The 72,089-nt window shown below is 46.6% G+C and overlaps 1 protein-coding gene and 1 non-coding gene across 3 annotated transcripts; both read left to right on the top strand.

The window, feature by feature from the left end:
- Positions 26,490–26,563, top strand: TRNAN-GUU. The gene has a single exon. It is a non-coding gene; the product is annotated as a tRNA-Asn (tRNA).
- Positions 31,526–49,949, top strand: LOC8077664. Of its 2 annotated transcripts, none has more exons than XM_021446860.1 (13): positions 31,526–31,987; positions 35,123–35,195; positions 35,284–35,417; positions 35,599–35,817; positions 35,904–37,081; positions 37,177–37,511; positions 37,589–39,030; positions 39,098–39,258; positions 39,712–39,872; positions 45,696–45,850; positions 46,965–47,572; positions 47,814–47,924; positions 49,464–49,949. In XM_021446860.1, the coding sequence occupies exons 1-11, from the start codon at positions 31,874–31,876 to the stop codon at positions 47,166–47,168; spliced, it is 4,176 nt and encodes a 1,391-aa protein (XP_021302535.1). In that variant the 5' UTR covers positions 31,526–31,873; the 3' UTR covers positions 47,169–47,572; positions 47,814–47,924; positions 49,464–49,949. The 2 variants fall into 2 exon arrangements, with proteins under 2 accessions (XP_021302535.1, XP_002440987.2); XM_002440942.2 differs by having other exon boundaries at positions 31,527–31,987; positions 35,497–35,817.

Below are 72,089 nucleotides of genomic sequence, written 5' to 3'. Positions count from 1 at the left end.
TAAGATTTATAGTACCAAATTAGTGCCATTAAATTTATCATAGAATATATTTTTATAAGAAACTCATTTTATATCATAGATATTGATGTTTTTTTCTATAAAGTTGGTCAAACTTAAAAAATTTTAACTAACATGGATTCTAAGAATTGAAGCTTTTAAAGACAAAGGGCGTACGTGGCAGTGTAATTAATATCTATAGAAATTATCATAGTTTCTGAGTTATGAATACATAGGACAAACATACAACATCATTTATTTTGAGCGAGTAGATTTTGTTGAGAAACTTTTGAGGGAGTAGATAATTTGGAGGTGTTTGGTTAGGGGTGTTAAAGTTTAACAGACATTGTAGTATTTTTGTTTTATTTGGCAATTAGTATCCCATCATGAACTAATTAGGCTTAAAAGACGATTCGTCTCGCAAATTGTTCTTTGACTGTGTTCTTAGTTTTATAAATAATGTCGAGGGTATCAACAAGGGGTACCCTCACCAATGCATATAACGAGACCATCCGTGCGTAAGACGAGGCCCTCGATTCGACGCTCCGTCCGTACGTATGTGCAGCCGTCGACGGCCACAGCCTCGAAGACAGAAATAGCGTCGAGCGAATCGATCAGGGCTCGAGCGCCAACCGCCGTCGAATACGGAAGCACGCTCGAGCGAATCGGGAGAAGTCGAGCGCAAGGACACTGTCCGCCGCCTGACGCGCGCACGAGAGCCGGGGCATTTAATGCACCGGCCGATTTCTCACCTAACACACCGGTCATGGGAAGCGTGAAAGGAAACAGGCACCCGTCCCATCGTTCTTTTTGCAGCCTTCCCCATCAAACGACCCTGGATGTGACAGAACGAGGGAAACAAGGATGGAACGTCTAATCGGGACCCCCTCGAGACATCTAAAGTCAGCGCTCCGGATATCAGCACGATGTACGGCATCCGGCCCTCGACCAGACAGGGATCCTTCATGGGGGCGAGTTGGGCGTCGACTGACTTCATCCCAACCACTCCGCCGGACCTGCCGCCATATCATATAGGCGTGCCACCGGTAAACCAATCCAGGACGGGGCGCAGAGCAGGATATCAGGGCACGCGTAATCATCACCAGGCTACCAAGACGGGACGGTTCGAGGCCATGCCGGTACGGAAGCCTCGAGTAGGTCAGCGCTCCATGCCGCTATCGACCCCTACTCTGACACCTATACATGTACCCTAGGTCTCTCCTTGGAACTATAAAAGGGGAGACCCGGGAATAGACATGAACAACCACACACAATACTGCACCATATGCAGTAGAACTCCCATACTTCACACCACGCTTGTATTCGCCCGTGTACGAGCACTTAGGTGCAAGATAACACGAACTTCCCACCCCCGCTGGACGTAGGGCCTTCTCTTGCCCGAACCAGGATAAATCTTTGTGTCTTCTTGCAGTACCATCTGGGAAAGGGAACACGCATACAAATTTACTCGTTGGTGTGACCCCCCGTGGGGAAAACACCGACAGTTGGCGCGCCAGGTAGGGGTCCTGCGTGTTTTTCATCGGTTTCCCACTCCCTTCCAGATGGCAGCTCTTGCCTCGTCGATTCCGCGCTCCACGGTGATTTGGTTTGGGAGTCTCGAGTTCATGTCTATGGGCTCCGGCTACGACATGATCTTACTCTCAGTCAAAGGGCCAGGAGAAACCCGTGTTGCGCCAGCACGGTTGAGGGCCCCGAGACGCCCTCGCCACCACGCCTCCCCGACCAAGAAGAGGCGCGGACAACACCACCACCGCCCCTCTGCCTCATCACTACCGGCAACTCGTGCGAGGCAGGAGGCAGACCGCGAGCTGGCGACACCATGTGCCGGAATTACGGACACGACGGCTCAGCACCGCGCGACGACGGGAGGAGACGCGTCTCGCACGCCCTCTCCCACCACTGTTAAGCCACTCCCATGTGGGTTGTCCACTCCAAGAAGGGCACTGCCATTCGGATTGGACAACGCCGCGGCGTCGCTCGCCAGAACAATATGCCCAAACGCTCAGACGTATGTAGAGAGACCAATGGTCCTCCCACGTGACTCTGAGACACTGCGGCCGACGTCCGAACTGCCGGATCTCTCCCAGGTGCGAGGCCTCCGCCGCCTAGGCCCCGGGCGATACACGATCACCTCACTCAGGCAGCGGCTGCTGGAGGAGGGATGTGGATGTTTCTACGCCGCTGAGCCAGACTCCGACTCCGAGACGGATAGCTACGACCCTACAAGGGAATGCTACCACGTCGACGGGGCGGTAGAAACTGTCGACGAGACGCAAGATGCCGCTGCGGGCGGTCGAGCCCCCGCGGCACGAGAAGACCCCAGGACGCCTGGGAACGACGGACAGGTCGACCCCCCTCCACAAGAAGACAAGGCTGCACAACTAGCGCAGCTGCGAGAGCTCAAGATGAAGCTCGACGAAGACCGAGAGCGCCTCGTCCTACTTGAGCAAATCCTTGAGCAAGACTTGCCATATCCGCCGGGCGGAAGTGTTCGCAGGCGTGCTCGAGAGGTGCATCGGCAAATCGTCGGAGACGCAGAGCCAGAGCAGCCCGTCAGCCGCTTCCCTCGAGCAGGCCAAAACGTAGTGGCGGCGACGATGCTGCTGCGCAACATGCCAGAGTCGTCGAACTCCCAGGCTCGACGCATTCGAGACGAGGTACAGACCCTGCCTCCAGGTGGCGGCAGTTCAACAAGCCGAAAGCTCAGCTTCTCGACGACGAGGAGCTGCCACTGAAAAGCGCGATGAGCAGCCTCAAAATGAAAAGGAGGTGTCAGTCCATCAACAGCCTCCTCCTCGAGGTAGAAAGACCGCTCTTGTTCTCCCCGTCGACATTCAGCGTCGACACGACGCGCGGCATGACATCGAGGAGAATCGACGCCGGCGACACGGAGACGCAGAAGAGCGCGGTTACAGCGCACATCGCGGTGGGAGGTACGATAGCGACGAAGATCGGGTGGCCCCCGAGCCACCGGGCCCATGGGTTTTCAGCAGGGCGATCCGCAGCACTCCCCTGCCCAGTCCATTCCGACCCCCGACCAGCATCGCGAAATACAATGGAGAGACCAAACCAGAATTATGGCTGGCCGATTTTAGGCTGGCCTGCCAGCTAGGTGGAGCTCGAGGGGACGATCGAGCCATCATCAGGCAACTCCCGCTCTTCCTCTCCGACACCGCCCGTCGATGGCTCGAGGAACTCCCCGCTGATCAGATCCACAACTGGGTTGATCTGGTCAGAGTTTTCGAGGGTAACTTCAAAGGGACCTACATACGGCCCGGGAACTCGTGGGACCTCAGCAAGTGCAAACAGAAGTCAGGAGAAACTCTTCGAGAGTACGCTCGACGCTTCTCAAAGCAGCGCACCGAGTTGCCGCACATCCCTGACCACGACGTCATCTTGGCGTTTGTCTCCGGCACCACCAGTCGAGACTTGGTGCGGGAATTAGGTCGTAACCGACCTCAGACCGTCGACGAGCTGATGGACGTAGTGGCCAACTACGCGGCAGGGGAGGAGGCAGTCGGCGCCTTCTTCAGCTCTGAAGGAAGAAAAGACAAGCAGCCCATCGATGAAGATGGGACCCCCAGTCGAGGCCTCAAGAAGAATAAAAAGAAGCAGAAAGCACGGCGGTTCCACCGGGAGGATTCCGACGACAATCTTGTCGCCGCCATGGAACGAAAGAAACCTCGAGGCCCTCCGGATGGAGGCATCTTCGACAAGATGCTGGAAGAGCCGTGCCCTTACCATAAGGGAGGCGCCAACCACAAGCTCAAGGATTATCGTATGCTGAAAAAGCATTTCGACGGTCTAGGGTTCAAGAAAGATGCGCGTGACGACTCCAAGAAAGAGAAGGGTGGCAACAAGGAGGACGACAAAGATGACGACGGCTTCCCCGCCGTCCACGACTGCTACATGATCTTTGGCGGGCCCTCGACTCAATTAACCCCGAGGCAGCGCAAAAGGGAGCGTCGCGAAGTCTTCACGGCAAGAATGGCGGTGCCCTAGTACCTCAGCTGGTCAAGCACTCCCATCACCTTCGATCGAGAGGACCACCCCGACAAGGTAGTCGCCCCAGGCGTCTACCCGCTCGTCGTCGACCCCATCATTGTCAACACACGGCTCTCAAAAGTGCTGATGGATGGTGGCAGCAGCCTCAACATCATCTACCTCGAGACCCTCGACCTCCTCAGCATAGATAGAGGGAAGATCCAACCAAGCGCCAGCGGTTTCCATGGCGTCGTGCCAGGGAAAAAGGCGCTGCCAGTAGGTCGAATTGACTTACCGGTCTGCTTTGGCACGGCGGCCAACTTCAGGAAGGAAACCCTCACCTTTGAGGTGGTTGGATTCCGAGGCACGTACCACGCCATCATCGGACGCCCGGGCTACGCCAAGTTCATGGCTATACCCAACTACACCTACTTGAAGCTGAAGATGCCCGGTCCTAAAGGCGTCATCACTGTCAGTTCCTCCTTCGAGCACGCGTACGAGTGCGACGTCGAGTGCGTCGAATACGGGGAGGCGGTCGAGAACTCCACCGAGCTCGTCGCGAAGCTCGAAGCCCTGGCCGCTGAGGCTCCAGAGCCTAAGCGCCATGCGGGCAGCTTCGAGGCGGCAGAAGGAACCAAGAAGATCCCGCTCGACCCCAACAACTCCGACGGCAAGGTGCTGACGATCAGCGCCGATCTCGACCCCAAATAGGAAGCTGTGCTCGTCGACTTCCTCCGTGCAAATGCCGACATGTTTGCATGGAGTCCCTCAGACATGCCAGGCATACCGAGGGAAGTCGCCAAGCACTCCTTGGAGATTCGAGCCGGTTCCAAGCCAGTGAAGCAGCGGTTGCGCCGATTCGACGAGGAGAAGCGCAGGATCATTGGCGAGGAAATCCACAAGCTTTCGACGGCCGGATTCATCAAGGAGGTTCATCATCCCGACTGGTTAGCAAACCCTGTATTAGTTAAGAAAAAGAATGGGAAAATGAGGATGTGTGTCGATTATACTAGTCTAAATAAAGCATGTCCGAAAGTTCCTTTTCCGTTACCACGTATTGATCAGATTGTCGATTCTACCGCGGGATGTGAAACCCTTTCTTTCCTTGATGCATATTCTGGTTACCACCAAATAAAAATGAAGGAGTCCGACCAGCTCGCGACCTCTTTCATCACGCCTTTTGGGATGTATTGCTATGTGACCATGCCGTTTGGGCTTCGAAACGCGGGGGCTACGTACCAACGCTGCATGCTCCACGTATTTGGTGAACACATAGGGTCGACGGTCGAGGCCTATGTCGACGACATTGTCGTCAAGTCAAAGCGGCGAGGGGACCTGATCCAGGACCTCGAGATCGCTTTTAGCTGTCTACGCGCCAACCAGATCAAGCTCAATCCCGAGAAGTGCGTTTTCGGTGTGCCTCGAGGCATGCTCTTGGGCTATATTGTTTCGCAGCGCAGCATCGAGGCCAACCCCGAGAAAGTCTCGGCCATCACGAGAATGGGGCCGATCCGGGATATCAAGGGTGTACAAAGAGTCACGGGATGTCTGGCGGCTCTGAGCCGTTTCATCTCGAGACTAGGAGAAAAGGCGTTACCATTGTATCGACTTCTAAAGAAGGTCGAGCGTTTTTCTTGGACCCCCGAGGCCGAGGAAGCGCTCGAAAAGCTGAAGAAGACGCTGACCTCAGCACCAGTCCTGGTCCCACCTCGACCTGCAGAACCGCTGCTCCTCTACGTTGCATCGACGACCCAGGTCGTCAGCGCAGCGGTGGTGGTCGAAAGGCAGGAGGAGGGACATGCGCTGCCGGTCCAGAGGCCAGTCTATTTCGTCAGCGAGGTGCTTTCGGAGACCAAGACTCGTTACCCCCAAATCCAGAAGCTGATCTACGCCGTAATCCTTGCCCGCCGCAAGGTGCAGCACTACTTCCTCGGCCACCCCATCACGGTGATTTCGTCTTTCCCCTTGGGCGAGATAATCCAGAGCAAGGAGGCCACAGGAAGAATAGCTAAGTGGTCGGTCGAACTCATGAGTGAGACTCTCACTTATGCTCCTCGAAAGGCCATCAAATCGCAAGCCCTGGTTGACTTCGTCGCGGAATGGACGGACTCCCAGCTTCCCCCGGCTCAGGTGCAGGCGGAGCTGTGGACGATGTATTTTGACTTCGTCATCCGCCGGAGCCTCGTTGGACATCCGGCACGCCTCGAGGTCTCGAGATGAAACACCAGGGCCCATCTCATCCATCCTCAACGGCCGAGACATCAGAGGGAGAACTCTCCGGTGATGGACGGCCGAGAGGACAAGGGCGGCGGTCAAGCCCTCCGAGCGCAGCTTCTTCATGGCGTCGAGGAGGGGTCGAGCCGGGATTGGTGAGCCTGGACGACGTCGTACGTCCAATTCTCCGGTCGCTCCGTGATCAAACGCCCGGTGTAGGCGGGCAGCAGGCCGTCGTCATTCCTCAAGTAGAACCACTGGGAATCCCAGCCGGCGTGGTTAGTCGACAGTCCCACCGGGATGTACTCTCGCGGCCTCTCCGACTTCCCCGTCTTCAGCACGAGATTGAGGCAACCCGCCCGCACAGGTTTCCTCACGCCGGTGGTCCCAGTGGGAGCGTTGAAGAGCTCGCCCCTGTAGAGGTGGAGCCACAGCTCCCAGTGCGGCATCATCCCCAAGTAGCCCTCACACACGGCGGCGAAGACCGCCGCGACGGTGATGGCGTTTGGGGAGAAGTGCTGGAGCTCCACCCCATAGTGGAAGCAGAGGGCCCGCATGAAGCGGCTCGGGGGCGCGCCCAGGCCGTGGCGGTGGAACTTGGCGAACGACACCACATAGCCCTCGGGCGGCTGGGGCTCCCTGTGAGTCGCCGGCGGCGCGATCCACTCTGGCGACGATAGCGAGGTACGGTGGCGCAGCAGTCCCTCTTTCTCAAGCTCTAACAACCGGCGCTCCGTCATCGACGACGGGCGCCAGTCGTCGGCGGCGACGAGTCTTACAGGCATCTCAGCCGGAGGGACAGTGGATCCGCTACTGCTCGAGGAGGCGCGTGCGCGTGAGACGGCGAGAGAGCTAGGACGGCAAGAAGGCTAGGGCAAGAGTAAAGATGGAAGGCGGAGGAAAGAGCGGCAGCGGTGCCGCGGCGTATTTATAAGCCACGACCCGCCAACGGACAGATCCGAGAAATAAGGTAACGTCTCCCCATAAATGCGCTACCTAACAGTCTTTCCCCCTTCACAGGCCGGGCGCTCCGAATTCCACGCCGATACAGGGTCGTAACGTCATCCGCCTAAAAAGGCGCGCCCAACGGGCAGAAAGGCGAACCGTCACGGCCGTTTCCTTTCCTTGTAAGCCAAGGGGCGTACCCGCGAGAGTCTCGAGAGGTCGATGGCTGGCCCGCCGAAAGGGTTCGACAGCCGATCTCGAGCGCCAGAGTCAGGGATCCCCAGCGAGCGGTCGAAGATCGAGGCCCGCCTCGAGGACTTGCTGGCGATATCCAAGGTAGAGTCGAGACAGTCGAGAGGAATCCCCCCGACGGGAGGCATCGAGCCGCCGGACTCTATCGAATGAGACTGGTATCCCCGACCACGTCGATCCTGCTTTATGAGAACGCCTCCGGGCTACACCTGACCCCCTCGAAAGGGGCACAGGTTCTCACTTGGACTACCCGCTAGGAACTCAATCTGGGGTGGATGACGCTCGCTCTATCGAGAGTACGTCGAAACCTCCTCGCAAGACAAAGCCGATCAGAACCTTCCACCACTGGTGTCGACAGCGTTTCTGCAAATTTGGCAAAATAACCCTCGAAGGAGTTAAATACTCCCTCGAGGGCTCGGGGGCTACCCCCGCGGGGTCGCTCGCGCGCCCCCACGGAAGCTCGACCGTAAAAGCAAAAGTCTCCACTCGAGCGCCAGCGCTCGAAAGGAGACTCGGGGGCTACTGTCGAGGGTATCAACAAGGGGTACCCTCACCAATGCATATAACGAGACCATCCGTGCGTAAGACGAGGCCCTCGATTCGACGCTCCGTCCGTACGTATGCGCAGCCGTCGACGGCCACAGCCTCGAAGACGGAAATAGCGTCGAGCGAATCGATGAGGGCTCGAGCGCCAACCGCCATCGAATATGGAAGCACGCTCGAGCGAATTGGGAGGCGTCGAGCGCAAGGACACTGTCCACCGCCTGACGCGCGCACGAGAGCCGGGGCATTTAATGCATCGGCCGATTTCTCACCTAACACACCGGTCACGGGAAACGTGAAAGGAAACAGGCACCCGTCCCATCGTTCTTTTTGCAGCCTTCCCCATCAAACGACCCTGGATGTGTCAGAATGAGGGAAACAAGGATGGAACGTCTAATCGGGACCCCCTCGAGACATCTAAAGTCAGCGCTCCGGATATCAGCACGATGTACGGCATCCGGCCCTCGACCAGACAGGGATACTTCATGGGGGCGAGTTGGGCGTCGACTGACTTCATCCCAACCACTCTGCCGGACCTGCCGCCATATCATACAGGCGTGCCACCGGTAAACCAATCCAGGACGGGGCGTAGAGCAGGATATCAGGGCACGCGTAATCATCACCAGGCTACCAAGACGGGACGGTTCGAGGCCATGCCGGTACGGAAGCCTCGAGTAGGTCAGCGCTCCATGCCGCTATCGACCCCTACTCTGATACCTATACATGTACCCTAGGTCTCTCCTTGGAACTGTAAAAGGGGAGACCCGGGAATAGACACGAACAACCACACACAATACTACACCATACACAGTAGAACTCCCATACTTCACACCACGCTTGTATTCGCCCCTGTACGAGCACTTAGGTGCAAGATAACACGAACTTCCCTCCCCCGCTGGACGTAAGGCCTTCTCTTGCCCGAACCAGGATAAATCTTTGTGTCTTCTTGCACTACCATCTGGGAAAGGGAACACGCATACAAATTTACTCGTTGGTGTGACCCCCCGTGGGGAAAACACCGACAAATAATCTATATTTAATATTTCGTACATATGTTTAAATATTCGATGTGATAGGAGTTAAACTTTGGCCTTGTTTAGTTCACCCCAAAACTAAAAACTTTTCAAGATTTTCCGTCACATCGAATTTACAGCACATGCATGCAGCATTAAATATAGATAAAAATAAAAACTAATTACACAGTTTGCCTATAAATCGCGAGACGAATCTTTTAAATCTAGTTATTTCATGATTGGACAATGTTTATCAAATAAAAATAAAAGTGCTATACTGTCGTTTTTCAAAGAAAAATTAGAACAAACAAGGCCTTTATTGGAGCAAATCAAACGGGGCCTTGCATAACTACGTTTAAAGCTATGAAAAAGTCTACATAACCTCCCAAACTATCTAGGGTAGAATACTTCATCTCTCAAACTATAAAAACCGAATATTTTACTCTCTGAACTTTTAAAACCCTTCAAATTACCTACTCGAGTGGTTTTAGAGGGTGGTTTTGTCTTTTTCTTTTTTATTTATTTCCACTGAATTTTTAAAAAATCATAATAAATCATAAAAAAATGATAAAATAAAAAATTCAATTTTTTAGACTCTGATGAGTATATAATATAATATAATATAATATAATATAATATAATATAATATAATATAATATAATATAATATAATATAATATAATATAATATAATATAATATAATATAATATAATATAATATAATATAATATAATATAATATAATATAATATAATATAATATAATATAATATAATATAATATAATATAATATAATATAATATAATATAATATAATATAATATAATATAATATAATATAATATAATATAATATAATATAATATAATATAATATAATATAATATAATATAATATAATATAATATAATATAATATAATATAATATAATATAATATAATATAATATAATATAATATAATATAATATAATATACTTTATTATAAAGTTTTTGCTGTAGCTTTAAATCTATGTTTTTCTATAATTAATTTGAATAATTCATATATGTAGTTCCTATGGTCCAACTATGGTAAAATTTTTATGGTGGGCTCATTATTATATGCTTGAACTATGGTAAAAAATTCATACTCATTGGATCACGTATAACTTAGTTATATATAAAGCATAGATTTAACAAGAATAAAGATAAATAAATATATAACTAAGTTATACGTGATACAATATGTACGAAACTTTTACCATAGTTCAAGCATACAATAATGATCTCACCATAAAAAGTTTGTCACAATTGAACCATAGGAACTACATATATGAATTTTTCTTATTAATTATAGAAAAATATAGATTTAAACCTACAACAAAAACTTTATACTAAAGTATACCATATTATATATTCATTGTGTAGATCTACTCATCAAGAGTCCAACAAAATTTAATTTTTCATTTTATGATTTTTCTGTGATTTATTATGATTTTTCAAAGATTCGGCGGAAATAAATAAAAAAGAAAAAAAGCAAAACCACCCTCTAAAACCACTCTAGGGGGTTATTTGACCGGTTTTGAAAGTTCAGAGGTATAATATCCGGTTTTATAGTTCGGGGGATAAAGTATTTCACTCTAGGCCTTGTTCAGAGGTACTGTAGCACTTTCGTTTGTTTGTGGCAAATATTATCCAATCATGGACTAACTAGGATCAAAAGATTCGTCTCGTGATTTACAACTAAACTGTGTAATTAGTTTTTATTTTCGTCTATATTTAATGTTTCATGCATGTCCTATAAGATTCGATGTGACGGAGAATCTTGAAAACTTTTTGGTTTTCAGGGTGAACTAAATAAAGCCCTAGATTTTTTTTTTTTTTGAGAATAGGCCCTAGATAGTATTTGGGGTTACATAGACTTTTTCCTTTAAAACTACGGCCCTAAACCCCCTAGCCGTGTCTTGCTGGGCTCTAACGGGCCTTGCCAATTGCCACCCATCTGCTGCGTTCGCGATTCAAAAAAAAAAAAAAACTGCTGCTTCACTTCACCCCTGAGTTTCCTACTTTCCTTCTCCCGTTCGCGGTTAGCCCCGCGCGCTCCCGCTCTCCCTCTCTCTCTGGGCGACGACTCGGCGAGCGCCGCTGCCGCCCTACGGCAGCTGACCCTCCGCCAGGTTTTCGCCGTGCCCTTCGCCAGCGACGAGCACCCACCAGGTATGCTAACCTCTTCTCTTCCCCTCCTGCTGTGTGAAACCGGTCACCCAAACCCTAATGTAAGCTATTATATTCGGATCTGATCTAATTCCAAGCTAGACATGTATTATGCCTGCTAGCTTCGTCATTTTTTTGGAAAAAAAAATCGGGTGTACATCAATACTGGATCCGCCCTTGCCTTCACATATACATAAGCATCAGTGTGGACTTTGTAAAATAGAGTACGTGAAAAATCACTTTGAAGTTGAGCATAGCTTTTACTCGTCCTCTATTTGGAGCCCGATGGACGTCAATTTCACTTATGTACCTGAAAGCAAAACTGTGTTCCTAATTCAAGTATGTAACTCAGTAACTGTAATAACCCATGGACGGAGGCACGGAGCAAATCGAAAATCGCCACTGACATGCGGATTACATAAGAGATTGTGAGATGGATAGGAGGAATGTGGAAATGTTCCTCAGTTCTGTGTTTGACTTATTCAGTCTGAAATCTGCTTAGCTTTAGCTGATATGATACAAGTTGTGGGCTTGTGGCTATAAAGCCCACATGTTACACTGCCCTCTGGGCCCCATACACGCTGCTCTCAACTCGTTGTAATCTGTAGCTTCGCGCCTCGTCAATGCGTGTGCAGCTGCGTCTAAAGCAGGCCATTAAGTTTCGTCAGGCCGGAGACATAGCATAAGTGGCACCTTCCCTGCCTGCAGATGTTGCTTGTCCCCAAGCAACTGAAGTTGGAAAACGCTTGCATACTGTAGAAATCTTCCCAGGTTGCTGCATCAGGTGGAAAATGATTCCATTTCACAAGAACTTGTGGAACAGGAGTATTACCTTCCTTACCAAATGCCGATCAAGGACAGTCTCTGGTTGCAGATACACACTGCTCAAATTGACTGACTTGAACATGTCAGGAAGAGCTGGAGTGTAATCTGGAACAACCTGTTTGTGCTGGGACAAATGAAAGACATTGTGCACTTGAGCTTTGGGAGTAAGATCAAGACGCTATTCTATTGACTAGGGACGTAGACAGTAGGGGGACTAGGGGGATCCATGGCCCCCTCATACTTCATCTGAACCCTTATGTATATATTTATTTGCAAGCTAAATTAGTTGACGATTAGTATTTGGTCCCTTCTATTTAGAAGCTGATTACTAGCTGGCTCCCCTTTGTACATTCTCTAGCTCCGTCCCTACTACTGATCTGATCTTCTCCAATATAGTATAAGGGCCAAAGAATTTGTGACAGAACTTGGGAAAGGTTTGATTCACCTCAGAAGCTTGGGTATATGGTTGGAGTTTCAAGTGCATCTTGTCCCCCACCTGAAAACTCCTTTCCACTCTGTGCTTGTCAGCCACTCAGCCTTGACTTTCATATGGTTTTGAGCTGTTGCTAGATGCTGCTTGAGTAATTCAGGGTAGGCTGCTCTTGTCTGCAACACATCAGTGACTGAAGGGCCAAGTCAGGAGGTAGTCCAGGTAGAATTCCATAAGAGGTTAATAACCATACTATGCTTTAAAGGGAGGCAAGCAAGAGAAGTGTGGTATGACAAGTTTGTAGCAAAACTCAGCCAACGAAAGCCACTGCCTCCATTGCTAAGAGAGTCAGGAATAACACACTTCAAAAGACGTGGACGTTATTCTTGGTTCTTGAATATACCACCGATTTGAGCCCTTTCTAAACTGTAAAATGGCTGCAGATAATATGACAAGAGGAACTAACCTTAAAGCTATCACCTCTTAATATATGTTTATATGCAAATGATTTATCAACATCCATGTATTCTGTTAGCATATGACTGTTAGACCATCCTCATCAATTTGCTTGCTGAAACCCCAGCGCCTAGACAAACTGGAAGCTTACAATCCAGATCCAAAAACATATATGCTCTATAAAATAAGTTTTGTTACATGACAAAGCAACTAGATATCTAAGATATCAACAAATTTGCAATTGCAAACCTTGTCAGTGTTGCTCAAAGCAGAACTCCTTGCAACAAACCTACTGGCACCTGTTCTAACATACATTAGCACCACACATATCGTCACTGCACCAAAGTTTGCATTAAAAGAAAGAGCTGAAACGCAGAAATAACTAATCCCATGAGCAAAGGTGAAACTTCTCTATAATATCATTTGCCTTCATAAAAAATGAAGTTGATTGCTCCTTCATTTGATCATGATATAGTATTTTCCTCCTGTCAAGGGCAGTGAGCCCCAGGGTAGGAGGACCTCGGCTACGTAGGTCGTAGCCGCTGTCCGTGGTGGCCGGCAGGGTTATACCCCCTTGCCGCCGCTCCTCGTCGGTGGGTTATGCCCCCAGCCGCCGGCTTAGGTAGAAGAGAGGGAGAGAGATTAGATGGTAATTCTTTCTTGATTGCCAAGTGTCTGGTTACAAGATATATGTAGCCTCCGGCTCAACCAAAAGGAGTAACAAACTCCACTAATTAAGGACTAACCAAAATAGCTAATATATTTCCTACTTTCCCTCCTAGCCACTGCTGGAGGGCGCCCCCTGGCTGCTGGCCGCGCGCACAGCCGCGCGTTCCTGGGCCCTGCGCACATCTCGGGCCCTATGGCGCCTAGTGTAGACTTGTTTGAACATGACATCTCCCTCCCCGTCGAGAGCCAGCTCGTCCTCGAGCTGGAATTGGGGAAACTTGGAGCGGAGTGTGGCGACGTCCTCCCAGGTGGCCGACGCGGCTGAAGCTCCCTTCCACTGAACCAGGGCTTGATGCACACCCCGGGCCAGCCTGTACCGCACCGCGCGCTCCGGCTCAGGATCAATGGCACCATGGTGAAGTAGCGGCAGCTGTGGGGGCGCAGTCGGCGGTGTCCCCTGGTACTTCTTGAGCAGCCCCACATGGAACACGTTGTGGATGCGGGCGCGAGGGGGTAGTTCCAGTCGGACAGCAACCTCGTTGATGACTTCGACGATGCGGTATGGCCCGAAGAAGCGCGGCTTCAGCTTGCCGCCCACAGCTTGAGGTAGAGATGACGCCGTGCGCTGACGGAGTCGAAGCAGCGCCCAGTCACCCACCTGATAGGTGACCTCTCGGTGCGCGCGGTCGTAGAAGCGCTTCTGGTACGCCTGTGCCTGCTCCAGGCGATAGCGGATGTCCGCCAGGAACGCCGCGCGCTCCTCCATGGTCTTGGCAACGGCCGGCACCCTGGTGTCCCCAGGTTCATAGGAGCGGATGGAGGGAGGATCACGCCCGTAGACGATGCGGAAGGGAGTGTCCCGCAAAGATGTCTGGTACGCCGTGTTGAAGAGGTACTCTGCCCATGGCAGCCACCGAAGCCATTCGCGCGGCCTGTCCCCCACTAAGCACCGCAGATACATGATGATGACGCGGTTGGCCGACTCGGACTGTCCGTCGGACTGGGGGTGAAATGCCGAGGTCATCTGTAGCTTGGTGCCCATCAACCGCATCAGCTCCTGCCAGAACGACGACGTGAATACCGTGTCCCGGTCGGAGACCATGGACTGAGGGACACCATGGAGCCTGACGATGTCGTTGAAGAAGGCCTGGGCGACGGATTCAGCGGAGTACGGGTGTGCCAACGGGAGAAAATGGCAGTACTTGCTGAACCTATCCACCACGGTGAGGATCACCGACTTGCCGCGGACTCGTGGCAGCGCCTCCACAAAGTCGAGCGCGACATCAGTCCACACACCCTGGGGAACCGGCAGAGGAAGGAGGAGGCCCGCAGGGTGTTGGTGCTCAGACTTGTAGCGTTGACAGACTTCACATGTACGCACCCGGTCCTGCACAACTTGCTTCATGTTAGGAAAATGGAAATCGTGGCGCAGCCTGTGGAGCGTCCGCTGTACGCCTTCATGGCCATCCTCATGTATGGCCCCCACGATCTCCTGGAGCAGCGGGGAGTCAGCGGGGATGTACAGCCGCCCAGCAAACTGCACCATGCCGTCCACCAGCGCCCAGGGGGCTGTTTTGGTGCCCGCTGTGAGCTCCTCCTGGAGAGCAACAAGGGCCGGGTGTTCCAGCTGAGCTTGCCGGAGCTTGGCGATGAAATCGAAGCGCGGAGAGGAGAGGGCCAGCAGCTCGCCCTCCACTGTGTCACGCCTGGACAGCGCGTCGGCGACCGCTTTCGTTGCCCCCGGCTTGTATTCGACGGAGAAGTCGAATCCCAGCAGCTTGCCAACCCAATGGTGTTGGGGAATGGTGGCCAGGCGCTGGTCCAGGAGGTATTTCAAGCTGTAGTGATCTGTCCGAACGGTGAAACGGCGCCCCCAGAGGTATGGACGCCAGTGACGCACCGCCTGGACCAAGCCAATGAGCTCCCGCTCATATGCTGCCAGGGCGTGATGTCGTGGTGCGACCGGCCGGCTGAAGAAGGCGATGGGATGTCCCTCCTGGATGAGGACAGCACCAAACCCGTGGGACGATGCGTCGCACTCGACGACGAATGGCTTGGTGAAGTCCGGCATAGCGAGCACCGGTGCCGAGGTGACTGCCTCCTTCAGGGCGAGGAAAGCCGAAGTAGCCTCAGGACCCCAGGTGAAGCCCTCCTTCTTGAGGAGCGCGGTGAGCGGCGCGGCGATGGAGCCGTAGTTGTGGATGAACTTGCGGTAGTAGCCCGCAAGCCCCAGGAAGCCGCGCACCGCCCGTGCGGAGCGAGGTACCGGCCAGTCGTGAATGGCCTGTACCTTGGAGGAGTCCATGGCCACCCCTGCCGCCGAGATCGTGTGGCCGAGGTAAGCGACCGAGGCGACCCCGAAAGCACACTTGGAGCGTTTGACGAAGAGGGTGTGCTGACGGAGCTCGCTGAGGACGGCCCGGAGGTGTCGGAGGTGGTCGGCCCAGGACTTGCTGTAGATCAAAATATCATCAAAGAAAACAAGGACAAACCGGCGGAGGAAAGGCCTCAAGACGTCGTTCATGAGGGCCTGAAATGTTGCCGGGGCGTTGCAGAGGCCGAACGGCATCACCAGGAACTCATATAGGCCGTCGTGGGTGCGGAACGCCGTCTTGTGTACGTCCTCCGGCCTCATGCGCACTTGGTGGTACCCCGAGCGCAAGTCGAGCTTGGTGAAGTACTTGGCGCCGTGGAGCTCATCCAAAAGCTCGTCGACGACGGGGATAGGGAACGCATCCTTCACCGTGACCGCGTTGAGGGCGCGGTAGTCGACGCAGAATCTCCAGGAGGCGTCCGGCTTCTTGACGAGGAGGACCGGCGACGAGAAGGCGGAGTCGCTGCGCCGGACGATGTCGTTCGCGATCATGGTCGCGCACTGCTGCTCCAGCTCCGTCCTGTGGGCGGCCGGGTACCGGTAGGGCCGCACTGCCACCGGCTCGGTGCCGGGCTTGAGGAGGATGCGGTGTGCGCGGCCACGCGCTGGAGGAAGGCCCCGCGGCTCCGCAAACACGTCGGCGAACGCGGCGAGCAGCTCCTCCAGGAGGGGCTCGGCCACTGAAGTAGAGTGGAGGCGCGGTGGTGTTGGTGGAGCGACGCTGCGCCAGCAGACCTGCTGGTCTGCCATTTTGAACGCCATGGTCCCTGCAGCCACATTCCAGATAATATCGCCCAAAGTCGCCAGCCACTGGTTGCCTAGCACCAAGTCATATCCGGCCAGGGGCATGATGTATAAGTCGACCGCGAACGCCCGGCTGTCGATGACAATGGGCGCTTGGCGCAGAACGCCCGGACAGGAGATGCGTTCGCCATTGGCCACGGTCGCCGTGAGCCGAGGCCGAGGCTCGACCGGCAGGCCAGCCCGCTGCGCGGCTGCTTCGCCGATGAAGCAGTGGGTTGAGCCCGTGTCGATAAGGGCGAGCAGTGTGGCCGCGCCCACCTGCACCTCAAGCTGGAGGGTGCCGCACACAGGGACGCCGGCGACGGCGTGTAGAGAGTAGACCGGCGCCTCCTCCTCGGGTACCTCCTCATCCAGCACGACCCCGTCGATGTAGAAGATGCGGCGGCATACTCTGTTGTGGCCGCGGGAGTAGGGCTCATTGCAGTTGTAGCAAAGCCCGAGTTTACGCCGTTCTGCCTGCTCCTCCATGGAGAGGCGCTTGCCCCCGGTCTTTGGTGGTGGCGCCGGTAGGGCCAGGGGTTGCGCCTGGGGAGCTGGCAGCGCCTGGAGTGCTGGGGCCGGGGCGACGGGCGCTGGTAGGGGCGCTGGTAGGGCCGCCAGGACGCCTGGGCGCTGTGCAGGCGGTGGCCCTGGCGCGCGCGGCACAGTCTTGACGTGGGTGGAGTTGAGGCGATCCAGTTCGACGAGTTCCAGGGCCCGCGCCAAGCTCATGGCCGCCGCCAGTGTTTCGGGCGCGTGGATGCGCACTTGGTGGCTGAGCGGTGGCAGCAACCCGCCGGTGTAGAGCTGCACCCGCTGGCCCTCCTCGAGGCGGCCCGCGCGAGGGAGGAGCGCCTGGAAGCGGTTGGAGTACTCCTCGACCGACCCCGTGCGGCGGCACTCGGAGAGCTCGAACAGCGGAGCGGACCGCAGCACCGGGCCAAAGCGAAGGTTCAGGAGCTCCTTGAAGCGCCCCCATGGCGGCGTGCCCTCGTCCTCCTGGAGTTGGATGAACCACAGTTGGGCCACGTCCTCCAGATTGTATGACGCCATCCACACCTTCTCCTCCGGCTTGGTGCGTTGCTGGCGAAAATACGACTCACACCGATTAATGAAAATCAGTGGGTCGGATTTACCGTCGTAGCGCGGAAAATCCATCTTCTGGAACCGCGGGGGGCGATCCGTGTGATGCTGGCCGTCGTGGTGGTTGCTGGACTCGGACGTCGAGCTGAGCTTTGCCTGCACGCCCGCCATGTCGGATTGCATCTTGGACATGTTGGTGGTCAGGGTCTGGAGCATCTGCATCATGTCGGCCATGGTGGGCTGATTGGCGTCACCCATGTTTGGCAACGCGGACGTGGCTGTGGACGGAGAAGAAGGGGATGGTGGTGGTGGCTGGAAGGGTGGTGAGGCGGCTATGGAGGGCTGGGAGTGGTGGGAGGAAGAGGATCGACGGCTCTCGGATACCAGGTTGTCAAGGGCAGTGAGCCCCAGGGTAGGAGGACCTCGGCTACGTAGGTCGTAGCCGCTGTCCGTGGTGGCCGGCAGGGTTATACCCCCTTGCCGCCGCTCCTCGTCGGTGGGTTATGCCCCCAGCCGCCGGCTTAGGTAGAAGAGAGGGAGAGAGATTAGATGGTAATTCTTTCTTGATTGCCAAGTGTCTGGTTACAAGATATATGTAGCCTCCGGCTCAACCAAAAGGAGTAACAAACTCCACTAATTAAGGACTAACCAAAATAGCTAATATATTTCCTACTTTCCCTCCTAGCCACTGCTGGAGGGCGCCCCCTGGCTGCTGGCCGCGCGCACAGCCGCGCGTTCCTGGGCCCTGCGCACATCTCGGGCCCTATGGCGCCTAGTGTAGACTTGTTTGAACATGACACCTCCCCCTCCCCATTTTGTGGGAGATCCACCTAAGAGTTATCTGGAGCATATAATAGTATTCAACTGTGAGAAACAGATTATTTTGAGAAATGTGGGTGGCCATTGAAAGGAATGGACAACTACAGTCTTATTCAAATTTTAGGGTTAACCAACTATATTCAGAGAAAGGCCGATCTGGGTACCTCCTTTGTCAATTAAATAAGTTCTGCACCAGTAGAGTAATTAGAGAGGGCACAAACAAACCAACAATTGCACTATTTTTCTGCAATTAACTGCTAGTCTGCTAAAAATACATGTGCAGAAAGAAAATTAATTTCTGAGGTAAATTTGATACTATGTAATCTGCTGCATGCACATTTCTAAATACCAACGAACAATGCTGAGGAACAAAAACAATTTCAGATCATCACTAAACCAACTTCAAGAATTCATTTACATGAATGCTTGGCATTTTCATCACAGCTAAGGAACCCCTCTGTTGAAAAAAAGGGACTTGAGTCCTATCGAGCTTCTTGCGTTCTTTTTCAGGCATCTCCTTTTACCACAGGAACGTTTCAAGACACACTGCTGCCTTCTGATGCCGGAGGATGGCAGAGTCAAGGGTTCAAAGCAGGAGCTGTGACCATGCAGATGCAAGAATAGTGTAGAAATCTATCTCCACGTGAAATTGGGCTATGGTATTTGGGTGGACTATGACTTTGTGATGGGTTCCAACTTCGATCGCGATGATGGCAGCCGGCTGGTGGTGGCTTAGCAATAGGATCTTGTTGACACACACAGATGGCAGCTTGGCAATGCAGTCCTATGTCCTATCATCAGCGATGAGGATAACCGTGCTGGGTTTGTTGGGAGAGGAGAGGCGGGTTTCCTGGCAATGTGGTAGACTTTTAGGGATAGGCGCACATAAGTAGATGACAAAATCATTGCTCGGTTAGCGAGTGAGCACAGGCTGCGACGTGGGGTGAAGGGAACCACTCAACCCCCTCACTGGACGTGGTCACCACGGCTGGAGTGGTCACCATGCGGCACTTGACGTCGCGTATCCCTGGTGCGTCCCCGATGAGTGTACTGGTGGCCCCACATGATATCTCTTCCCCCTCGACAAGGAGCTCGTCCTCGAGCTGGGACTGGGAGGCAGGATGACGCTCAATGAAAGTGTCGACATCTCGAGGACGAGCTGCTCGTCGAGGGGGGGAGAGATGTCATGTGGGGCCACCAAGTTGTCAAGGGCGTCGGGATTCAGAGTAGCTGGCCCTCGACTACGTAGCTCGTAGTCTTGGTTGATAACGGCGTGGGGCTGTTCCCCTGAACGCCCAATGGTGAAGAGGGTGAGATTGAGAGAAAGAGGGAGATTGGAAAATTAACTGTCGTTGCTTAGTAATTCTCAATTGTTTCGAATACAAGAGATAAATAGACGCCCAGCCTCCTAGTCAACTAAGATGGAAAGACTCCTCAAATTGAGGACAGTCTTTTGCTGCAACTAATCCCCTGGCTGAACTGGTCACCATGCAGCCCAAATTGAGGACAGCCTTTTGCTGCTACTAATCCCCCAGCTGGACGCGGTCACCATGCAATGCTGGACCTTTTCCTGCCACTCACCAGTGCATGGTGGTCACCATGCGCCTACGGCGCTCCCTGTACCTCGCGCGTTCCTGGTGCGTCCCGGCAAGTGTATTGGTGGCCTCACATGACAGAGGTCCATGTTGGTTTTTTTAGGGAACTGGAGGGGCCTTGGCCTCTACGAGGTCCATATTGATTAATCCCTCATCATGAAATTAGGGAAACAAACAAATTCCTCAGGGAGTCCATGTGTAGTCTGATCTGAAGCCGGTGAACACAGATGTCGTTTAGAACCAGAACTCCTAAGTAACTTTATTGGCTCTAGTGGACTTTCCTAAGAGGTACTAACCTCTGATCGCTGGGGCTAAGAGTAATCAATTGTTCTCTAATCAGCTTATCTGCTTTCAGAATACAGTGTTTGTCTCGATTTGGACATGGTCATAGGTCGGATAGATAATTCAACAGCCAAAATTCAGTTTATTCAGTAGCTGCATTAGGGAACTCCTCTCGTTTCTGAAAAAGAAATACTGTTATGTACTTGTTATTAGGATATGTATGTATATATCAGGATCAATTAGAGATTGATTGGCAATCCCCTAGATAGGCTAGCTGCCATGTATAGCCTAGGATTGTTTCTATTTATAGCCTAGGATTGTTTCCTTGTACAGGGAATAGCTTCCCATGTATGTAACTTCCATGCATGCCTATTGGCTATATATATGAAAGGCTCCCCACCCACAATGGGTGTGCGGTGATTCCCTCCATTCTATTCCCTTCTACATGGTATCAAGCTATTTTTAGGTCCTCTCCCTCCCATCGCACCAGCCCTCCCTGCTGCGTTGCCCCCCCCCCCCCCCTCCTAGGTCGCCATGACCGATTCTGCCTCCAGCTCCACCACGTCCTCCAGCTCCTCGAGCAGCATGCACACCCTCCCTGCTCCTGCTGTGTTCGTCGCCCCCTATGCGACTATCAACGTCAAAAACCACATCCCGGTGACCCTTGAACTGATGAAGCCCAACTTCAATCAGTGGGAACCGTTCTTCACCTCTCTCTGCGGGAAATTCGGTCTCCTTCCACACGTCGACGGCACAGAGGCGGCCAGACCTGTCGATCCTGCTTGGGCCATTGCTGACGCCTGCGTCCGCAGCTGGCTGCTCGGTTCTGTCGGGCCAGACGTCATCGGCCTGGCTGCGGCGCCGAACCAGACTGCGCGCGAGCTTTGGGTCGCCATCAGGCGCCTCTTCGAGGCCAACAAGGCCCCGCGTGCCATCTTCTTGGGTCACGAGTTTCACTCCATGACGTAGGGCGATTCCTCCATCAACGACTACGCGCAGCGGATGAAGGCCACCGCCGACGCGCTCCGCGATGTCGGGCGCACCATCACCGACTCAGAGCTCGTCCTCAACTTCCTCCGCGGCCTCAATCCCCGCTTTGCCAGCACCGCCGACAACATCGCCGACTCGCACCCGCTGCCGGACTTCGCCACCACTCGCGAGAAGCTCGTGCTGAAGGAGCTCCGCCTCTCCAACGAGGGCACCGTTGCGGCCCAGACAGCATTTCACGCTGCGTGTGGTACCGGCTGCCGCACCAGCACCACCGGCGGCGGCCCCATCGCCGGTCGACAGGGCGGCTACGGCGGCAGTTCCAGCAACGGCGGCGGTCAGGGCAGCGGCAATGGTCGCTGGAAGAAGAAGGGCAAGGGCAGCGGCGGCTCCAGCAGCGGTGGCGGGCACAGGTCGCCTGCACCGGCGGCCCCTTGGTACTGCTACCCTCCTTGGACCGCCGGGGTGCACCAGCAGCCCTGGCGCCCGCAGCCGCCAGCGACAAACCAGGCCTGGCGCGGCCCTGGGGTCCTCGGCACCTTCCCTCAGGCCCAGGCGCACACTGCGTTCGCCCCTGCCCAGTTCTCCGACACCTCCGCACCATCTCCGCAGCAACATGGTGGCTGGGATCAGGCCGGCCTCGTCACTGCCCTGAACCAGATGTCCCTCCAGGGGCCTTCTCCCTGGGTCCTCGACACCGGCGCGACAGCCCACATGTCATCGTCGGATGGTATACTCCTCTCCCGTCTCCCCCCTCCGTCCTCCGGTATAACAGTTGGCAATGGCACCACCATCCCTGTCACCTGCAGTGGCACATCCACACTCTCTTCCCCAAACTCTATTTTCCACCTTAACAATGTTCTGGTTGCCCCTGCTCTGGTGCGCAACCTCCTTTCTGTTCGTCAATTCACCCGTGACAATGCTTGTTCAATTGAATTTGACGCTTGTGGCTTTTCTGTCAAGGACCAACAGACGGGGCGCGTGACTCTTCGCTGCAATAGTGGTGGCGACCTCTACACCTACCCCTCCACATCAGCTCACTCCTGCAGCCTCGCCACCACGTCTTCCCTGTGGCACCACCGCCTCGGCCACCCCGGTCCATCCAGCCTCGCCACTCTACGGAGCATGTCGGTCATTTCCTACAATAAGAGCTCGTCTTGCCTCTGCCATGCCTGTAAACTTGGCAAACATGTGCGACTTCCATTTAGTCACTCCACTTCTGTAACCACTGCTCCCTTTGATTTACTTCACTGTGATGTGTGGACATCCCCTGTACTTAGCAACTCTGGTTTTAAATATTATCTTGTCCTCCTAGATGATTTTTCTCATTACTGCTGGTCCTTTCCGCTTCGCCACAAATCTGAGGTGCACCGCCACATTGTTGAGTTTATAGCATACGCTCAGACACAGTTTGGCAGCACACCTAAATCCTTTCAGGCAGATAATGGAACCGAGTTTGTTAACCACGCCACCACCTCTTTCCTCACTGCCCATGGGATCACCCTACGGCTTTCCTGCCCTTATACCTCACAACAAAACGGCAAGGCTGAACGCATGCTCCGCACCACCAACAACACCATCCGCACCATGCTCCTCCACGCATCCATGCCACCTCCCTACTGGGCTGAGGCCCTCTCAACAGCCACCTTCCTCCTAAACAAGCGCCCATCCTCCTCCATCCGCAACCAAATACCTCACCAAATCCTTCACGGCACCCTCCCAGATTACTCCTCCCTTCGCGTCTTCGGGTGTCTCTGCTATCCAAACCTTACTGCCACAACCCCCCACAAACTCGCACCTCGGTCCACACCTTGTGTCTTCCTCGGTTACCCATCCTCCCACAAGGGCTACCGCTGTCTTGACATGGCCACTCGCCGCATTATCATCTCCCGTCATGTCGTTTTCGACGAGTCTGTGTTTTCCATTCTCGGCAACATCATCGGCGGCTTCCATGCCGTTGTCACTTGACTTTCTGATGCAGGGACTCTCCTCCTCGACGACACCAGCGAGCACTTCTCCGCCGCTCGCTGACAGCAGCGAGGATGTGCTCCCGACGCTCCTGGACCCGGCCATACTACAGCTCGGCCCCCTGGCCACCCCTGCGGGCGGGCACACTCCAGCTGCCCCTCCTGCGGACGGGCCACAGCCGGGCGGCCAGGGGCGGCCGGCTGCTCCTGCGGGCGGGCCACAGCTGGGCGGCCACCGCTTCGGCATCGTCTTCAGCCGCCGAGCCCGTCCTCTGACCACCGAGGCTGCAGCTCCGGCTGCCTCCGTGGCCCCTGCTGCAGAACCAGTGGCACCACCAGCACCGCCACCTGCTCCAGCGACCCAGCCTGCTGCAGATCCAGCGGCACCACCAGCACTGCCACCTGCTCCAGCGACCCGGCCTGTGACGCGCTCACAGACCGGCTCCCTTCGCCAAGTCCAGCGATTCGGCTTCACCGCCTCCGTCGCCTCGCCCACCCCCACAAACTATCGCAGCGCCCTCGCAGATCCTAATTGGCGCGCTGCGATGGCAGAGGAGTACAAGGCGCTGATCGACAACGGCACTTGGCGCCTTGTACCTCGGCCACCAGGTGCGAACATCGTCACTGGCAAGTGGCTGTTCAAACACAAGCTCAACTCCGACGGCTCCCTCGCCCGGCACAAGGCGCGTTGGGTTGTTCGTGGTTTCTCTCAGGAGGCCGGCGTCGACTACGACGAGACGTTCAGCCCGGTCGTCAAACCGGCCACGATCCGCACCGTCCTCAGCATTGCTGTGTCTCGAGACTGGCCCATACGCCAGCTCGACGTGAAGAATGCCTTCCTCCATGGCAACCTCGAGGAGACGGTCTACTGCGAGCAGCCAAAAGGCTTCATCGACCCCGCTGCACCTAACTTTGTTTGCTTGCTGCAGAAGTCCTTATATGGGCTTAAGCAGGCACCGCGAGCTTGGAACCAGCGCTTCTCCAACTTCATTTGCAGCATCGGCTTCACCCCATCCAAATCGGATGCCTCCCTGTTCGTCTACAAGGCTGGCAACGACATGGCCTATCTCCTTCTCTACGTCGATGACATCATCGTCACCGCGTCGTCACCGGCTCTTCTCCAGCACGCCATCTCCAGCCTCTCCTCGGAGTTCGCCATGACAGACCTTGGTGACCTCCACCACTTCCTCGGCATCTCGGTGACACGGGACAACAGTGGATTGTTCCTTTCTCAGCGACAGTACGCCGTTGACCTCCTCCAGCGTGCTGGCATGTCTGAATGCCACCCGACAGCTACTCCGGTGGAAGCTCGGAACAAGCTGTCCGCCTCCGAGGGCGCTCTAGTCACCAACCCCTCGGAGTACAGGAGCCTCGCTGGTGCCCTCCAATACCTCACCCTGACGAGGCCGGACCTAGCCTTTGCTGTCCAGCAGGTCTGCCTCTTCATGCATGACCCTCGCGAACCGCACTTTGCGCTAATCAAGCGCATCCTGCGCTATGTCAAGGGTTCTCTGTCCGCAGGTCTGCATTTGGGCTCCGGTGCTGTCAATCAGCTCACAGCCTACTCCGACGCTGACTGGGCTGGCTGCCCAGACACACGCCGCTCCACCTCCGGCTTCTGCGTCTACCTCGGCGACAACCTGGTGTCTTGGTCTTCCAAGCGTCAGACGACCGTGTCTCGCTCTAGTGCCGAAGCGGAGTATCGTGCAGTAGCCCATGTTGTTGCTGAGTGTTGCTGGCTTCGTCAGCTACTGCAGGAGCTCCACATCTCCATCCCGCTTGCGACGGTTGTCTACTGTGACAATGTGAGCACTGTCTACATGGCTGCCAACCCAGTACACCACCGCCGCACGAAGCACATCGAGATTGACATCCACTTCGTCCGCGAGAAGGTAGCTCTGGGACAGTTCCGTGTTCTCCATGTCCCATCTGCATACCAGTTCGACGACATCATGACCAAGGGTCTGCCCGTCCAACTCTTCACTGACTTTCGGACCAGTCTATGCGTCCGAGATGCTTCCGCTACGACTGCGGGCGGGTATTAGGTTGTATATATCAGGATTAATTAGAGATTGATTGGCAATCCCCTAGATAGGCTAGCTGCCATGTATAGCCTAGGATTGTTTCTATTTATAGCCTAGGATTGTTTCCTTGTACAGGGAATAGCTTCCCATGTATGTAACTTCCATGCATGCCTATTGGCTATATATATGAAAGGCTCCCCACCCACAATGGGTGTGCGGTGATTCCCTCCATTCTATTCCCTTCTACACTTGTGTTACACTATGAATGGGAAACTGTGTCATATTATTTTCTGCTTATTCATCAGAGTTGGGTAATCTTCTTCTTCTTCATGGTTATACAGATTAGCTTGATGTCTTTCCTGAGACTGTTGCCTCAAAGACTACCCCAACTTATCAGGTATCTTTTAACTTTTAAGCAATATGATAGATACTTCATTTCTGTGTGTCCATAATTTCATTGAAAATGATATGGGGTTATGTTTTCATTTTTTTGCTTGATGCTGTCTCAGGCAGGTGGAGCAAGATGTTGAGACTGTAATCCACGTTCTCCAGCCAGGTCCAATAGGGATTGTGGAGCACAAATTCACAGATGCGGAGATCTTGGAGGCCAGGGGCACAGTGAAAAGAGCAGTCGATAATTGGCGAAGAAATTGGACCCTTGAGAGAAATCTTGGCAGCACGACTTTTGATAAATGGAAATAATATACTAGTGTCTTCTAGCAACAGCACTTGAAATAATAGGGTGCCATGGCTGGGGTGCAGCTGTGCTATTTATTTTTAGTTAGATTTGAGCACGATCTGCTTATCGGGAGTTATGTAAACTGTTCTAAATGATCAGTCTGTTTCACTTTATTTCATGGCTTGAAAGGTTCATATTTAGAGAATGCAGTAATTCGACTCTGATGTCTGATTCATTGATTGTTATCTTTTTTCATCTTGTTCGTTGGCATCACATATTTAATGTGATCCTGACAATATCAAACAAACAGTTTGATCTTTGGCATACACAATACTTATAGAATATTAAAATATTATAGCCATCACAGCTGGAGTAGCTCAGTTGGTTAGAGCGTGTGGCTGTTAACCACAAGGTCGGAGGTTCAAGCCCTCCCTTTAGCGTATTTTTCGAACTTTTGCTCTTTTTTCTCTTTTTTATGTTTTCTAATTCCTGGATTCTTTTTAGAAAAAAAAATTTAATTCATTTTTTGTCCTTTACTCCTTTTTTCCTTTTTAATGATTGTTCTTTTTCCCCTTTATTGTGTTTTCTAATTCATGGATTTCTTTGTTTAGATTTTTTTAAGATCGGAGGTTCAAGCCCTCCCTCTAGCGTATTTTTTGAACTTTTGCTCTTTTTTCTCTTGTTTATGTTTTCTAATTCCTGGATTCTTTTTTAAAAAAAGATTTTAATTCCTTTTTTGTCATTTACTCCCTTTTTTTCCTTTTTAATGTTTGCTCTTTTGTCCCCTTTATTATGTTTTCTAATTCATGGATTTCTTTGTTTAGATTTTTTAATTTCTTTTTTTCCTTTGCTCTTTTTTCCTTTTTTTATGTTTGCTAATTCCTGGATTCCTTTTTCAAAGGTCTTTTCCCAATGGGGAAAGCTAACAATCAACCGAATGTGTTCTCGCACGAATTAATGGCCGTCAGATTTTGCGTGAGCGTCATCTCATGACGTTCACTAGCAGGCAGTTCCTAATTTATTTGTTGTTTTTTTTTGTTGCGGTTAAGCGTTGTTTTTGTCTCCTAATTTATAAATTTTTTTTGAGCAAATTCTAATTTGCAATTGCATTGGTCATGGAACAAATTTTTTTTTTGCTGTTCAGATGCACTAGAGAAGCTCTTTTTTGGCACGTATGTTCATATGTTTGGAAGGTAGGCCCACATTCACTTGTAAAACATGGAACAACATCGGGTCTAACGAAAACAGAGCCTCGTAAAGCCCGCGAGTCCAACATGGAACAACCTGAGTTTTGTGTATACATGACTGCAAAATTCAGAAATCGTCAGATTAAAATCCGATGGACCAAGTTTTTTTTTTTTGACGAGTAGATGGACCAAGTTTTGTGTGTTGGATGCTGCTGAAACACAATTCTTGTTATATAGGGTGTCAGCTATTTCGTGTATCGTCCACACTCAATTGTTGGCACACTTTTAAATAACCGAAGGACCGGTAGACATTTCCTTTGCTCCTTTTCTCCCCTTTTTATGTTTTCTAATTCCTAGATTCCCAATTTTTTTCTTTTTTTATGTTTTCTAATTTCTGGATTCCCTGCTTTCTCTTTGTTTATCTTAAAGTTATTTTCTTTTGATCTGCTTTTTTATTTTTAGTGCATGTTTGTTTTCGCCTTATTTCCATTTTTCTATTAGTGGTGTTTTCTAATTCCTGGATTCCCCTTTCCCCCCTTTTTAGTGTTTTCTAATTCCTAGATTCTTTCCCCCTTTTTATGTTTTCTAATTTCTCTTTGTTTATTCTAAAGTTATTTTCTTTTTCCTATATTTTTTTATTTTTAGTGCATGTTCATTTTTTTCCTTTTTTTTTCATTTTTTCTATTAATGGTGTTGGAGGCCTTTTCTTTTTAGTGCATATTTTTGTATTTTGAGTTTCTCATTTTCTTCTTTCTTTAGTTTCAAATTATTAGTTTTATGTTTCCTCATTTTATCCTCCTTTTTTATTTTTTTTCAAGTTGTCATCGTACTATTTGGTTCCAATTGTGTTTTTGGCTTCAAGATCCTAATTTATTTGGTGTTATTTGTTATTTAATAGTTTGGCCCAGCTATTTATTTTTTTTTGTTTGATTCCTAGTTGGCAGCTTATTGTTTATCCTATTTTTATTTTTTTGGCCCTAAGTTGGTTTATTTCAGTTTTTCTGTTGATTTTGTTTTTATATATTTTTTTTTGTTGTTGTGGTTAAGCGTTGATTTTGTCTCCTAATTTGCAACTTTTTTTAGCAAATCCTAATTTGCAACTGCATTTGTCACGGAACAAATATTTCTTTTTGCTACACTAAAGAAGCTTTTTTTGGCACGTATGTTCATATGTCTGGAACGTAGGCCCTTTCACTCGTAAAACATGGAACAACATCGGGCCTAACGAAAACTGGGCCTCATAAAGCCCGTGAGTCCAACATGGAACAACCTGGCCAACCGGCACACAAATACAACATGACTGCAAAATTCAGAAATTGTTACAATAAAACTCGATGGACCAAATTTTGCATGTTGGAAGCTGCTGCAACATACAATTCTTGTTATAAGGGGCATCAGCTATTTCATGTGTCATCCACACTCAGTTGTTGGCAGACTATTAAATGACCGAATGAACCGGTAGACATTCCCTTTGCTCCTTTTCCCCCTTTTTTATGTTTTCTAATTCCTAGATTCCCTTTTTTAATGATTTCTAGTTTCTTTTTCCTTCCTCTTTAATGTTTTATAATTCCTGGATTCCTTTTTTAAATGTGGATTCCCTTTTTTTCCCTTCTTTTATTCTTTTTTTGATTCCTAGCTTCCTTTTTTTCTTTTTTTTTATGTTTTCTAATTCCTGGATTCCCCCCTTTCTCTTTGTTTATTTTAAGGTTATTTTTTCTATGTTTTTTCATTTTTAGTGCATGTTTATTTGTCGCATTATTTCTATTTTTCTATTAATGGTGTTTTCTAATTCCTATATGCTCTTTCCCTTCCTTTTTTGATGTTTTCTAATTCCTAGATTCCTTTTGTCCCCTTTTTATGTATTTTAATTCCTAGTTTTCCTCATGTCTCTTTGTTTATTTTAAATTTATTTTTCCCTATGTGTGTTTTAGTGCATGTTTATTTTTCGCATTATTTTCATTTTTCTATTAATGGTGTTGGAGGCATTTTCTTTTAGTGCATATTTTCGTATTTTGAGTTTCTCCTTTTCTTCTTTCTTTAGTTTCCTATTTTCCTCATTTTATCCTCCTTTTATATTTTTCAAGTTGTTATCTTTTTTCTACTATATGGCGTTGAAGGTAGGCTCTTTTTAAGTGCATGTTTTTCTTTTTTTGTGTTTTCCTTTCATCTTCCTCTTTATTTATCACTAGCAAATATACCATATAGATGTATTGTTAAGATGTATTGTGACGCTGTGCTCCTACTAGATGCCAACTATCTTAGGTTGGTTAGGAGGGTATGATAGGGTTATTAGCGAATTTTGAGTCCTTAGCCTAGTGAAAATCAATAGGGTTCTTTGAAGAGGTGACGAGAAAGTTCCTTGCTTTAGAGGGCCTGTGCAAGGTCATTAAAGAGGTTTTTGAAAAAGTTTTATTTAGAACAACCGTTGGGTCGTGACAATATGAATTCAACATATAACGACCTACAAGTATCATGAATATTGTTAGTCCCTTAACCGTGTTGTCATTGAATCCACCAAAATCCACTTAAGACTTAAAATGCACTTTCAGTAAGTTAGATCCCAGTTTGGATTGGGCGGGGATTTTTATAATCCAATATCCTCATTATCTGATTTTAGTCTCTTTCTCTTCCTCTTTTGTTTCATTCCTCTTCTCTCTTCTATCTTGCTCTTCCACACTATATCGCCATCACCTCCTAGTGGATTTCAGTATGCTAGATAGAAAAGTCTAGACACAATGATTGAGGATGTGATATGCATAGCATGAGGACCTTATGGTGGGCCGCATGCTACATTGGCCTTAGTCGAGGACTGCAAGGATGAAAAACCTAATGGTTTTCTATTATCATTTGACGCCTATACTAAAGAAAACCACCTTCAAAATTCTCAGACGGTCAAATACGAATGATTTTGATACTTGAGTGGTCAAAGATTCCTTCTTTTGTGTTTCTTTCTAAATTTATTGTAGGAACTCTACATTTTAGTTAAAAGAGGAAAGATATTATGTACATTAAATATGTTGTTTTTTTGGATTTGGTAGTCAAAAATAAACTTGTTTTGAAGCATCTCATCTAGGTGTATCTGTTTATGGCGCAACTAAATGTACAATTATACACAGATTAGAAGAGAGCTCTTTCGAAAAGAGCAACGAGACCATCCATAACTCTACAACACAATACTACAAACTATATATTGAGAATAAATCCCGATAATTCTGAGAATCGAACTTGCGCCGACACCAAGCACACCTGGCTACGCTAGCCACCCGAGCTTGCTCGGTTCTCATTCGAAAATGAACTTTGATGATAGTTCAATCAGTGGTTAAAAACGTCTTCCTATTCGTAAATAAACTTTGATGATAGTTCAATTAGTGGTTGAAAAACATTTTTCTTTTTATAATCAATTCTTGTAATCCGTTTAACTATGAACAAAGCCAAGAGACTTGCCCGATTCATGAAAAGATCAAGGTCTTGTTTAGTTTTGAATTTTTTTTGCAAAATTTTTCAAATTTCCTGTTACATCGAATCGTGCGATATATGCATAGAACATTAAATATAAATAAAAAACTAATTGCACGGTTTGTCTTTAATTTATAAGATGAATTTTTTAAGTCCAGTTAGTTTATAATTGAATAATATTTATCAAATACAAATAAAGGGCTACTATATTTATTTTACAATTTTTTTTAAAAGACCCAACAAGTAGAGCAAATGTTCGGTTTAGGCCTTATTTAGTTCTCAAATTTTTATAAGATTCCTCATCACATTGAATTTTGCGACACATGCATGAAACATTAAATATAGACGAAAATAAAAACTAATTATACATTTTATCTGTAAATCGTGAGATAAATCTTTTAACCCTAGTCAGTCTATAATTAAACAATATTTGCTACGTACAACAAAAGTGCTAGCGAAATCAAAAAGTTTCGCGAGGCCTTAGGTTGGTCGTGGCAAATTCCGCGTCGGATCCGATCAGATCCGTGACCGTGATAACTGAGAAGGGAGTATAGGACAAGAAGGCTGGTCGCTCCCGGTTTTCGTCAAAACTGGAACCGTTGCACTCGTCGCCGTCCGCGGTCGGCGCGTGGCTCCTCCCCTGCCGGCTGCGTGCTCTCGTGCCACGTACTCCGCGCCTCCGCCGCCGTCCAACGCCCATCTAATCGCGTCCGTCCATCTCCTCCAGACACCACCGGGCAACAACACCAGCCGAAAACCCGGGGCTCTGGCGGCCTGAGAGGGTCTCGTCTCGAATTAATATTATATTTTGCGTCCTATTTTTTTTCGTTTCTATAATTTCCCCCGTAGTATTATACAAGGAAACTACCACTACTAGTCGTAGTAGTACGATTTCACTTTCACCGTCCGTCCTCCCTCTCCTCCTGCCCATCTCTGCTCTCCTGGCGACGAGCGAGCGCAGAGAAACCAAAAAAAAAAAAAAGACAAGAGAATTAAAAGGAAATATTAAAAAAAAAGGACAACGTGAAATACCCTAGGCAGCGATCTGAGGCGGCGCGGCGCGTCGGCGATCGGCGGGGGTTGGCCCCGCCCGCCGCCGCCGACGTCATGCAGGGGCGGCGCGGGGAGATGGGGTACGAGGAGGGCGAGCTCGAGCTGGAGGAGGGCGAGGCGGCCTCCGGCGGCCGCGAGCTGGTTGTACCCGACGCGCTCACCTACATCGTAAGAACATTCTCAGCTCCGTTCCTCTTCTATTTTCTTTTGTCATGTGTGTGTGGGGATTGTATTGGATGAATGGCTGATGGTGGCGGTATGCGAATGCGTTCTCGTGTCGAGGTGATTATTATTACTATTATTATTGTTGTAGCGTTGCGATTGCTTTTTTTTTTGTTTTCTTCTGCGTTACGCTTATTATGATACAAGTACTTGGTAGCAATGCTGCAGAGATTCAGGTCGATTTTGCAGTCATCACTGATTGGCATGAGTGCGTGATTGTTTTTGCAATCTAACATAAATGCCGTGTCAAGGGAAGGGGGGTTTACGATTCTGCCAGTTAATTGCTGGTCTCTGTGGGTGGATTCGGACTTGGCTAACCTGTAAGCTTTACCTGGCAATGTATCGGAGCTGACGTGAGAATGGAAGACTAGTTCCTAGTTACTTCTGCAATCCCTGAGTAGTAGTACTAGTTTACAGCGATTTATGGTACCCCTTCAGTGAATTACAAAGCCTTCTTAATTTCAGTGCTAGATTTAGCAGGTCAGTGGGACAAGCTAGCTGGATTGTACGGTTGGTTCACGTGCACATTTTCCGTTTTCATTTGCTTTTGTCGATTTTGCAGTGTATTTGAGTTTATCACTGATTGACATGAATGCATAATTGTTTTTTCAATCTGACATAAATAAATGACATAAATGCTGCGTGAAGGGGCGGTTTACGACTCTGCCAGTTAATTGCTGGCCTATGTGGGGGGATTCAGATTTGGCTAACCTGTTAGCTTTTACCTAGCTGGTGATTGGCAGCAGTATGGTTTGTACGGTTGGTTCACGTGCACATTTCCGTTTTCATTTGCTTTTGTCAATTTTGCAGTGTATTTGAGTTTATCACTGATTGACATGAATGCATGATTGTTTTTTCAATATGACATAAATAAATGACATAAATGCTGCGTGAAGGGGCGGTTTACGACTCTGCCAGTTAATTGCTGGCCTATGTGGGGGGATTCGGATTTGACTAACCTGTTAGCTTTTACCTAGCTGGTGATTGGCAGCAGTATGGTTTGTACGGTTGGTTCACGTGCACATTTCCGTTTTCATTTGCTTTTGTCGATTTTGCAGTGCATTTGAGTTTATCACTGATTGACATGAATGCATGATTGTTTTTTCAAGCTGACATAAATGCTGTGTGAAGGGGCGGCGGTTTACGACTCTGCCAATTAATTGCTGGCCTCTGTGGGGGGAATCGGATTTGGCTAACCTGTTAGCTTTAACCTAGCTGGTGATTGGCAGCAGTATGGTTTGTACGGTTGGTTCACGTGCACATTTCCGTTTTCATTTGCTTTTGTCGATTTTGCAGTGTATTTGAGTTTATCACTGATTGACATGAATGCATGATTGTTTTTTCAATCTGGCATAAATGCTGTGTGAAGGGGTGGCGGTTTACGACTCTGCCAATTAATTGCTGGCCTCTGTAGGGGGATTCGGATTTGGCTAACCTGTTAGCTTTTACCTGGCAATGTATCAGAGCCGACGTGAGAATGCAAGACTAGTTCGTAGTTACTTCTGCAATCCCTGAGTAGTACTACTAGTTTACAGCGATTTGTGGTACCCCTTGGTTGAATTATGAAGCCTTCTTAATTTCAGTGCTAGATTTAGCAGGTCACTAGGACAAGTTAGCTGGTGATTGGCAGTAGTATGGTTTGTGCGGTTGGTTCATGTACACATTTTCAGTTTCATTTACTTTTGTCTGGTTTTCCATTACCTGGCCTGCTTGGTGAACACTCTGCTATGTTATCATGGATATGTATGAACTGGCAATGTCTGCTAATTCCAAAAAGAAGCTTCTTTTGCAGATTTTCGATTATTCGATGTAGGCATATGGAGCTCATGCTCCAAAAATATAGCCCCCTCATTATGTTAACTTTAATGATACCATAATCTCCTTAGTTACATAGTTCTGTATGACTAATGAGGGATATTTGACTAAAACTTGAAGTAGTTTGCTATTTTGTTTTTCTAGTAGTAAACTGTATGGACTTCTTATTCCACTATGGGGGACCAATGAACTGATAGTATTAGTTGAATGTTGTATATGCTGAAGGAAAAATAACCATGTATTTTGGTAGGCTCTTGTACTTAACAATTTATAGGTTGGGTACAAATCAATTTCTGCTGTCGAGATCAGTGCCTAGAGGCAACATATAGACACAAATTTCCTCTTACACTCTGATTTTTTTCTTTGGAATTTATTTATTCATATTTTCAACTCATTTTTCTTTCTTTTTTTGACTGATGTAGGGCTTTCTAGCTTATTAGTTCAATAGAATTTGTGTGGGGGACACTACTACAACAAAAGAGTCACTAGTTCAAGCTAGTTGGGTCAGGCTAACTGAAACCTAACAAGACAAGAGACATGTAAACCAAAGAGGAACAAAGACAGAAAACTATTGCAATAAAACAAAATAGTGATACTAAAAAGTTGTAAAGGTTTTTTATTTCTAATTTCCATGTCTATCCAAACACTACTATTATGGTGTACAAAGATTAATATTTTTTCATTTAGAATGCAATATTATATGGTATGTTCATTCTTATTCTGGAATTTGATTCATCATTGATAACTATTGGTACATTGACATTTCTTACTTTATTGTGCTGCTTCATGTTCCTGTGTCAAAGTGAAGTGTTTTGGGTTAAAAATACCATGTAGTCAACAGTTTGCACAAATGGATTTTGAGTCCAGCTTTCAGTTATTAAGAGTGAGGGAGTTGATTGCACATCTAACTTACGTGGGGAGGTAACTCATACAGGTTTGTTTGTATTCAAGGGATTTAATATATTTGTTATATGATATTTTTGGGGTTACCTCTATAATTATATAAGTGATAATAGGTATTTTGACGGCTGAATTATTCCTTCTAAGCTTATGCTTCACCGCTTCTATTGATAGTGCATTTAACTTTGTTGCTCCATACCTGTCTATACTTCAAGAAACTGCTTTCTCCTTTTACATACATGCTTTATCTTTTTAGTATACACTCTCATAGTACAGCTTCATCCTTCTGGATGATCAGCCTTTAAACTTTTACTTGTAACTATGTTCCTTGTGCTAAAAGACTAAAGCATGTTGTATTATTTACAGGATGAAAGAATTCAAAATGTGTTGGGTCATTTACGCAAGAAATTTGAGGGTGAAATAACTCATATGAATTTGGGTAAGAGGAGTAAAATTGCCAACCTGTTTGCTCTTTAGAGTTATTGATGTTGTATTGGCTTATGTGAAAAATCGTTCACACTACATAGGTTCGATGTATGGATGCCATGGTTCATTCTTGCCAACATACCCACGTTCCCCTTTGGGTTTTCCTCAATATAGGAACACTGCAGATCCAAAAAACCATGGCAGTGGCTCTAGATCACCGTACGTGCCAACAGAGGTACACTTTACAGCATTTTACATATATTGACTTACTACGATTGCTGCCTACATGTGACAATATTACAATGTGCTTCCAGAATGCGCAAAAGAACCATTTTGTTAAGACCGAATTAGACAGCAGCACGAAAAATGATTACTGTCGAATATCCCACGAGAGTGATGTCAATCCTTCTCAACAGATGTTAAACAGAGCAGTCAATGGTTCTGAGCAGAAAGCACCGAAAATACGTATCAAGGTGAATAGCAATAAAAGTTTGCCAAAAAATACTGCTGCCATATATAGTGGCTTGGGCCTAGACATTTCCCCTTCATCATCTGCAGAAGACAACCTAGATGAGACTGCTGGGGCTCTGGTCCCTGAAGTTTTGTCTGATGAATCTCCGCGTACCATATTTGAGGTTAAGTTCTACCCTGTCCGTGTTATTGTGGTAAAGCATTGTACTATTGTTTTTTTAAGAGTTAATGCATTGTGTTGTTTGAACAGATAATGACCTGCCATTTTATTCCTGGAGGACGCTTGCTCTCACCCCTCACTGGAAATGTTCTAGAATTGAGACAAAAACCTAAAGTGATGGTAAAAGAAGAAGCACCTGAATTTCAAGTCAAAGCAGAATTGCATGGAAACTTGGGCCATACAACCTCTGCTACTCTGGATAACAAAGATAAGTGTACCGAGGAAATCAAGTCTGATGAAAACAAAGACAGGACTCCCAATTTCAAGAGTTCAAAATCCAGAGGTAACAAACCATCTGCTGTGAATAAGGGAACTAAGCCTTTACAGGCTGTTTTAGATGATACCGGTTCAAACTTCTTACCTACAATTGTAAAGATACAACATTCAGTCGAGGACTCAGCAAAATTTATAGGTGGGATTTCAGATAAAATGAAGGGATCAAAAAATAGTCCATCAAAAGGACGTGAAAAGAACAAAAACAGTAAGGAAGAGCCTTCGCTTGATCATGGATTTTCTTGTAATAACAGATGTGGTTCTGATGAGTACAATGATCAACCTTGTGCCATTTCAAGTCAGATGCAAAACATTCCCAACAAAACTTCATCACTGGAGAGGGACAACGGAAAAGTATTGCATATGGAAGATGAACCATCTCAGTACAAAAGCAAGGAAAACGGAGTCCTGTTTAGTGCAGATTCCATAGCTGTCATGGTAGGAAATGTTGATAGAAATTCATTAGGGGTGATGAATGGGAAGAAGAAGAAAGTTTCCTCTCCACAATCTGCGAAGAAGCTCAAGTTCAAGACAAAGAAACAATTGAATGACAACATCAACAGAAAATCTTATGGTGAAGATGAGGATTGTGCTTTAGACCATAGAATTGATTTGGCTAATTCATATCCGACAGATAAGAGTGTGAGGCTTGAGAAAAAGACCATCTCATCTGGGGAGATTGGTAACAAGTCAGATGCTGGAAATGACGGTGGCCCCAATATCTCTGCCATGTTAGATGAGAAATCAGATCCTTTGACATTAGTATATAGGAATGGGACTACAGAGTCATCTGCAACCCTGCCTGCTCCAGAACCCATTTTAATAAATGAACAATGGGTGTGCTGCGACAAGTGTGAGAATTGGCGCCTTTTACCCTATGGGATGAATCCAGATATACTTCCCAAAAAATGGCGGTGTAGCATGCAGAGTTGGCTGTAAGTTCATCCACTTTGTTCATTTCTTGCAAGTATTGTTAAATGCTTTATTTGGTTTATAAGTGTGCTTGTTTTGTATTTGCAACTTATTGTAGGCCTGGAATGAATAGCTGCAAAATAACTGAAGATGAGACCACAAGAGCCCTTCGGGCACTTTATATGGTTCCTGCACCTGAAAATAGCATTAAGGATGGTGGTCATGATAATGCTATGTCAGGCATAGGCGCACCTATTGCTCCAACTTTTCAGGGAAATAAACAGTCCATCAGTTCACTGGGGAAGCTGAAAGGTTCCCTTGATGGAGCCAATGTGGCAAATACTTTGGACTCAGCTGGTATGTCAAAGCCCTCAAAGAAGCTGCATGCTCCTTCAAGTAGAAACTTCCCTAAACTGAAGGAAAAAAGGAAGCTAGTGGAATCATCAGATAAAGGTGCACCACCTATAGTTTTGTTGAAATTTACTAATACCTTTCTGTTGTTTTGATTCTAATGGTTCACATTTCTGCAGGAGAAATTATTGGAAAAGATCAGTCACATCGAATGAGAAGCAGTGTCGGGGTTGATCATGATAACATGAGGGCATCAAAGAAAATAAAGAAAGAATCCAATGGCCCTGTGATGAAGCATCAGCCCTCTGAGTTTGAAATAAGCAAATGTAGTCCTGCCAGTGAGATTCTGAAAAACATTGAGAAGCGCAGTGGTATTTCTCCTGGCATGGGAAAGTATGGTTTATCTTCATCAGGTAAACATTCTCATGGTGAAGATAAAGGTTTCTCAGATGTGGTCATTAAAACATCAGATACAGAGAACTCTGGCCCTCGAGACTCATCCATTAAGAAGAGAAAATTGAAACAAAGGCAATCAAACCAGCATAATATGGACCCACACTGTAGCAATACTGACACAAATGGTATTACAAAACAGAATATTAGTGAAACTAATGCTGTGAAGAAAAAAACCAGGTCAGAACTGAAGTTGTCAAAGACAGATAGGACAGCTACCGATTCTAGAGTTGCTGGAGTTGATGATAGTATATCTACTGACAAAGAGTGTTTAAGTGAGCAACTTCAGGAAAATACCCATTTCCAGCATCCATCACTCTCAGAAGGCACCACAAAGAGGAAAATTGGTCATGCACAAACATCTACAGCTGCGACTTCAAGTACATCCAAGATGTCTAACTCCCACAAGTATAAAGCTGGTTTCCAGGAAATGAGGGCCTCGCCTGTAGAGTCAGTTTCTTCCTCACCCTTGAGATCTTCTGATAAGAATCCTTTAGGTCGACATAGAAGCTCTTCATGGACAGTTACAGAAAATGTGCAGTCTCAGGAGTCAGTGAAGAAAGGTTCTTCATGCTCCAACAGAAACTATGATCTTGGGTCTGATTGTGATAAAGCTAAGGCTCGTATTTCTGGTTGCTTTAACGGAGACGTGGGTCATCATGTTCAGAAGGATAGGGACTTGCTGAAAGATAAACAAGACGTGATTAATGCATGCCTTATAAACAAAGGTTCTGGACTCGGTATTAGAAATGTCCAGTTGAATCCTGAACATAAAGTCAATCCAGATGTCCTTTCATCACATGACAACCATGGTCACAAGCAACCAACAGGTCGTCAGATTGGGAAAACACCGCCCCATTTCGGTTCAAACAAAGGTGACCATGCAAACTTGACTTATGGGAATGTTAAGCCTGATAATGGGAATATACCACATAAGGACCAGAAAACAAATCCATCTGCAGTCAAAGGAAGCAAGCAGCAGCCATCCTTAAACAATGCATCAAATGGTGATGCCTCTTACAAGGCAAAGCAAATAGAAAAGGCTGTTATCGAAAATTTGGAAACTAGGAAGCAAGTAACTCTTAATGGTGATGCTTCAAATCTAACGAGCGCATCTGTTCTACTGAAGGAAGCTCGAGATTTGAAGCACTTGTCTAAACGCCTTAAGGTTCGTTTGCTCAAAACATTTCTTATATTTTTACTGTTGTTCCCATTCAAATCCTCTCCTGTTGCAGGAAAAAGGGGATGACTTTGAGAGTACAAGCATGTGCTTTGAGGCGGGTCTGAAATTTCTCCATGTTGCTTCGCTGTGTGAGGCTCCAAACGTTGATAGCTCCAAACAAGGGGATTCTGTACAAGCTATGAAACTATATTCTGAAACAGGAAACCTTTGTGGGTAAGAACATCCTTATGGTTTTATTTCTTTGAGATCTAGACAACAGTTGATTTATCATTCTTTTATTTATGATATTTGTGTCTATTAGACCAAGTTTCAATAGCAATTTTTAATTCTTGTAAGGAAAATTTACTATATTGGTTAATGACCATTTTATAAATGATGATTCTCTATGAAGAGAGCCTAGGTTAGTTGTTTGATGGTGTGGATGCATGTTAGGTGCTTCTTATTAATGAAAAGTTTCCTAGTTCCTCCTGGTTTGTCTCAAAGAATAGATGCTTGTTTATGCGGTTATAGACTTCAGTATGTCAGAACTTTCATCCTTTGTAAGCCTTTGTTGATGACATTTCATAATTTAAGTTACATAATATAGACTCTAATGTGCCTTGTCATTTGGTACTTGCGTTGCATGATTAACTAAGCTCTTCCTGTTGGCTTTGTTGTATCCAACAGATTCTGCGCTCATGAATTTGAGCGACTCAAGAAAATGGCGAATGCTGCTTTGGCATATAAATGTGTGGAAGTGGCATATATGAAGGCTGCTTTCTTTAAAAGTCCTGGTGTAATTAAAGATAGGCATGCGTTGCAGGCAGCGTCCTTGATGGTTGCTCCAGGTTTTTGTTTTCACACATGCTTTGGCTCATGTATCTAAATTTGAATGTAGCGCCTATAAGGTCATTACAGCCTATTTTGTTTGAGGACTGTCCTTTAGGATGGGTTTGTCCATTATGAGAATATCCAATTGTTTTTATTGATTGATCTTATTATCCTTTTCGTCTGTAATGGGTCAGATCCATTCTCAAACCAAGCTGGATTTAGAATGATGAATTATTCAATTAAACCTAAAAAATTGGGGATGCTGCATTTCTGAATATTGTATTATATAATCAAGTAGCATTGTTTCTTTCAAGATCTTCACTTGAGAAGTTATATTTTTGCACTTCGCTAGTTTACAGCTTAGCATTGTGATGAAGTAAAAGAAGGTCTCTAATGATTCTAGCATTTCAACCTTGCACAGATTTGGTAAATTTTGCATCAAATTTTCAATGCATCTCTTGCTCAGAGAGGTAGACGCCTAATCTACCTTTCAGATGCATGAAACAATGTGATGGAGGAAACACAGACTTTTGAGTAGCCTTGAGGCAACTAACCCCAGGCGTCTCCTTCATATATATAGAGAAAGACAGATATTGCATTGATTACAAACAGCTCACTAGAGCTTTAACTAGATAGAATAGCTGCCTGGGTACCCGCACAACTCTTGGGCAACCCAAGGTCTTTAATGACAGAAATTAACTAGCACAGTTATCTAAGAAATGCTTAGGAAGCAGGGCTTATTAACTACATTTCTCCCCCTAAGGCCTGCTTCAATTAATCTTGATCTCCTTGATCCCAATCCTGCTCCTCATCTCTTCCAGCTTGGTTTTGCCCAAAGCTTTAGTCAGTATATCAGCGAGCTGATCTGCAGTGGGAATGAACTCTGTCTTGATGCTACCATCTTCCACACAATCTCTGATGAAATGATGCTTGATTCTAATATGCTTGCTCCTGTCATGGAAAACAGGATTCTTTGCCAAAGCCAGAGCAGACTTATTGTCTACTCTGAGTTCCACCACTTCAACTTTTCTTCCCAACAAATCTGCAAACAGTCTTGACAACCACAAAGCTTGGGTTGCAGCTGTTGTCATCGCCACATATTCAGCCTCACAGCTAGACAGAGCAACAACTCTCTGTTTGACAGACTGCCAGCTGACCAGGCTGGTTCCAAGGAAGAACAAACATCCAGTCGTGCTTTTGCTTGAATCAACATCTCCAGCCAAATCTGAATCACTGTAACCCACAAACCTTGCTTTGCCTGTTGATCTAGTGTAGCAGAGCCCATGATCTAGAGTACCAGCCAGGTATCTTAAGATCCTCTTCACAGCCTGAAGATGTTCAGTTGTTGGCTTCTCCAGAAATCTGCTAACATACCCTACTGCAAAGGCCAAATCTGGTCTTGTGTGCACTAGGTATCTCAAGCTGCCAACCAGTCTTCTGTACTGAGTTGGGTTTACTTCTTTTGCTGTGCTTTCCTTGCTTAACTTCAGCCTTTCTTCCATGGGTGTGGTGGCTGGATTACAACCTGCCATACCACCAATCTCAAGTATCTTCTTAGCATAATGGGTTTGCTTCAGAGTGATGCTCCCCTCTGATTGTCTTACCTCAACTCCCAGATAGAAGGACAGAAGACCCAAATCACTCATTTCAAAAGTTTGCTTCATCTTTGCCTTGAAGGCTTCAATCTTCTGCTGATTGACTCCTGTGATGATCAAATCATCAACATAGACTCCAATTACCAGTAGGGACTCACCTGATCCCTTCCTGTACATAGCAGCTTCATACATATTCTGCTCAAAACCCATCTGCTTGAGAGTCAAGTCAAGCTTGGCATTCCATGCCCGAGGAGCCTGTCTCAGGCCATACAGGGCCTTGTGCAGCCTGTACACTTTCTTCTCTTCTCCTGTTACAGCAAAACCTGGAGGTTGTGTAACATAAACCTCCTCCTGGAGTTCTCCATTCAAAAATGCAGACTTCACATCCATGTGATGTACTGCCCATCCCTCTTGTGCTGCTAAGGCAAGCAAAACACGCACTGATTCCATCCTTGCAACCGGTGCAAAAGCATCTTCATAGTCAACTCCTTCCTGCTGCACAAAACCACGGGCCACAAGTCTTGCCTTGTGCCTAATTACAGCTCCATGTTCATCCTTCTTCAGCTTAAACACCCATTTTAGTGAAATGGGACGGTGACCAGGACGGGGAGAAACAAGTTCCCAAGTCCCATTCCGCTCTACTGATCTCAGCTCCTCCTTCATCGCTGCTTGCCAATCTGGATCATCTTTGGCTTCTTCATAGCTTGTAGGCTCACCAGAATGGGTGAGATTCAGTTCTGCAAACAGCCGCTGCGCTGGCGGAGGGGTTGGCTGATCACCAATAATGTCATGAATCTTCCGATAGCGGAGTTCTTCATCGTCATGGTAGGCATCCACCCTTTCATCATCATCTTCCAGGGGGGTCACATGCTCAACCTGAGGACTTGCTGGAGCTGGTGTAGGTGTTCTGGGTGACGCAGGCACCTCTGCCTCCGCTGCGGGCTCCTCTGCTTCTGCTGCAGGCTCTCCTGCATCCACCGGAGAGAAACCAGGCGATGCAGGATGTGGCGGAGGAGATAGTAAAGGTGACGCTGAACTTCCTGCTTCAGGGAGTTCCTCCGCCCATGGGAATTCAACAGAAAACTCGCTGCCCGCTGCTTCTGGTGTGCCTGCTGCTGGTGATGCCCAGTCCCAGCCGCGGCCTTCGTCAAACACCACATCACGGCTGACACGCACGCGCTGGGACACTGGATCATAGATACGGTATGCCTTGGCCCCTTCCGCATAGCCGATAAACACGCCAGCCTCTCTGCGGTCATCGAGCTTGCGAAGCTGAGTAAGCCGCCGGGTATAAGCCACACAGCCAAAGACCTTGAGGTGGCCGACTGTTGGTGCCCGACCATGCCACGCTTCATAAGGAGTGACATTCTTCAGCGCCTTCGTCGGGGATCGATTCAGGATGTGTACAGCCGTCATCACAGCCTCCCCCCAAAACCGAGAGGGCATCTGGCGTTGCTTGAGCAGAGCTCGTGCCATGGCCACCACTGTTTGGTTCCTGCGCTCAACAACACCGTTCTGTTGCGGTGAATAAGGGGCACTGAAATGCCGTTTAATACCTTCCTCAGCACAGTATGCAGTAAACTCTGCGACGGTGAATTCGCCGCCATTGTCGGTGCGCAGGACCTTCAACTTGCGCCCGCTTTCCACCTCTGCTGCCACCTTAACCTTCTTGATTGCTTCTGCTGCTGCGTCCTTGGATGGCAGCAGCACAGCCCACATAAAGCGAGTGGCGTCATCGACAAGCAGCAAGATATAGCGGTTGCCCGCCGGTGTCGCTGGCGTAACCGGACCGCACAAGTCACCGTGCACCAGCTCAAGCTGATTCTGGGCATGGTATGCTGCTGCAGCCGGAAAGGAACGCCGTCTTTGCTTGGTGGTAACGCAGGTGTCACACACCTGCTCAACATGGTCAACCACCGGCATCCCGCGCGCCATCTCCTCCTTGCTGAGTCGCCGGAGGGCATCGAAGTGCAGATGGCCGAAACGCTCATGCCACTGCCACGCCTCTTCATCCTTGCGTGCCGCGAGACAGACAGGTTGTGCAGCCTCAAGATGCAGAATATACAACCTATTCTTCCCTCTGCGTACCTTGGCGAGCAGACGGCGACTCTTGTCCCAAATGCGAAGCACGCCATCATCAATCTCAACCTTGGACCCTCCTTCATCAAGCTGTCCCAGACTTATGATAGAGTTCTTCAGCGCCGGAATGAAATAGACGCCATGAAGAACCCTCTGCTCACCGGTCTTGGCTTGGAAAACAATAGACCCGACGCCCTTGATCTCAACCTTCGACGCATCCCCGAACCGGACCGTTCCTCGAACGCCAGTGTTCAGATCAGCAAAGAGCTCTTGGCGCCCGGTCATGTGATGCGTCGCGCCGGAGTCCAGGTACCAGCCGCTGTCTACCTCTTCTTCGTCCACGCCGAGGTAGGCACGAGCGCGTGGCTCAGAGAGCTCGACGTGCTGCGCCGTGTAGCTGTGCACCAGCGTGCTCTGTTCCAGGCTGATGAAGCCATGTGCCAGAAACAGAGCACCATCTTCATCGCACTCAGCGTACTGGGCGCGCGCCTCATGCCTTCCTTGGTTCCCACCACACTGCCCAGCCTGATTTCCGCCGCCACGACCTCCACCACGGTTGCCACCACCGCGGCCAGCACGGTTTCCCCCTCCACCGCCGCGCTCTGCATCTTCACGGCGCGGCTGGAGACACTCACGTGCCCAGTGGCCTTCCTGGTTGCAGTTGAGGCAGGTGTTGGGGCCAACACGGCCAGCGCCTTTGCCTTCACCACGTCCGCCACCACGGCCAGCACCTCTGCCTCGTCCGCGTCCGCCACCACGGCCGCGTCTGCCGCCACCGCCATGCTGGTTCTTGAAACCAGAACCGCCAGCTTCTTCTGCGCCTTGCTTCTCCTTCTTCAAACGCGCACGCCACTGCTCCTCGGTGTACAGCAGCTTGCCGTTGATGGACACCGGCTCTGTCACAGCTTGCGCTTCACGTTCATCCACCGCCTTGAGCCTTCCTGTCACCTCCTCAAGCGAGAGCGCCTCAAAATCGAGGAACTGCTCGATGGCGACGACAATCTGCGCGTATTTGGCAGGCACCGTGCGTAGAAACTTCTCCACAACACGCTTCTCGTCGATGTCCCTGTCACCATGAAGAACAAGCTGCTGGTGCAGAGTTGACAGCCGCAGGGCAAAATCCTCCACCGGCTCGCCAGGCTTGACATCCATGTTCTCCCACTCCCGACGCAGCCGCTGCAACGTCGCTCGGCGGACCCTGTCCACACCGATTCGAGTCGCAGCGATGGCATCCCATGCCTCCTTTGCTGTCGCCTTGTCAAGGAGCGGGAGCCCCAACTCCTTGGGCACAAACGCGACAATTACCTCCAAGGCTCGCCTGTCGTCGCGATACTGCACTGGGCCTCCTTCGACAGCTTCCCAGAGATCGCGCGCCTGCATCCTGAGCTTCATCGTCTGGCTCCACTCATAGTAATTTGTCTTGTCCAGCATTGGCCATGAGGTGCCGCTGCCGGAGTCGCGGTAAACCACCCTGCCTTGCGGTGATTCATAGCGGCCGCCGCCACGACGCCTTCTGTTACGCAGTGGTGACTGCGAACGGCGCCTGTCCCGCGATGGAGTCCTCTGGCTCCTCAAGTCCTCCTCTTCCTCTTCCTCCTCTTCCTCCTCTTCTTCTCCCTTCTCAGCAGCAATTTCGGCCCGCAGCTCCTGCGCCGTCCTTGCTGCCGCCTCTGCAGCAGCCGCCGCCTGCTGTGCTGCCTGGACTGCCAGCGCTGCTGCTTCCTCTGCAGCCTTCAAGCGCGCGGCCTTGAGCCTGGCAACGCGCTCAGCAGAGGTCGACATGGGTGGAGGAGGTGAGGAGTTGGCCTCGTGGCTCTCTGGTGTCTAACCTAGCTCTGGTACCAAATGATGGAGGAAACACAGACTTTTGAGTAGCCTTGAGGCAACTAACCCCAGGCGTCTCCTTCATATATATAGAGAAAGACAGATATTGCATTGATTACAAACAGCTCACTAGAGCTTTAACTAGATAGAATAGCTGCCTGGGTACCCGCACAACTCTTGGGCAACCCAAGGTCTTTAATGACAGAAATTAACTAGCACAGTTATCTAAGAAATGCTTAGGAAGCAGGGCTTATTAACTACACAATGCAAACCTTCATTTTATTGGGGTGACATCAATGCAATTGAGTTTATCTTTTAAAATTCTCCTTTTCTTTTTTCTAGCGGAGTCTCCATCATCTTCTGCTTCAGACATCGATAATTTGAATAACCAGAGCACAGTTACTAAGGCTGTTTCTGCAAGGGGTGTATACTCTCCTCAGATTGCTAGCAACCCCATATCTCGGAACAATCATCATTTGATGGGATTGCTTTCTTATGTAAGTTCTTTATGTCATTTTCAGTTCTACCACTAGGATTTGTCTGTACAAACAGTTAAAATGAAAACAAATCCAGCAACTTCTCTCTCGCTAATACATAAATAGTCTCGCAGAAGCTTTTTCTGATGTGTAATTATGGAAGTCACATGACAGTGATAAGTGAACAATCATCTTGTTATTGAAATATGGTCCATACATTGTGAATATCAGAATGTGCAACTGTCTGTTCCACATCAGACCTTTTTTTTAATTTACTGTAATCACATATATAGATCACCCCCCCCCCTCCTCCCCCCGCTAGATAGTTCACCTGTGCAATTGTTCTGCATGTCCTGTTTGGCATATGTGGAGGCACTTGCTGCCCTTTTCCAGTATATTAAAGTTATGGTAATAAGGCCATGGAATTTGAACCTAGTTTGGGCAGCAAACTTCCTCATACATGGAACATAAGTGTCCTCTCTTTTGTAGTTTTTGTTTGCACTTGTAATACTTCCCCACCTTCAGATGGCCCCCACCTATTAGCGATGCAAGTCTGGATCAGATTTATAAAGGGTTCCCCTAAGTCACAAGAAAGTGACATCAAAATACTCCCTCTATTCCAAATTGTAAGTCATTCCAAGAATCTTGAAGAGTCAAACTTTTCAAAGTTTGACCAAATTTATATGATAAAACAATTATTATTATGATACCAACTAAATATCATTAGATTCTTTCTTAATTATATTTTCATAGTATACTCACTTTACGTTACAAATCTTAGTATTTCACTCTATAATTTTGGTCAAACATGAAAATGCTTTGACTCTCCAAGATTCTTGGAATGACTTACAATTTGGGATGGAGTAGAAAATACTGCTCTAGCTATCAATTTCTGCTGTACCATGTTAGTAAAATCTTCAATCTATTTGTTGGATATTCATTTGTTCATTCAGGTGTTCACTAGGTATTTATTCCTCAATAGATAATCTACAATCAATGGCCCTTGATTCTGTATCTTATAATTTCACATTTTCATGAAATAGTGCACACAACAGAGCTAAATGTATCTTCATATTGTGACCTGTGAGTAAGTATTCTAGTTCCTGATTTTTTTATTTTTTTATTTTTTATACAGACAGAGGATATAAATAATGCATTCGAGGGTACCAGAAAATCGCAAAGTTCATTTTCAGCTTATCTTTCTGGTATTGGAAAGACTCAGGTGGATGGAGTTGTTCTTGTAAGGGAAGTACTTGATTTCAGTTTTCATAATGTCAAGGGATTGCTGCAACTGATTCGTCATTCGTTGGAGTCTATCAACCATGAAAGTGGTAAATAATCTAACAGGTATAGGTCTCTCTGAATAGAGGTTTATGATGGCGAGGTTGCTTTGGCATTTGTGCAACATTGGTACCTCCTCCAATCTCGACGTAGAAGTAAACAAGTTTAGAGAGTAATCGGTTGTGAGCGGAAATGATTCACATCGCCTTCTCTTGGTTGCATGGAAGTATTATCTTGTGGGTGATCAATTTTGACCAGCGCCGAACTGCCAAAATGGGTTTCTTTACCAAGTCATATTGCTACTTTTGTTGCCCGGAAATATTTCTTGTAGATGATGGTTTTGACTACTGTCAAACTGGCAAAGGGGATTGTTACAAAGAATTAGCCTGCAAATGTTAATTGCTAAATCCAACATTCTCGGTTTCAGTGTCTTGTGAGTGATCAAATCCAAAGGCCTCAGCGGTAAGAAATATTTGCGCAGTTATATTATGTTCTTTGGAATATTGCCCTGTTTTTAGACAGCCCTAATCTCTCAAGTGACTTTCTCATTTTGTGTTTGTTTCTTGACATGAAATGTCAGAAATGTTTTTCTACAGAATATTTGTGTAGCCCTAATATCATGCACTAAGCAAATATCCTTTCCTAGATGTAGTCTCCTTCAGATTAATTCCATTTCTAACATATTTGCATTCCTTGACTGCAGTTCGAGGGCAGTCTCAGTTTTCTTTCCAGGGGGCCAGTGTAAGCTTAGGTCAGCACTCTTGTCCTAAAGTCTCCACACCTTCTATTGGGCTTGCGGAGAAGGTTCTCACAGGCAAGACTCCATTTGCTTGTTCTACAGTGTTTATCACTTTTGCTTTGTTTCAGTCGTGCACTCTGCATTAGTAAGATTTGCAGATATGAGTGAAGTAAATTAGGTGGTGAAGGATGAGGATAAAGTTCCTTTCCACGAAAGATCATGTGAGAATAGGCACATGAAATTTTAATGGCATTCCATGCTGTGTTCAATTCATCAATTCACTAGTTAAAATTTGTTTTTAAGATGCCTTTAAAGGTTAGTGTAATTTAAGTCTTAATAAACTAGAAGGATACCCTGCACGTTGCAGTGGGACTTTAGAAATAAAGCTGTTATAGGTATGTGCTGGACCTGCATGTTCTTGTATTGGTTCTGGTTAATAGCAAGCTAGTGTGAAAGGGCCTCTAGCTGAGTTGGTTAGTTGGCTTGAGTACTCCTGGGGGAGCCAATTTTCAAGATGGGGTTAAAAAAATTCTCCTCGTCTATCCCACACCAAAGTGCAGGGTCTAAGGTCTGTCCCCGGTCGTGGTCATTCTCACATGGGCTATGGACCTATGGTGCCGTTGTGTATGGGTGGGGCAGGGGTTCAGGGGTTTTCTCAACCTGTGTGAGGCCTCCAAACAAAAGCCTATGGACAAAAGGCTGTCTTACCCAGGTCGAGTTTTTTTTTAATGGGCAAACTAGTGGAAGAATCCAATAAAAAGCCTAATAGAATATTAGATCGAATTATAAGATGATGGAGCAGCAAAATGAATCTATGTCATGATGTGGATGCCTAGTATTTTGATAGATTTGAAGTAATTGCACTTAGTGGGAGATGACATGGATAACTTTTGTACTTGGTTGTGGATGATGTGGATGGTTTTAGTACTTAGTGGGGGATGACATGAATAGCTTTCATGAAGATATTGGAAGTTAGTGGGAGGACGATGTGGATAATTTGCATGTTGAGATTGAAAGCTAGTGGGGGTTGCTTTTTATAAGATATATGGATATGGATATAGAGATCAATGTCATGACTCATGAACTGCAGAGGAAATGCATCTTACAGGTTTGGTATATGCGCCTTTGATGGCATTCTCCCCAATTTAGCTAGAGTGCTTTTGCTTGCTGAGGAAATGCATCTTTGGGGTTTGGCTGGGGCCGAGGTCTTTCTGTCAGAATAGGTTTCATTGAGTTTGGTCAAGGTTGGTGTATGTATAACCAAAGGCGCGAGCGAATGTAATCTAGTTTCCTCTGTGTATGTGCATGTGTGCTTGTGCTCTTATCCCTCTCAGTCTCACACATCTTTGAGAAAAAAAAAACTCATAAACTGAAGTACTTAGTCTAAACCTTCCTTTTTCATATTTGTTTGTTGGCACATTGTGTTACAGTACTTTCAACAAGCTGCCCAAATCGTGGTCACCAATGACCAAACATAAGAATTATGCTAAGATAAATGTGAGGAACAATGGCACAAACAAAAGCTCGTTTTAGTTTGGCTCTTTGTAAAGCAATCCTTTGTCGCTCTAAATTTCTTTGGTGGTTGATTGTTGACAAGAGACTTGTTGATTTCAGGAGGTGCTTCAGGACTCAGCAGTGTCTAATACCTTACAAATTTGCGGAGGTTCAATGAGGATTGTCTGACTCCAATGTAGGTGTATATATAGGCCAACATTTTAGTTATTTCCTGCCTTTTTTCTCGATAACTGTGTGTATATTATACGAGAAAAGGAAGAAAACAGTTTTGTCATAATTTTAGCTAATGGTTGTAATTACTGCTCAAATGTTGCAAAATCCATTCTTTGGTGGCCTGGGAAAAACTAGTCTAGCCCTTGTTTAGGCGCATTGTAACTATAAATGTTTTTAGCGTTTGATACATTTTTTCTTGTGGGGCTGACCTAACAACAGATGACGATGATGGCACTAGCTGCTGCCTATCTGAGTGTTGTTTGGGTTCCTGCTTGAGCATTGCCATTGTAACGAGGAAGTGATGTAAAAGTTCATGCTGCTGTGCTAATGAAGAGGTTGTCCGATTGCTTTGCTTACATGTTTTCGTCTCCATTCAGAGTTTGTACGCTGAGTTGTACGGCATTAAGCCTTCTTTCTGTTGCGAATTTTAATACAACTTTTTTCTCTGCGGAGACAGTGTTGCGGTATAGTTCTGGGTGTACTTCTCCAAAGAATAGCATCTCTTAATTTTTGCAGTAAAAATGGTTTGTCCTGTTCAAGTATGTAAGAACGAGAGAATGAATTGAAGTGTGTTTTTCCATTGATTGATTTGAGTTTAAATACAGTAGTTGAAGGAATCAACCGGTGACACATCAGGCGACGTCTGTATAGACTATAGACCAAGCTATCGGCGGGTTAGAAATAACCAAAAAGAAAAAGATGGAAAGATATCCGCTTTAGGACATATATCCTTTACTTTTTATTTACAATTTAGACAAACAAGCTGAAGTTGTTCTAGAAACTATTTGGTATGATTTCAAGAGCAGTTCTGTAATCTATAATAATTTGTATAAGGTTTGCGAGTCGTGATAAGCCAATTTGTCTGCGTTTAGCTAGGCTCTGAATTTTTGTTCCTTGCAAGGGGCCTAGAGGAGCCAGATATAAATTATTACAGAACTGCTACGGGAGCTATTTTGTCGAACATTTATTGAAAATGTCTTTAACTCCCCTAGAGAAGTTGCTCCATAAATAGCCAAAGCTCTTTTAGGGGAAGCTGGACCTAACTATTCTCTAACTAATGTAATGATACTTATTTTACTTCATGAGTATTAGTACCTTTTTATATAATTTTACTCAAAAGTTTAAATTGTTTGATTTTTTAGAACGTGAGAATTACATTATTTTATAGACGGAGAGAGTAGAATCTTTTTTTCTCTCACTTCCGGTGCAAAAAAATTGTAAGGAACAATTTTTTTTTTTGTGTTTGTGTCTGGTGCAAAAATTGGGCCAGCTGTTACCTGAAATGGGCTGGGAAAAACTATAGGCCTACTCTTTTGATTTCATCGAAATGTCCACGGAGGCCCAAACACAGCGAGTCGCTGGATAACCCTAGTCCACACCACCCTCGCTATATATACTCTGGTCTCTTCGCCAGGCGCACCTCTCACCTCCCTCCCCTCCGCCGCCTCCCCGTTGTTCGGTTCCACCTGCGTAGCCGCCACCTGCAAATCGTGCATCCAGTTCTCATCGCTTGCATTTTGCCGATGCGTTTATGTTATGTAGGTTTCTGATCGATTGTTTTTCACTTGCATTTCGGTTTGGATCTCGCCGTTTGGAGGCTGTGATGCGTCATGATAAGGGATTTTCTGAGGGACGGGGTTCCGCCCTGCTGATTGAGAATAACCAATGGATCCTTCTGAGCCTCTGCCCGATCAAGCGACTTTCCAAGCTTCTTATTCTTTGTTGAAAAAATACCCTCTATTGATTTTGCTTTTTCAGTTCTATCTTTTCCCCTTCTTGCAAAATCAGAAATACAAGATTTTGGCCCAGTTGATGTGAGGATAAGCCTTCGCAGAAACGCATAGTTGTGTTGACTCGAAAAATCAGACTACAATTATCTGATCAACTGATAAACATCCATCCATTCCTCCATGGTTCGATCTTTCATAAAAAAGAAGTTTGAAAAAAGTCCTTTGTTTTATGAAGATCTTTAAGCCGTGCACAATAAGCCGATGCTCTGGATGAGAAAGAGGAAGGAAGCATGGTAGTGTGCACGGAGAGCAGAGCACCAGCGGGTCTGCATGTCTGCTCGCCGTGACGCCTTCGGGCTTTGATCATGCGGGCCTGGATTCGACCCACATTTTAGGGCTCCTTTGTTCAAGGGTGAAACAAAGGAATTTTGTAGGATAGGATTCTCAAAGAAAATTTTCCTATCCTACTCTTTGGTTCATAGAAAAAGTACAAGAAGCATTCCATAGCATTGGCCTCCTCTAGTTCAATTCCATAGGAAAAAAAGCATGAAGTATGATCCAAAGAGGGCCTATATTTTATTTTGCTTTCATTTCATTTCTTTGGGCCCTGTTTACTTTCACCTAAAAACTTATTTTTTTAAGATTTTTCGTCATATTGAACCCAAAAACCTATTTTTTTTAAGATTTTCTGTAACCTTTAAACGTACGTATGCATAGAGTATTAAATATAGATGAAAATAAAAACTAATTGTATAGTTTGGTCAAAATTGACGAGATGAATTTTTTAAGCCTAATTAGTCTATAATTAGACAATAATTATCACAAAGAAACAAAAGTGCTACAATCAAAATTTTTTTCTTTGAGGCTTGAGCTTAACAATCTCTGATAATCCCTGCATATGACTACAAATAATTCAGGATAATGGATTTTAAATGTTTTCGCATCGACTGACTGATAGCATTAGTTTTAAACGTTCAGGCTTTATTTACTTTAACAGTTTGCCAAAATTTACTTGGCAAATGTTGTGTTTTAGCAAGTTGCTAAAAGAATATGTCAAGTTTAAAAGACACTCTCTCCAATAATTCCCTATTTTTAACTTGGCAAAACAAAGAAAGACCCACCACTATGCTGAAATGTAGAAATTTTGGTCACGTGTTTCGTTTAGGCCTTTTTTTAGTTCCATCGAATATTGTGGTACATGTATGAAGCATTAAATATAGATAAAAAATAAATAATTGCATAATTTATCTGTAATTTGCGAGATGAATCTTTTAAGCCTAGGCCTTGTTTCGTTTCAAAATATTTTGTAAAATGGACACTGTAGCTTTTTCGTTTGTATTTGACAAATATTGTCCAATCATGGACTAACTAGGCTCAAAAGATTTGTCTCGTCAATTTCGACTAAACTGTGCAATTAGTTTTTATTTTTATCTATATTTAGTACTTCATGCATATATCTAAAGATTTGATGTGACGGAGAATCTAAAAAATTTTGTAAAATTTTTTGAGAACTAAACAAGGCCCTAGTTAATCCAAGCAAATAGAAATGAAAGTGGTACCATGTTCATTTTACCAAAAAATAGTTTCGTGTGAAAAGAAGGAGCATCGTCATTTATTCAGCACCTGGCATATTTGGCAGCACTCGCATGGACCACACCTGTACTCTAGTCACTTCAAACAGGCAGCAGCACAACCAGAACCAATCAGGAAGCCGCGCCAACTAGAAAAATCCGCACGAAAACAGAATGGGGAGCTCGATACGCACGCGTATATTTACGCCCCGCACGAGTATATTTACGCGCTGAAGGAGGAGATATGCCAAGTTAGGATAAATACCAAGTCTAGATGGTAAACTGTTGGAGACTATTTTTTTTGTTTTGCTAAATTTTTATGGATGCCAAGTTCTATTGGAGATGCTCTTAGTTCCACACTTAAAAAATTTTTATCCATCGCATCAAATCATTAAGTTTGGTTTGTTTGTAAATTGTGAGATTAATCTTTTAAATCTAATTAGTCTATAATTAACGATAACTACTACAGCACATGTGCTAATGATAGATTAATTAGGCTTAATAAATTTGTCTTGCAGTTTTCTATGTAATTTATTATTTTTATTAGAATCCAAATTCTTCTTCTAACATCTTATGTACCACCCAAAAACTTTTCACCCCACAAGACCCAGTTGAAACGAGAAAAGGACCGTTGTTCTCAATAGTATGTCAATACATTTGTTTAAATATTTATTTAGGCCTTGATTAGTTCATCTCAAAAACAAAAAGCTTTTTAAGATTTTTGTCACATCGAATCTTGCGGCACATGTATGAAGCACTAAATATAGATAAAAATAAAAACTAATTGCACAGTTTACCTGTAAATCACAAGATAAATTTGTTGAGTAGTTAGCCCATAATTAAACAATAATTATCAAATAACAAAAATAACAAAAATGGTTTTCGGAGCTAAACGGCCAACTAAACGAGAACATGCCTTCCCTGCGTGTTGAAAGTACTGTTCTCGATAGCATGTCAATTATTTAAAACGTGCTTTTGCGCTGTTTTGTCAGCTCCTCCCGACCATATTTTGATTGAGGTACGGAGTATATCATTATCCATATTTTGATTGAGGGACGGAGTAGTATATATATCATTATCAAGTGGTGTCATGTGAACGCGAAGCGGATGGAAAACATGACAGGGCATTTCGAAAGTTACTGAAACTTCTGTTACAACCCTTGGAAAGGGTTACACAAGGTTAAACATCTCTTCAAATGGGGAGCTACTTTTAAGATAGAGAATTGGAGGTTGTGTCGTTTTTAGAAGGATTGCTGGCTAAAGGAGGTTTTTCTTAAAATCATTTACAGCGATCTTTACAATTTGGTTAGAAATCCTAAGTGTTTTGTGAGGGATTGTTGAATAGAAGACAATTGGTGGGTGGACTTCAAAAGGAGTTACAGTACATGACCAGAAAAGATGGCTTGGTCTTTTGCACTCTTTAAGGCTAGTTTCAATATGATTTTATTAAAGTTTTATGAGCATTAAATATGCTGATATTATGCTGTATTAATTAAGTGAGAGATGATAGTTTTATCCATATGAAACTCTTGTGCACTGTTTCTAAAATTAGATGTGTTGGAAACCGAGACATTAAGCTCTCTATCGAGACTGGCCTAAATGACTGTGCTCTAATTGATAATGAAGCAAATTGTGTGCAATGGGCCTTGGATAGGAAGAAGCAATTCACTACCAAATCACTTTACAGATTTCTAACTGACAGGGGGTTAGTAGCAGGGTGGCTGGGTATATTTGGAAAAGTAGGATCCTTTGAAAATTAAGTTCTTCCTTTGGCAGTTACTTAGGGTTTGTTTAGTTTACCCTAAAAACTAAAATTTTTCAAGATTTCCCGTCACATCGAATTTTATGGCACATGCATGAAGCATTAAATATAGACGAAAATAAAAACTAATTATACAGTTTGCCTATAAATCGTGAGATGAATCTTTTAAGTCTAGTTAGTTCATGATTGGACAATAATTGCCAAATAAAAACAAAAATGCTATCATACCTAAAACCAAAAACTTTTTGGAACTAAACAAGCCCAAGCGAACAAGGCGATTAATATTTTTTTTCAAATGTCATCTGGCTAAACTAGTTTGGGAAGCCATTGTTGAAATCTTCTAGTTAACTGCCTATCCTACATCCTGGGATGATTTTTGTGATACTTGGCTAAGAGGCAAGGGGCCTGTCCCAACTAGATTGACCATCTTTTTGTTTTCAGGTTTTGTGTGGGCTTTATGGACTACCAGGAATAAGATTGCTATTGAAAAGATGATCCCAAAGGCTCCAACTTATGTTATATACATTGCAATTTCACTGATGTAGAAATGGAGCGTGAAGCTTAACAATTAGGATCAAGATAGGATCATGCAAATCAAGAACTCCATTGTTAGCTCGCTCAAGACGTTCAAGTTTGACACCTTTTACATATCGTTGAGTTTTAGTCTGTAAAGGCTTTTGAAGTCGTGTTCTTGTGTTCCTTTTAGTTCAAACTGCTTTCCTCGGGCTGTGACAGTCTGTAAACCTTTTGTTGCTTCCTAAAAAGCAGAGGTCTTGCCTCTTGTTTAAAAAATAAAAAAACAGTCGGATTCACACTCCTAAAAGTTTCTACTTGCCCTATTTACTAATTTAAATTAAATCTATCATGGCAAGGATAAACTATGATTTAAAAGAAGAGGAATCACTTTCTTTTTATAAACAATGACACTCGAGCCTTTGTGCATTTTTTTTGTTTCATACTCCCACCATACTGGTATTCCACATACCAAGAACAATTTAATCCAGCTTTATTTTCTATATTTAGTGCACCAAAGAGAGGATAAGTAGGCCAATGAAATTACTGATCAATTATGCATGTACGCATGCAAGGAGTGAAAAAGGCAAAACAACACTAGATAAGAGTATCTCTAATAAACTCTTTGTAGGATCTCTGGTAGTCTAGGATGGCCTAGAGGGGGGGGGGGGTGAATAGACCTGTCAACTCAAAAACTTCACTTACTATCAGTTTCACAGGACAGGGCGGCACTCCCGGCCTACCAGGGCGGCACTGCCGGCCTCTTGACAAAAAGCTAAAGATAGTAAATAAGAAAGACTTTGGGAAACTTAGATCAGGTAAATTTCCCAGCTCCCTGCAAGTTAGTAATCACTAGAACCAACACACAAACCTGCAGAAGATATGTCGCACAGTAGATCGAGCTCAAACCCTAGAACAACTCAACAACACAAGTAAGTAGAGAACATAAACAACACACAAAGATTTACCCCGTGGTTCAGCAGTCGCCACACAAGGCTGCACTTACTCCACGTTGTTGAGGTGCCCACACTAGGACCGACTCGCCACAAAGGCTTGTCCTTCCCTCGTTCTTCAACAAGAGTGTTACCTCTTGAGGAAGGGGTGATTTCTTAGCTTCAAGTCGAGGTTACAGACTTCCCTTGGCTGCCACACAAGTTTGGCAAGCTCTAGGGCGACGCCTAGCCGGCTAGGAGCAAGCTCCAAGAGTAACAAACTCTAGGGATGCCGACCAAACGTGAACCAAATGCTCTTAGACTTTGGGAAACAATGGATCTGCTCTCTAATCGAAGTTTGCAACCTTTTCTCTAAAGAAATGATGGTGGGAATGATGGATTTGCTTGAGAGCTTGAGGAGCAACAACGGAAGAGAGAGAGAAGTGAGCACTGGTGTTCTGTAACGGTTAGAATGAAGGAAGATAAAGTGAATGGCTCAGATAACCGTTGTGGTCATGTAGGAGAGGTATATATACCCCTGTCTTCCAACGGCCAGAAGGAGGGCGGCACTGCCGCCCTAGTCAAACTAGCTCTAGAAAGAACAGAGAGAGCGCAACTGATTTGACTGAGGGTTGAGAATGTAACAGAAGATTTGAGCATTTGGTTCAACACTTGATCAACAAACCTGGAGTCCCTCTTGATAGTACGGCTTTTCCTATACTCAAGGAATAAATAAAAACAAAGATAAAAGTTCCATGAAACCTCTTTGAAAAGCCTTTTCAATTTGGATTGGGGACCCATCAAACTGTTTAACATCCGCCTTTCTTATTTCCCTGCTTGTCATCTCACTAAATATCATTAGTTCCCTAATTCAGTGGTCATCAACACCAAAACCCACAATGGGCTTGATTGCACTTACAATCTCCCCCTTTTTGGTGATTGATGACAACCCAATTAGAGCTTACAAAAGATATAAGTGAAGCAGGATAAACATTGCCATGATCATAGGACCTCCCCCTAAATGTATGAAGAGAGTATTGAATACTCGTTCTTGGTTTGAAAGACCAAGTTTCATACTTTTAGCTTTGCTGGGATCCCTCCTATGTCTATGGCTGCTATGAGGTGCTGCAAACAGTGTCATAAAAAGAACGTGTATGCATATGGCAGAAATACACACTGCAAAAATTAAAAACTGAGCCTGAGGGTAGCACTGCCGGCCTATGAGGGCGGCACTACCAGCCTCTGCTCAACTAGACAGCCAGAAACAGCACAGACACAACCTAAAGACAACTCAGAGAAAAAAGAGATAAGTAGATAACAAGCTTTAGTGCACACAGCAAGTACATGTTCATATCCGAAGCAACTTAAAGAAGTAGGTAGCAATTATTACATAAAATAGAGTTTTGAGCGACTCTCAAACTCTCAACTCACATCTACTCTCAACGATTAATTGAATTGACCCCCATCCAGCCTCTAATTTTCTCTCCCTTTGGCATCAAGTACCAAAAAGAGAAAAGAAAAGAGAAGGAGAGAAGGACCAACTCACTCCTCCTCATCATCAGACTCTGTCTAGCCTCATCCCTGAACTACCGATAGACACTACCTAGTGTCTCCTGAAGATCTGGATCATCATCATACCCCTGGTGCCTCTCATAGCTGCCATGTTCCTCTTCATCGGACTCTGTGTCAAATAGGTGAGGAAGATCTAGAAACTGAGGAGGTGGAGCAACGGGTGGAAGAGGAGGTAGCCCCTGAACCTCTCTAGCTGCATTTATTGCATGCTTGCTCTCCATCCTGTCATCATACTGATTTTGTGCCATGTAAGAGCAAGTGCCAAAGATAGCCTTCACCCATTCTGCCAGTTTCTGAAAGCGGTTCTTCTTCCTTCCACCTCTCCTCTGTGGCATACTGGGGTCTCCCTCACTATGGTATGAGCTCTCTACTACAGGAGGTGGGGCTGTTTTACCACCTTTTGTTTTCTTGATGTTGTACACAGTGTGGTGGCAATCCTTAGGATATCTGACTCTAGTCACTCTCTCAATCACAAACATCAGATAAGGAGCATAAGGGAGTGCCCGCCTCCCATCATCCATAGCATATGCTAGCTCCACCCATATGAACCTTGGGACATTAAACTTGTCCCCTTCTGGAAATCTAGACAGCACATTGGTAATATGAGCATTTAGATTAGTGGCATTATCTTTTGGGTTGAGTGTCATTCTGATAAGGTTGTTCATGACATAATAGAAACTCTTCAACCCAGTCCTCCTGTTGTTCACTTGGGTTGGATCCTCCCACATAAAACTCACCTCATTTCTCTCATTGTGAATCCGAGAGTAGGCTCTATAGTCATTTGCAAAACCCAATATCTTGCAGAAAGTGAGGAAATCAATCCTATAATGTGTGCCATCTGTCATCCAATGCACCTCATCATCATCTCTGTTCCAGAAGTAGGTAGCATGAAACTGGGCAAGTATCTCTCTATTCCAATTATATTGAAAGGACATGAGAGTGGAGAGCTCAAACTTATCACATACTTTGATTGCAGCATCAAAATCAGGCTCCTCTTTTGCTTGCATAGCATCAAAGTCAATGAAATGCATCTCACAAATCTTACCCCTTCTAGCTGGTAGGATAGCAGTGGCATAGAAATTTGAATGAAAAACATTCCAAAAATGATAATCAACACCACTTATCTTGTTGTGAGCATAGGGATCCATCTCTCTAGCTTCCTCCACAGCTTTCCAGCTGGCTGCATAATTAACTAAGGGATGATCCACTATGTCATTTGGTGCTTTGAGTTCAAACTCATCAGTGCTGTCCCTCATATAGCTGTCATCAAACTCAACAATGTGCAAGGGAGTGCTAGGACAGCCTCTAGGAGAGATGGTGAACCCTGCCTGCTGCAACCTCTCTTCTTGCTGAATATACTGCTACCTTGCTGCTCTATCATCTCCAAAGAAAACTCCAGAGCTGCTGCCTCTCCCCCTGCCTCTGCGAACTTGTTGCTTGGTGGTCATTTTCTGCTTTCCTCGGTCCATCTATGCGAAAAGTTGAACCAAATGAGAAACTGTACAAATGGTAGGTAGTAGGGCACCTATAAAACAAGTTAGACAAGCAAGAAGAGTTAAACCACAATCTTCAGGTGTTCCCCAACCAGTGCTGGTCAGGGTAGGGCGGCACTGCCGCCCTACAGATTTCTGCAGATTGTAGTCTACTTCCTCTTGCTTATTTAACTTGTCTTATAACTATCCCATAATCCATCATACAATTTCTAAGACAGTTCATAAGCAGACTAGGTCTAGATGGGCATAAACTTAAAGAGGATGGACAAATAAACTAGAATAGATTTAATCTATGAACTTTGATCGATTCATTTTCCCTTCGACATATTGAAACTATAGTGATGCAGTTGCCAAGGCTGGCACTGCCGACCTTAAGCTCCGGCACTACCAGAGGGCATCTTTCAATATATCAAGAGAAACCAAATCCATTCAAATCCATCTACTAAACCTCTTCCTACTTCATCATCCATCCACTAGAAACTGAAACCTTTGCTCAAAAAGTAGACATTGCATAGATCGGGATCAGTTAGGGTTTCACCTTGCTTTTCTTCCTTGGATTGAGGGGAAGAGAGAAGAATGCCCCCTTGGAGAGGGAGCAGCAGAGCCCAATGCACCACTGGAGATGGCCGAAGATGGCCTTCTCCTTCCTCCTTCCTCACGGTAGAGAGAGAGAGGCGATGGGAAGAGTCTCCGTGGAGCCGTGCGTGAGGGCAAGAGAGAGAGAGAGAGGCGGCGCAATGAGGGAGAGAGAAGAGAGGGAGAGATCACGGGCCAAACTATAGGAGAGAAAGAAAAGTGGGCCTGGGAGGATCTATCTAGGTGCGCCCTGCCAGAACCGCTTAGGGCGGCACTACCGGCCCTAATGGGCGGCACTGCCGCCCTCCTTGACAGCAGAGAGATTTTAGGCTTTAAACTTCTCCATATTGCTTTAGACATGAATACATACAACTCAAACACCATGACTAGACACAAAACAACATTCAAACTATAGTCATGATATTTGAGACAAATTCTAAGAGGTTTTGAAAGACATAATTGTACTTTTCACAAATTTTTACCTATGCATACTGCAAAATCAAACAAGTTGTGTGCTGGAGTTCAAACCACGTTATGAGAATCAAGTATATTCAGCTCACTACGCAAAGCACAAAACCTTGACTCATCAAGAGGCTTAGTGAAGATATCGGCTAGTTGCTTTTTGGTGCTCACATGGCTAATTTCGATATCTCCTTTGGCTTCATGGTCTCTCAAGAAGTGATGTTGGATGTATATGTGTTTAGTACTTGAATGACTTATGGGATTATTTGCAAGTTTTATGGCACTTTCATTGTCACACAAGAGTGGGATTTTGGTAAAATGACATCCGAAATCACAAAGGGTTTGCCTCATCCAAAGTAGTTGAGCACAACATGCACCGGCTGCAACATACTCGGCCTCAGATGTGGAAAGGGCTACACAATTTTGCTTTTTAGAACTCCAAGACACTAGGGATCATCCAAGGAATTGACATGTTCCCGAAGTGCTTTTTCTATCTACCTTGCAACCGGCATAATCGGAGTCCGAATAGCCAAGTAGATTGAACTTGGAGCCCTTAGGATACCACAAGCCAAGGTTAGGAGTGTACACTAAATATCTCAAGATTCTCTTAACAACCACTAAGTGGCACTCTTTCGGGTTAGCTTGAAATCTAGCACACATGCACACACTAAGCATTATATCGGGCCTAGATGCACACAAATAAAGTAGGGAGCCTATCATAGAACGATATACCTTGATGTCGGCGGCTTTCCCTTTCTCATCAAGATCGAGATGTCCATTTGTTGGCATGGGAATTTTAATTGGCTTTGCTTTCTCCATGTCAAACTTCTTCAGCATGTCTAGGGTGTACTTGGTTTGACTAATGAAAGTTCCTTCCATCAATTGCTTGATTTGGAATCCAAGGAAGAATTTTAGCTCACCCATCATGGACATCTCAAACCTCTTTGTCATGATCCTACTAAACTCCTCACAAAAGCTTTGTTTAGTACTACCAAATATTATGTCATCGACATATATTTGGCACACAAATATATCATTACCAACTTTGCGAGTGAAAAGGGTAGAATCAGCTTTGCCTATTTCAAAGCCTTTCTTAAGTAAGAGTTCCTTAAGGCATTCATACCATGCTCTTGGTGCTTATTTGAGCCCATAGAGCGCCTTTTGGAGTTTGTAGACATGATTTGGAAACTTGGGATCTTCCAAACCCGGTGGCTGCTCAACATACACTAATTCTTGTATGGGACCATTAAGAAATGCACTTTTGACATCCATTTGATGCAGTTTGAAGTTATTGTGGGCAGCAAAGGCTAAAAGCATTCGTATAGCTTCAAGCCTTGTCACCGGTGCAAATGTCTCATCAAAGTCCAATCCTTCAACTTGTGTGTATCCTTGAGCCACCAATCTTGCCTTGTTTCTTGTCACCACACCATTTTCATCTTGCTTATTACGAAAGACCCATTTGGTACCAATGACATTTGTATTGGGTCTCTCAACAAGAGTTCATACTTGATTTCTCTCAAAGTTGTTGAGCTCTTCTTGCATAGCCAAGACCCAATCCTCATTAGCCAAGGCCTTTTCTATCTTATCTGGTTCAATAGAAGAGACAAAAGAAAAATGTTGACAAAAACTTGCTAAATGAGATCTAGTCAACACTCCCTTTCGTAGACTTCCAAGAATGTTATTGGCGGGATGATCTCTTTGAATTGTTTGACGTAGTCTTCGATGCTCCACCTCTTCTTGATCATCTTCTGCCTCCTCATCTACTTCAAGTTCAAGAATAGGTGAGAGATCACGTCCTTGAACATGTGTTGCTTCTGTTGCTGTAGGGGGAGGGGCGGCACTATATATGGCCAAACGGGCCGCCCAGCACGACACTAGCACTAGCACTATTAAGCACGGCACTATCAGGCACGACACTACAGTGGCACGGTGACATGTCGTGCCGTGCCTGTTAGTGCCGCCGTGCTGCATCAGCAGCCCAGGCACGGCCCTATACAGGCTTAAACGTGCCAGTGCCGTGCCGGCACTATGTTGGCACATCAGTGTCGTGCCAGCACTGGCACTATACTATCAAAAAACTTGGAAATGTACAGAATCAAAAACTAATCAAGACTTCAAGTTTTAACATAAAGAATCCTCAAAAAAAATATAGAAATCAACACAAAACAAACAAGACAATTAACAAAATGGGAGCTTTAGTGCAATGGCTGCCTCATTAAAAACCCACCTAGGTAAAACTCACCCTTGTGAGAAACCCTAGGCAGGAAAAGAGTACAGCCGAGCTCCACTACAAGTTCATTCATTCATCAAGTCTAGCCATGTCCAAGTTCACAAAATATTACAGCCCCACATTACATCAATGACAATGATACTTAATCAAGATAAAGGTTCTCAAATGCTTCTTCAAGTTCCTTGTCCTCCACCTGGTGTTGCAATTTTGCTTCTGCTGCCTCCCAGTCCTTGATGCAGGTCAACATCTCCACCATCTCAGGCTTTAGCTTCCTCCGCCGCTCCTCGATGATCCTGCCAGTCATACTAAAGGTAGATTCTGAAGAGATGGTAGACACAGGAACATTAAGAATATCTTTTGCCATGATAGAAAGAATAGGATAAGTAAGCTTGTGCTGATGCCACCAGTTAAGTATGTTAAACTCATCATCTAGCTGGGTCACAGTGTCACAGTCCAAATAGGAAACCAGTTCAGAGGCATTAGAAGCTGATGAACTTGCAGCCTGCAGCAGTGCAGTTGCAGAAGTATCTCTAGACATGGTTAGAGTAGATAAAGGATGCATCATACCACTTGCAGAACCCCCACAATCATCATCATCATATATTTCATCCCAAGCAGACCTTTTCTTACCAGACAGGTTAATAGGGGCAGTCCTCCTCAGCCTAACAGCACCATATTTTTCTTCATACTTGTTATAAACATCAGTAAGACGAGCTCTAGTGGTAACCAAGTAAACACTGTAATCTGTATTAGTTAGATTCTTTAACCTCCTAAGAACTCTAGTAAAACCTTTCATTTTAGCTCTAGGATCCAATATAAATGCAAAAGAGTAAAGCAAAGGTATCTTCCTCCAATACTTGTTATATTTGTCTACCATAGGTTGAACTACAGATCCAATATGAACATCATTAGCATAATTCTTGAAGTGTATAGCAATCTTAACAAGATAATGAAGCATGAGTGGAGCAGTAGGATAGTACACACCAGATAAAGCAACAGTTGAATCATAAAATAACTCAAGAAATTGTAAAACCTTTTCAGCCATTAACCAATGCTCATCAGTCACAACTAGCTGGCCAGTTTCAGACCTAGGATAGTTTGCTATCATAAAAGTAGTGAATGTCTCTTTATGGGGAAACAAATGCTTAAGCATCAGATAAGTTGAATTCCATCTCACATCCATGTCCAACTGAAACATTCTAGGCCTAACATTTGTAGCAGTACAGAAACTACTATAACCAGCAATCCTCTGATTAGATGAGTTCATCCAAGATATAGCATGTCTAAACAATTCAATCAAAGGCTTAAGATCTGTAAGGGCTTCTTTAACAATCAGATTAATGATATGACATGCACAACGCTGATGTAGGAACATAGAGTTAACTAGATCCTCTGTCTCATCAGAGTTATCAGGATTCTCAGGAGGAACTTCAATACCAAGGTATTTAGACAGTACAGGCCTAAGCTTTTGCATTGCTTTAACATTAGATGATGCATTGTCCAAAGTAACAGAAAACACCTTTTCGGTTAAACCATATTCAGCAAGAACAATTGCAACACGCTCAGCTATGTTTTGTCCACTGTGGGAACAATCAATTAGCCTAAGACCTAGTACTCTTTTTTCCATTTGCCAGTCAGAGTTAATATAGTGAGCAACAACAGAAAGATAATCTTGCTTAGCATTACCAGACCAAATATCAGATGTGATAGAAACAGAGTTAACAGTAGATGAACTCAACAAAGTAACAAGCTTAGCCTTATTATCACCAAAGTACTTCTGAATATCCCTAGTTGTAGTTTGTCTAGAAACAGGTACAAATTTAGGGTTGTGAGCATCTCTAATGTATTCTTCAAAAATATCACATTCACCCATACAGATAGGCACATCAAGTCTAGCAAGCAATTTAACAAGTGCAGTACGAGCACGGATAGGACAGTACTCCCAATTACGCATAGAACCATCAGGGTTAAAAGAGATTTGAGACTGAGACATACGGCATTTTTCACGCCTCTTCACACATTTCTCTCTATGCCGAGCTAGGTGACCAGTGCCACCAGTAGAGAGAGCAGAGTACTCCTTGTTACAGTGAATACACTTAGCAGCATACCTGACCTTCTTACCATTAACGACTTTGAAAAGTTTCTTGTAGTCCTCCCAGACAACAGAGGTACAGGGACGTTTGCGCTTGACGCTATTGTTCTCCCCCCCTCTGCCTCTGGGTCAGGGTTTGCAGCCTGATCATCGCCGTCGCCGACCACCACGGGAGCTTGAAAGCTACGACCGAACAGGGCCTCTGCGTCTTCGCGCAGGTCATCCTCGTCGTCATCTCCTGCCAGTCCACACATCCGCCTCTCCTCATTTGCGTCCACCTCTCCACACACTTCCTCAGAGTCGGCCATCGGTCGTCGGCGGCGCTCTGGTCCCTCAACGGCTACAAAGAAGAAGCAGATGGAGGACACAGTTAGGGTTAGGGTTAGGTAAGGATTAGGGTTAGGGTTAGGGTTGACGCTTACCTTCGCAAGCGGAGCACCAGAATCGCCGGCGACAACATTGACGCACCGAACTCTGTCGCTGGTTCCTCGACGGACTCGAATCAGTGCTAGATCTACAAATCAAAAACATTAGAGCGAGAGAAGAGAATCAAATCAGAAACATTAGAGCGAGAGAAGAGAGAAAACTTACCCAGATCCGGAGCACCAGACCTACGTCGAGGTGGACGAAGGTGAGGAAGAAGTGGATGAGGGAGACAAAGAGAAGACGAGTCGGTGTTCCGACTTGCGAGATCAGGAGCATACAGAGCCGTGCCGTGTGCTAGTGCCGGCCATGGGTGGGTCAAGAGGCCACCGGAAGGGGAGAAGAAGGGAGGAAGGCAAGAGGATGGAGGCCGCCGGCGACTGGCGAGGAGCTCTGGAGCGAGGAGGCGCCGACCGTCTCCGTCAGTGTCCACTGGAGTGGAGAGCGAGGCGAACGCGAGTGGAGAGCGAAGCGGCGCGGTGTCGGACTGTCCGTGTGGGAGTGAGAGAGGCAGAGTCGGGGGAGGGGAGAATATATACTCGGTGAAACCCTAACCTAGATCCAACGGTGGAGAGGAGGTCACATTGCATCCGACGGCCAGGAGTCGTGCCTGAATCGTGCCTGGCCCAAAACCGTGTCGTGCCTGGGCCAGGCCCATGGGCCGACTTGGAGGCCCAGGCACGGCACTGAGGTCGGGCCGTGCCTGGCACTAGCACTATGAGGCCGTGCCTAGGCCGTGCTTGGGCCGTGCTTTTTAGGGCCGTGCTTGGGCTGGCCCATAGTGCTAGTGCCAAATGGCCAGGTATAGGCGGCACTGCCGCCCTTATGTGCTGCACTGCCGCCCTGATGGTCGGCAGTGGGTGTGGCCTGCACATCTACATTAAGAGTGTCAGCGGAAGACTTTGCAGCATCATCTTGGAGATCCTCCTTTCCTGTGTCCTTGTCTTCTTGTGGTCTGATTTCTCCAGTGGCCAAGTGCTTGAGTGTATCACGCGGTGGATCTTCCTTTCCTACAACACTTTCATCAAGATACTCTACTTGAGAGCCGTTAGATTCATCAAATGACACGTCTACAACAACTTCAACTCTACCGAAGGTTTTGTTGTAAATGCGGTAGGCATGTTCATTTTATCCATAGCCAAGGAGAATACCCTTATCAACTTTAGGTGCAAATTTAGAGGTTTTGGTTCTTTTGTTAAGTATGAAACACTTACACCCAAACACTCTAAAATAAGACACCTTGGGTTTGTTACCAGTTAGTAGTTCATAAGATGTCTTCTTGAGGTTCTTGTGTAGGTAGAGACGATTGATTGCATGGAATGCGGTGTTGATAGCCTCACACCAAAATATGTCAGAGGTCTTGTATTCATCAAGCATTGTTCTTGCCATATCAATGAGCGTTCTATTCTTCCTCTCTACTACACCATTTTGCTGCGGGGTGTATGGAGTTGAAAACTCATATTTTATGCCTTCATCATCAAGAAACTCTTCAACTTGAGTATTCTTAAATTCGGTTCCATTGTCACTTCTCATTTTCTTGATAGGGAGACCGAATTCCTTTTGTGCTCTTCTCACAAAAATCTTCACCTTTTCTTGTACCTGTGACTTATCATACACAAAGAACACCGAAGTGAAACGTGAATAATCATCAACAATTACTAAGCCATACCTGTTACCCCCGAGGCTTAGGTAAGCGACCGGCCCAAAGAGATCCAAGTGAATCAACTCCAAAGGTTGTGTAGTGGTCATGATACTCTTTGGTGGGTGTGGTACGCCTACTTGTTTTCCGGCTTGGCAAGCACTGCATATCCTGTCTTTTTCAAATTCAACATTGGTTAGTCCAAGAATGTGGTTGTCTTTTAGGAGTTTGGCCAAGTTCCTCATCCCAACATGAGCTAGTCGACGATGCCACAACCAGCCCTTGCTAGATTTTGCCACTAAACAAGACAACCTTCTTTGCAGGCTGTTCTGTACCAACTTTACCTTTACTAATGAATTTGACACATTCATGGCCATTGGTTATCTTTCTTCCATTGTACTTTCCACCTTTGATATGTCCTAGCCCATCTTTGATGTGTGGATGTATTCCATCCTTGTATGATGACTTCCTTGGTTGATTTTCCTTGCCACTTGCTGGACCTTCACACTTTGTCTTCAGCAGATCATTCAATCTAGTGATCTCTTTTCTCATAACCTCCATGTTTGCAAGGTTAGTGGAATACATATTCAAATCAAGATTATAGCATTTACCACAACCTTCAATACTAGAGAAGTTAGAGATATTCTTTGCACTAGAGAGCTGTGAGTGGCTCTCTCGAAGAAGGTCATATTGCAGCTCCTTTTCTTTGTGCTTTTTATCTAAGACACAATACTTTTCAAAGAGAGCAATATTTTCCTTCTTTGTGAGAGCATGGCTTTCCTTCTCTTTTGATAAGGATTTCTTTAGGTCAGCCACCTCACTTCTCTCTACCGCAAGTGCTTCTTTGCAAGACACATAGATCTTTTCTTGTGCATCAAGATCATTATCTCTAGCATCAAGCTCTGCATGAACACCATCTAATTCCTCTAATAGCTTGGTGATAAAGACTTTAGTCTTAGGATCCAAATTTTTTGTAATGTTATCTATTTCTTCATCACTAGAGACATCATCATCACTAGACGAATCACTAAGATCACTACTTGAGACATTGTGAGGTAGTGAGAGAATGGTAGATTTTGATTTCACCTTCTTGTCTTTTGCCATGAGGCAAGTGGGAGAGGGATTATCATCATCATCATCGGTCATGTTATTGAAGAGCCTTGGTGAATGTCGACGAAAGCTGGTCGGCAGTCTACCTTGGGGTATACCCACGGTAGTAGTTTATCGGTAGACGGTGCGCAAACTACGAACTCGATGGTGACGCAAGACACGGACAAGCTTTTTATCTAGGTTCGGCCACCGAGTTGGCGTAATACCTACGTCCTGCGTCTGGTTGTATTGGATTGTGTTGAGAGATAATGTGTCCTAGGGGGGTCCCTTGCCCCTCCTTATATAGTCTGGAGGGCAGGGTTACAGATCTGGAAACTGATCCTAGTCGGTTACAATTGCCATAGATAATTTGATATCAATTCCTATTCTAACCGACTAGAATCCTGCTTGATCTCCACATCTTGTTTCCTTGCGCAAAACTCCAAGCTGTCGGATCAAGCCTTGAACTCGTCTCGTAATGGGCCAAGCCTCCTGGCCCAAGTCTAGCCGTAAGGGTATAGGGGTTTATACCCCCACAGTGAAGAAGACATCTTGAGGACAACCATGGTAGCAATCTTCTCATCTTCATCACTTGAGGTCTCTTGAGTTGAATGCCACTCATGACCAATGTGTGCCTCTCCACTTCTCTTGTAGTTCTTCTTGCCTTCATATTTTCCTTCCTTCTTGATGTGTTTGTGAGTGCTCTCTTTATTTTCAAGTGGGCAAGCTGCAATGAGATGTTCGGTGCTGCCACATCCAAAGCACATTCTCTTTTTCTTGTTGGAGAACCTCCTTGGTACAACTTTATACCCTTGCTTTTTCAATCCCTTGTGGTAGTTCCTCATGAAGAAAGCAACATCACTGATCTTCTCATATTCATCACCATCACTTTCATCTTCACTTGAGGAGGAAGAGGTTGGATCATTTTCTTGCACTTGCTTTGCTTTCTTGGGCTTGATTGTTGGTGATTGCTTGCTGTTTTTGGATTTGCTGCAGGTGCCTTGTTGATTTGATTTCTTTGCCTTGAGAGCTAGATCCTTGACTTTCATGCCTTCCAACTTGGCTTGTAGCTCCCCTAGCCTTCTTCTTTCATTTGCTTCTTCTCTTTGCATGTCAAAGGTTAACAATCTACCAAGCTTGCTGAGTTAACAATCTACCAATCTATCAAGCCAGGGTCAAAAGAAAAGTCCTCAAAGGAATTCTGTAACTGAGATGCATCGCCAGATGCATCGTACCGATGTAGTCCCCGAGCTTGCTGGAAGGTGAAGTATGAGCCTTGTAGCAAGGTCTAAAAAATTGAAAGTACCAATCCGTCTGCAGTTGAATAGACTAATCGACCAGTCCCCGGGTGTACAAAAGTATGACAACCAGGCCCCAAGCACCAAGCGCACTCCTTAGAATTCTGCGTTGCTATACTGTACGGCCAGTCCCCGAGCATCGAGCGCTCAGTGGTCGGTGCGATATTTTAAAGTTTGGAGCTGATAGACTGGGCGACCAGTCCCCGAGCATCGAGCGCTCAGTGGTCGGTGCAGTCCTTGAAGTTCCGAGTCGATAAACTGAACGACCAATCCCCGAGTGTCAGGTGCTCGGTGGTCGGTACAATCCTTTGCATCTGAATTGATAGACTGGTCGACCAGTCCCCGAGCATCAATTGCTCGGTGGTCGGTGTAGTCCCCGGATTGTTAACTCTGCCATATTTGTCTTCTTGTTTTTGAAAAAATCTTCCCAGTTAAAGTTGACGTGACGAGGCCTTCTGATGGTGTGTCAGGTGGATGCATGAAAAGTTGCGCCTGGCAACTGTACAGCCGCCCTTTGCGTGGTTTGAGAAAAGGAAACCATCAATTGGTACGAAAATTCCGCCGCATCAATTGCCTATAATCATTGAAAACCGAAATACCGTATCCGCCGCACGGCCCGCCCACTTCCCGAGAATACAGGAAGTGGGAGGGATGGAGTTGCGGGTTATAAGAGCTGGACAGTTCCGCCCGTACTGCTTACCCTGCCATTGCCATCAAACCTTTCTCTTTTGCCTCCTTCAATCACCTTCGTCCTCGTAAACCAAGTCCACTTCCTCACCTCCAATGGCGAAGAGCGACTCCAAGAAGAGAGCCGAACTGATGGCCAAGGAGTGGAAGAAATCCCGCAGCACCACCAAGTCCCTCGGTGACCTCGTCGACATGGGACTCCTGCACAGCTCGGAGCTCGGCGGCTGGAGAGCGCCGGAAGGAGAGGGCTTCCCGGACCCTCGCGCCGGTGAGATCGTCGTGTTTGAAGATTTCATTAAGAGGGGCTTTGGGGTTCCTGTTCATCCTTTTCTTCAAGGTCTTCTTTTGTATTATGAGATCAGGATTTGCAATCTGCACCCGAACTCAATTCTCCTCATTTCCACTTTTATCCACCTATGCGAGGCCTATGTTGGCATAGAGCCGCACTTCGATCTTTTTCGTTATCTTTTCTGCTTGAGGAAGAAAGGAGCGGTTGGAGGCTCCAAGGTTGCAGGTGGAGTATACCTCAACCTTCGTGATGGAATGAAGAATCGCTACCTGCACTGTCCATGGAACACTTCCTTGACCGAATGGTATAGGAAGTGGTTCTACATCAGGGAGGAACCAGGCAGCTCCACGTTCTGCGACGTGGGATACATTCCTGAGAAGAGGCTGAGCTAGACCGACCGCCCGGAGTTCGACGGTCAAGTGGCGGATCTCATGAAGCTGATCGACTGGTCGCGCCTGGACGGGCTTGGCGTGGTCGGCAACTTCATTTGTCGCCGGGTGATGCCCTGCCAGAAGAGGGTGCACTCGGCGTACGAGTATGCCGGAAGCGTGGACCCGACCAGGATGCGGCCGGAGATCTTGGAGAAGGCGGAGGTACAACAGCTGTTGAACGAGCTGTTCAACTTCGCGGACGGAAGCTTCATCCGTGGCAGTGATCGGGTGCAAGCGTTTAAGTTAGGACGACTAGCACCAAAGGTATGTAGCAAATTATTTTGTTTTAGGATTCGTTTATCGTCTGCAACCGACTTATCTTTGTTGCTTTTGCAGATCGGCGAAGTCGACCAGTGCATAGTGTATGTATCACTGGCACCGGGGATGGAGAATCCTGTGGGAGAGGACCCGCCAGAGGAGGACGCTGCTCGGTGTACTTATTACACCAGCAGTGAGGACCAGGCCCGCCCCGCCCCGACCACCGAGGAGATGGTGGCGGGGAAAAGGCCACTGGCAGCGGATCCTTTGCCGGTACCAACATTGCCGGCGGAGAGCAGCCAAGCGCCGAAGCGCCGTCGGCTCGTGCGGATTGTTGACGACGACGACGACGAGGAGGCCGCACCGTCGCTAGTTCGACGACCTCGGAGCCGCCCAGATAGTGCGCCAGCCACTACTGGTCGGGTGGCCAGCGACCCTCCTGCACCACGCGTTGTCGAGATGGGAGCGCAGGTGCCAATTGGCCGGACGAGGAGGAGGTTCACCGCGACCCATCGTCGATCGGACCTGTAAGTGTCTGACTTACGTATTTTGGCATTATTTTGTTTTTTTTTTAAATTATACTTTTGTTCTTTTAGCGCGGCGTCGGATGTCAACCCTGGCCATGCCGCCGGCCAGGAGACGGGTGAGCCTGCCTGTGCTGCTGAAGACCCGGCGCCACAGACCACGGAGCAGCCTGCGGCTGCAACCGTGCCTGTGAGCAACGAGGAGCCCCCAGCTGCGGCACCGACCACGTCGAGCAGCCCGGCTAGGGCTGAGGGGGCTACAGAGGCACCTCCCCCAACGAACGCCACAGAAGGGGAGAGGAGAGGCCCGACCCCTCCCGCCGAGGAGAGCGAAACCCCCACGCCACCCCGAGTAAGGGCCGCTTCGACTACAGGCTCCCATGGTCTAGCCCGGGGGCCAGTAATGCCTTCGACTGCTACCGGGGGCAATACGACGGGTGAGGAGGAAACCCAGGCGGCCTCCGACGACGAGGTGGAGGAGATTGAAGGTCGTCCCCACGATGGCCGCCAACACGTGTATGTGTGGCGCCAACGCGGGGATCACTTCATCGGGCATGAAGAGCTTGCCGAGACCGAGGAGGCCACTAGGGTCGAGCGTGCGGCCAAACGCCTTGTCGACGAAGTCAAGGTAAGCGGTTCTTTGCACTGTCGTACACTCTGTGCATTGTCTTGCTTGGTTGTCATATGTTCGTTTTGTAGGGCGCGATGAAAACGGCGAAGTACCGAAAACGGTGCTTCGACCAGATAGAAGGCGTTGTGGCTGAGAACAAGGCCCTGGCCGCAGAGGTAGACCGGCTGCGATCGGAGGTTGGGGAGAAAGTAGCCGAGATGAATGCCCAAGAGGAGCGTCGTCTCGAGCTTACCCGTCGCTTAGCCGACCAGTACCGTCAGCGAGAAGGTTAGTCACGCGCTCCAAGCACCTCCGCGTAGCTGTGTAGTTC

This window comes from Sorghum bicolor, chromosome 9 (genome assembly GCF_000003195.3).
Source record: "Sorghum bicolor cultivar BTx623 chromosome 9, Sorghum_bicolor_NCBIv3, whole genome shotgun sequence".
NCBI classification, from domain to species: Eukaryota; Viridiplantae; Streptophyta; class Magnoliopsida; order Poales; family Poaceae; genus Sorghum; species Sorghum bicolor.
Note: the sequence above shows the minus strand (reverse complement) of the source record. Positions and strands in the feature narration are given on the sequence as shown.

Bases quoted from the DNA above. Each gene is read 5' to 3' on its own strand.
- LOC8077664 (XM_002440942.2), top strand. From the start codon at position 31,874: ATGCAGGGGCGGCGCGGGGAGATGGGGTACGAGGAGGGCGAGCTCGAG. The intron at 31,988-35,122 runs GTAAGAACATTC...TATTATTTACAG, and splicing joins CCGACGCGCTCACCTACATC to GATGAAAGAATTCAAAATGT. The intron at 35,196-35,283 runs GTAAGAGGAGTA...CACACTACATAG, and splicing joins AATAACTCATATGAATTTGG to GTTCGATGTATGGATGCCAT.